This window comes from Gossypium hirsutum, chromosome A05 (genome assembly GCF_007990345.1).
Source record: "Gossypium hirsutum isolate 1008001.06 chromosome A05, Gossypium_hirsutum_v2.1, whole genome shotgun sequence".
In the NCBI taxonomy this organism is placed as follows: Eukaryota; Viridiplantae; Streptophyta; class Magnoliopsida; order Malvales; family Malvaceae; genus Gossypium; species Gossypium hirsutum.
In genome coordinates this window covers 104,826,279-104,898,367 of record NC_053428.1, presented here as the reverse complement: position 1 = coordinate 104,898,367, position 72,089 = coordinate 104,826,279, and the positions used below count along the sequence as shown (strand labels likewise).

The window sequence follows — 72,089 nt, the reverse complement described above, 5'->3', positions numbered from 1 at the left end:
AATATTAAAAGATTTTAATAATTAAAAATAGACAGATATTAAATTTATATATAAACTTTGGTCCAATGTGTAATTTGACGCATAAAATTTGAATTGTAGTTCATATGTATACACAAATTTTTATTTTGATTTGATTATACATATTTAAATAGATGCATAAATATTTATTTTTATATCAAATTAATATAATTATTTATGTATGCAATGTATCAACTTAAAATAGTACTAATTCAATAATATTGTTAACGATTAATGAAAATTAAATTAAATCAAAATTTTACGTATAAAATTATACAAAATTAATTTTATTCCTTAAAAATGTATTTAATAACTCATATTAAGTAATTAATTTTCAGTAATATACTAAAAGGTTTAATAATATAATTTTGGTACTTATAATTTTTTTATTTAATACTTAATTTTTAAAAAAAAATTGTCAAAAATCTAAATATTTTAAATAATTTTTTTATGTCAAATGGAAGAAGGATACAAATTTATTAAAATGAATTTTTGAAAGCATTATTCAAATAAAATTAAAAAGGTTTTTTTGGGGTTATTTTAACCAAAAGTATTCCCTCCATTTTGGTCCCAGACTGTTTTAAAAGGTTTAATTGCAGATTCTTATATCTCATTTAAAAAATATATTAATAAATAAATAAGTAAATAAATATTGATGGTACTTAAAATGTATTTCATGCAACTTTCCCATCAATTGGAAACACCTACTTCACCCTTTTTTTCATGTCATCTCTGCAGTCAGATTAAGATTACAAAATAATCACCCTTACTAAAATTGAGATTACTCATGTAGTAAGAAATTTCATAAAATAATTTTGGTTAAAATTTACTTTTAGTCATTATATTTTGATTAAAAAAATTAAAAATCAAGCCCTCTTACTTTTATAATTTATAAATCTCAACCCAAATCGTTAACATTGTTAGTATTTTTTGTCAACTTGACATATTAATTAAGCTACCCTCATATGACGTGGTATATAATTGGTGACAGAGGCAAAGCCAAAGCTTTTTTTTGGGGGTGGAAATGAGTTATATATTTTTATGAGAGTTAAAATATAATTCCATCATTGTATTAACTTATATCTTTATAAAATTTAAAAGATTTTTAGGGGTAAAGTGCAATTTGACTATTTACTAATTTTTAATTTATAAAATATAAAGGGAACCGTATGATATTTTCCTATTTTAGGGGGCCTAGTCCTTGCTAGCTCCCTTGGTGCAGTTGATAAATTCTGAAGAAAATTATGAACAATGATAATAATTGGTTTAACTTTTAAAGTATAAAGATTAAATTTCAAAATCGGTAAAAGTATAGAGGCTAATAACATGTTTTTTCATGTAATTGATGATATCAAAACCTTGTTAGGTCATTTGTTAGATTTAGATAAAATGGTGGGTTGATTTTGGAGAAGCTTTACAACTAGGAGAATAATGAAATTAGAGGTTTTTCCTAAATATTTATATTAATAAATATGGTACAAGCTTCTTCATATTTTCTTGGGGATTTATGACCCATAAATATTTCAGGTAGTGGGACCTGTCAGTATCAATCCACAAGGTAAACTTTCATTTCCATTATTACTTTTCTTTATATGAATATAAATAATTGATTGGCAATGGTGAATGTGTAGCACAACTTCTTCCATCTTAAACACTACCAATTCAAATGGTTCAAATGTTTTCGGTGCGGTGCCTTACAACCCATCTCCGCCGTCAGCCGCCGCTATCAGATTAAGACCACCCGGGCAGCCCTTTTTCACCACTTTGACATGCCTCGTATTGCGGCGGTTGCTGGGCATATACTATCAACGAAGCAGATGAAGACCCTTTTTTTCTTTTTCTTAAATCTCTTGGTTGCCACAAGGTTATAAAATTTTTAATGGAAACTAAGGAGAACCATATAAATTGGTTTAGTGAATGATGAGTAGATAAAATGTACTAGAAAAAAGAAAGAATGAGAGAGAACCACATTTTGTTTTCGTTTTTCTTTTTCTTTTTTTTTTTAACTTTAGCGTTGGAATAGAGGGAGGGCTAATCCAAGTATTTGTTTATATATAATTTTTATAATAGCATTTAAAAATATGTTTAAGAGTTTATGTATATTAATATTGTTATACCCGTTAAAAGTATTGTTGATTTCTTTCTTTGTTAATTTCGTTTGAAACTATAAACGAAAACTATCTTTTACTTGATCATCCTTTTTAAAATCCTTTGAAACACCCATTTTTTAAAACTATAAAGAGTTTATTTAGGCATAATAACTTTGTGTTAATTGAAAATATTACAAAATGAGTCTCATGATCTATGCTCATAATTGTCTTTTGTACATTTGATAGGATTGAATGTTTATCCTGTCACGTTAATAGAGGAAACTAAATTAACAAATATATTTATTTTTTTTTAAATTGAATTGGATCTATTTCTTTTTTTAATTTGAGCTAATTTATGCCCACTTGAATTAATATTCATTAAAAAAATATTTAAATGTAGTCATAAAATATTTATATTGATATAAAAATATTTTCTTAAGCCTTAATCCTCTTATGCTTGAATCACAAATCATTACAAAAACTATTTCCAAGGGCGCATCTATGGGGTTGGCAGGCCCAACCTCCTTAAAATAATTGTTTTTCATTTTCGACCTTTTAAAAATTTTAAAACTAAAAATTGTAAACTAGTAAAAGCAAAATTATACTTTGCCGCCTAAAAATGATAAAATTTTGATTTAATCTTTCTATAATAAAAATTACAATTTAATTTCGGCCCCTAAAAAAATTTTCTGACTTTGTGCCTGAACAACTCAACACTAGTGGCCAACATTAAAGTATACAAAGGCCATATTAATCCTGGACTTGGGAGAGTGATAATCAGGATTTAACTATTTAAATTGGGAAAATGTGAATTTCTGGAAGTTGATACACTTGCTCAAATAACAGACTTAATACGGATTTTATACAACAAATGCTTTGTCAATACCTATTGGGGTGGACTTTTTAGTGAAGCTAATGGCATTGCAAAACCAACTATATACTCGTACCATTCCCTCATCTTAGTGTTCTTCGAATTCAAATCTAAAGGACCTTTGATTCTGAATGCGAAAAAGCTTATGAAAACTTACCTCACTTCCAACAATGCACCTAATCTGTAAGAAATATGCTCACTCAATGGAACAGCAGAAATTTGGGAATGTTAGGAGGAAAATGAATGAGACTATCAAGAAAGAGCATGAGACTCTCTGAAAATTGGAGGAATCTTATTGGAACCAACGTTCGAGGGTTAAGTGGCTCAAATACAGGGACAAAAATATCAAACACTTCCATGCGACAAAAGTGAATCATGTAAGAATAAACTCTATCCAAAGACTTAAGAACGTAAATGGTCTATGGGAGGAAGAAGAAGACGAAGTGAGTATTCTGTTTCTAAGGTTTTTTTCAATGATCTTTTCGACTCAATCTCTTGCTCGTGAATTGAAGAACATTGAGAGTGTGATTACTTCTTACTTGAATGCATCTTTGCAAAGGAAATGATCTCAAGATGAGATCAAGAATGTTGTTTTTAATTTAGGGATTTAGGGGCCCTTAAAGCACTAGAGCTAGATGGGTTCACAAGATTGTTTTACCATCAAGTTTGGGGAACCATCAAGAAAGAAGTCGTTGAACTAGTGCAAAACTTTTTTAGTTGTGGTGACATGACTAAAAGGATCAATGACACTAACCTGACAAAGTCTCTAATCTCGAAACTGCTAATGACTCGTCCATTCTGCCTACAATCATTTCCATAGCACAATCGATTTTTGTCCCTGGAAGGCAGATTTAAAATAACATTGTCATAGAACATGAAGCCTTCCATGTTATCAAAAGGAGAAAATAGGGATGAAAAAGGTATTATGGCCATTAAACTTGATCTAGACAAAGCCTACGAAAATGTTTCATGGACTTTTTTGGAACTTATCATAAAATGTATAGGCTTCTGTAATTTCTGGACACAACAAATAATGGACGACAACTTCTTTTAATATTATTTTCAATGGGGAAGTTAAATGAATTATCTAACCAAAAAGAAGCCTTCAACAAAGGGACCCACTCTCACCTTGTCTATTCAACTGGGTCACCAATGGTTTCTCAGCCTTTATTAAAAATGTAACAACTTAATTTTTTTAATAGTGCGGAAAAGACGGTTTTGGAACTTCATTTCTGTAAACCAATTCTGTAAATATTAAATAAAAATATTTACGAAGTTAGTATAAAATTTTATTAAAGTTTAGTCCAATAATTTTTTAAAATTCATTGTTAATTTAGGTATATGGACTAAATTGTAAAAGTCCAATCGCTATAGGTTTTTAGTTGGCCAAAGACTTAAATATTTAAATTGCAATTAGTGAAAGATTTAAAATGGTAATTAAACCATTTTCAATAGGATTTAATGGATGATGACACAATCCACTTAAGCTTAAAATTTGGTTTAATTAATTAAGTAAATAAGGTTAATTAAGTTAATTAAATCATAAGTTCCTACCTTCCAAAACTAAGAAAAAATAGAAGGGAGAAGAGTTTCAAAGCTTTAAATTTAAAATTTCAAGTCATTTTCTTGTAATTTTGACGTTTTTGAGGTCATAGGAGCTTGATTTAGCATGCCCATGTACTAATTTGTAAAAATTTTAAAGTTTTTAAAAGTTGTCATTGTTTAATTTTAAAAAAATTGGTGTTAAATTGATAAATTTTAAGTTTAGATTATGAAAAATGACTAGATTGTAAAGTTTAATAGTTAGTTTTGTACATAAGGTTTAAAGGAAATAAAATGCGAAATTATTTTGAAATGTTGGTATAAATAGATACTAGAGGGTCTATAATGAATATAATTGAAGTCAAATTTTAAATCAAGGCCCAAATTTCAAAGATATAGTTATTTCGGTTTTAATTACTAAATTGAATAAAATGTAAAACTTTAGGGGTATCCAAAAAATAAAATTATATAGGTTCTTTCATGTCATGGCATAATGTATAAATGTTTGGTATTGATAAATTGAATGAAATAATTTTATAGATTAAGAATTGAATCAAATCGGAGATAATTGAGGAAAAGCCAAAATTGTTGGTTAGTCCCCAACGATTCAATTCATATGTTGTTTTGACCAGGTAAGTTCATATGGAACTTGTTAGAATTTTGTAGAATTAGGAAATTTGGCACAAATGTCTTGTATTGGACTGAATTGCAAATTCGTGTAAAAATTAGTTATATGAAGATAATGCAATATGTTAATATGATTATTGGTTGATTATATGCGTTGTAAATAAAAAATGAAATATGTACATGATTTGATATTGACATTTATACGAAAGTAATGCCCGAGTGAACTTTGTAAAAATTAGGATACGTATGGCATGCTATTAGGGTTATACATGTATTTGATCAGGGATTTACATGTTGTTACAAGATCTAGCATTTATTGTAGATTCTCAAGTTAAATGTATCACAGGTTTAGGCCATACAGGTAACCTCGATATAATGTTACTTGTGCGAGCAACTCGGTTATAATGTCAGCTTGTATGAACATTACATTCATTTGTTTATCCAAGTCCATTTTACTAAAATTCTATCAGTTGATGTTCACTTTTTTGAAAATATAAATTTAACCATTGAATGGAAAATGAAAGGTATTTGGCAATGTTAATGTATATATGATTACATGACTTTGATTAGGGTTTAAATCATCTATGATTTGAGAATGCCTCTAATGCATTTGATTGATGTTATATATAGATATGTCACACTGTGCCAAAGGATAGTTAGAATGATTGCTAAATGGATTAGTTATAAGGTGTCTTGTGGTACGTCTTAGTATGTAAATGTGTTTGCTCTTGGCAATTTGACTTAACCATTTCGTATGATATGTTTGGTCAGTGTTTTGGTTCATATATAGAGATGAATATATATGTATTTCATGCTTAAGTTTATGATGATATATAACTATATGAATGACATATGGAATGGTATGAAATGAGTTAGAAATGGTTGGTCAAATGGAAATGTATTTGAACATTAGCAACTTGAAATATGCTTGTAAAATGTAGTCTAGTTTTTATGGTGTGACATATATAAGGTTTGGTGTTAGGATAACTTGGTTGATAAGTATTTCATGACATTGAATTGTTAAGTGTAATTGATGAATAGGTGTGGAATGTTTTATATGAGGTTAAAATTGTATGTTTAACTCATTTGTTATGTTTTGATTCAAATGAAATGTAATGCCCCAAGTTTTGAAAATGTGTTTTTGTGCTTGAGTGACACAACTATATGTCTGTTTCAGTGGTTATGTGTTCTGGGCGTGTGTGGGAGGTCCCAAGTTCAAGTCTTACTTTTTCCAAAATTTGGCTTTTTCTTGAAATAAGCCTTAACTTTTAGTCAGCAGGCTTATATTAAATTAGTTGTAATTTCATATTAGAATGGGTCTGTTGGTCTGGGGATTAAGGTGTGTGTTGGAATGTGGGAGGTCTAGAGTTTAAATCACCGTGTAAGTAAGGGAATTTATTTTTACCTCGGTTGACTGAGAGTGTTTGAGTGGAGTTGAAATTTTGATGATGGTGGAAGTAGTGGGTAGTTTTGGAAGATTGAGGGGTAGTGGGAATATTTTGTGGGATTGAGGAGTAATCTAAGGGATTTGGGGGTTATCTGTACATTAAGCTTTTATTTTTTTCTTTTTCTTTTTTCCAAAAATCCCTTTCTTTTCTAACGTTTTGCACTCCCCAACACCCTGCCAAAATTTCAATTGTATTTTTTTCCTCTTTTCCCTTATTTCGTCTTTCTATCCATCTTGCTCTTTTGCAAAGTGATTTGCACTAGTGCAGGTTTGGTAAGTCCTTTTCTTTTCCGTTGTAACTGTGTAACAATTGAGCAGGAATCTAATTTTCTACAGTTGATGGTGTAGGAGAAGACTTTGGGCAGTAAGTTTCATTCCAGTTGTTTTTAGCAGTGGTAACGTAGGTTTTCATAGGCGGTAAGCCTCGTTTCTGTTAAGTTATCATTTTTGAATTCGCTTGTTAATCCACTAAATCAGTAATGGATGTTGCGGTTTTAGGTTGCAGAAGTCTTGAGTATGTTTCTTCGGTGAATCGATATCAGGTGTGTACCCGAAAACACAGAAAATGAGAAACGACGAATGCTGAAAAATGATTCTATCGATGCCACATGAGTGTGTGGTCATCCGTGTGGTAGGCTGTGTTGCAGTACACGACCGTATGAATAACGAGGCCAGACCATGAGCGAAAGACACGATCGTGTAATGGTCGGGTGAGGCCGTGTGCGACATACGAGTTCGACCAACTGGGTTGTGTGGGCCAAACAGGTTTATGGGCCCACACGGGTGAACCACACGAGCATTTGAGATTCTAGGCTAGGCCGTGTGGAAATTGGGCAGTGTGGGCCAACACGGGCTGGCCACATGGGCGTGTGAGCCTATTTTTCTGAAATGATCTGTAAGGTTGCACGAGTCATCCAAGTCGACTGTGGACCTATTGTTGGGTCGGTAAGCGTTACTTAGGCCCCTAAACAAGTATTCTGACTGTCTGATTTGGTACTGAGCATGAACTGTGATATATGAATTGATTGTATGATCTGATAAATTGAAAATTAGCATGTCATATTTGTATGTTGCATTGCATCGAAGTTGGGTTGATGTTTCGGAAGAAGTATTTTGAAAGGCTCTTAAGCCTGATATCGGGCAGCTCAGCTGCAATTATCTGATTATGTGCTGCATTCGGTACAACATGGTGTGTAGGGATGGGTGGGTCGATTTTATCCCCACATGGTGTGCAGGGTTGGACATAGTTGGTGTGTAAAGGCTGGTGGTTAGGACTCTGTTATTCTGTTCTATTCTGCATGTTATATCTGAGATGGGTTAAGGTCCTAATTCGTATCTGATTCTGTATCTGAGTGGGTTAAGGTCCACACCGATTCTATAAAGGGCTCAGGCCCGAACTATATATAGATATATGACTGATTTCAGATTTTGTGCTGTGCGTATATTTTTCTGTGGGGATTACACACTGAGTTTGCAAAAACTCACGCTTTTCTGTTTAATTTGTTCAGGTAATCCTCAGCATTAGATGGATCGGTGTAGCGGAGGATTTGACAGTGACCACTACTTCTACCTCACGATAAATTTACGATTTTATACTTATCATGGTTTTAATTTTTATTTGGGAAATTTTGATGTAATTATGGCCATTACGGGTTTTTGTTTAAATTTAGGTTTTGCAACATTTTATGGTTTTACTGCTAGTAGTAGGAAAACTCGGGTTTTAAATAAAAAACAAAAGTTTTATCAAAATATCCACGACCACTCAACAGTTTCGAAAGCTTTCGCGTAGGTTAACGTTTTGAAGATGATAAACTAAATAGGTGACTCAGTTTAAAAACTAGTGTTAATATAATTTAGTGTTTTAAAACGGAAATGAGGTGATAGCAACAATACGATTTCAAAAGCACTATCATGTGACATCTCCAGATTCCATCATAACATCCAGGTCAGGTTTGAGGTGTTACATTTAGTGGTATCAGAGCCAGGTTACAAAACTCGACTGTGGATTTGGGTTTTAAAGATTAATTTTAAAAAAACAATTTTTAAATAATTTGAAATATTTTTAGACAAAGTATGTGGTACACCGAGTCTCCAGCGTCGATCCTGTAAGTGTTCTAAAACTCTTTTTAGATTTATCTGAAAATACTATTAGCTTGTTTTAAACAGCCATAGGTAGTATACTATACGAAAAATACTTTAGTTAGTGTAAACTAAAAACGGTAGTGAAACTGAAACTGTAGTGAGACTGCGATTTACGAAAACAAACTTGAAATTAATGATACTGCTCTGCATAAAACTTTTGGTTAATGAATATCGAAACTGTAATTGATGCATAAAACTGTTAATACAGATAAATTCTAAAATTTACGATGAGCTGATGAGGTATTCGCGGACGGGGTACTAAAGGCCGTGGTAGAGACCGTGGAGGGGCTCGAGCTAGGTCCTCATCATCTAGAAATCTATCGAATCTAGATATGAGTAAGACGCCGGTTTCACCTGCTACAAAGACTGGGTCTGAGGACTGTATGGCTGGGGACGATGCACTGTCCCAGGCTATGCTCAGAATTTTAGAGAGGGTCGTTGGACCCCGCACTGGATCTGGAGACCGTGGGTCAGTTACGAAACCACTCCAGTCCAATGGGACTGAGTTATTCAGGGGTGTCACTAGAGTCTCCCCTAACGTGGTCGAATATTGGATGGAGGCCACGGAAAGAGTTATGGACGACCTAGAATTTACTGCTGAGCAAAAGCTTAAGGGGGTTGTTTCTCTGTTTCGTGACGAAGCATACCAGTAGTGGCTGACGGTTAAGGAAGGCACTTAGCCCGATCGATTGACTTGGGATTTCTTTAAGTCGGCCTTCCAGAGTAAGTATGTAGGATCCAATTACATTGATGCTAGAAGACGTGAGTTCCTTAATCTCACCCAGAGAGACCGTTCGGTGACCGAGTATAAGGTCGAGTTTCTGAGATTGAGCCGTTATACGCGTGGCATGGTGGCGACCGAATGTGAGAGATGTGTCCACTTCGAGGATGGCCTCAGAGACAATTTACGAGTTTTGATAGCTCCACAGAGGGAGCATGAATTTACTACACTAGTTGAGAAGGCGAAAATCACCGAGGAAGTTAAGAATGCTGAGCGCCAAAATCGAGAGAGAGGAAAAACAAGAGGGAATCGGAGCTTTCGAGTTCTGCAATGAAGCCTAAGAAAAATGTCAGATCAGCTGGGACGGTGAGATCTGGGTCTCATGTTGCACCTACTAGGGTGGCGCTTTGTGGGCACTATAGTAGACGTCATCTGAGCGAGTGTTGGAGGACTACTGGGGCATGTTTGAGATGTGGGTCGACTAAGCACCATATTCGGGATTGTCTATTGAGAACTGATAAGATACAAGCTCCGGTTAGTGGCACTGCACAGCTACCGAGAGTAGTTCAGCAGCCACCTAGGGGCTAAGGTTAGGTTAGGGGCGGTAACGGTATGGGCCGAGGACAGAGAGTACCGGGCAGATGTGTTAGACCGACTGAGGTGAGTCAGCTTGTACTGGTTTATGCTGCTCGTCGCTGTGAGGATCGAGATGCTTCGGACATCATTACGGGTACGTTTTTAATTTTAATGTACTTTACTTTGCACTAATAGATATAGGCTCTATACACTCATACGTAGCGAGTACTGCGGCTGAAACCTTGAGCATTCTGATTGAGAGTACTTCTAGTGAGGTAACTGTTGTGAGTCTGTTGGGACAATCCATCCGAGTGAGTAAACTATTTAGAGACGTTCCGTTAGAGGTTCAATAGACAGTATTTTTGGCCAATTTGATAGAGCTTCCATTTAGGGAGTTCGACTTGATTTTGGGCATGGACTGGCTGGTTAAACATCGAATGAGTCTGGACTGTGCCACAAAAATAGTTTTCTTGAGGATCGAGGAGGACAATGAGGTAGTGGTAATTGGGGAACGATGAGACTATCTGACTAATGTGATTTTTGCGTTGGTGACAAAAAAATTGGTTTGGAAAGGATGTGAGGCATTCTTGGCCTACATCAGTGTTACAGATTCTGGAGACTCTTCGATTAAGGACATTAGAATTGTCAGGGAATTTTCAAATATTTTTCCTGAGGAATTACCGGGTTTGCCTCTAAGTCGATAAGTAGAATTTGGGATCGACCTTATTCCGGGTGCAGCTCCGGTGTCTATTGCACCCTACTGAAGGGCACCAAAAGAGCTTACGGAGTTTAAGGCTCAAATTTAAGAATTGTTGGATCGAGGGTTTATTCGTCCCAGTGTGTCTCTGTGGGGAAGACCTGTTTTATTTGTTAAAAAGAAAGATGGGATGATGAGGATGTGTATCGACTACTAGTAACTAAATAAGCTGACCATTAAGAATAAGTACCCCTATCGAGGATAAATGATATGTTCGATCAGTTTCGAGGAGCTTCAGTTTTCTCTAAGATTGATCTACGTTCAGGATATCATCAGTTGGGAGTTAAGGAGACCGATGTGCATAAGATGACATTTAAGACTCAGTATGGACATTATGAGTTCTTGGTTATACCTTTTGGGTTAAATAATGCACCAGCGGTATTTATAAACTTGATGAACCGTGTGTTCTGGCCTTATCTAGACCAATTTGTGGTTGTATTCATTGATGATATTCTTGTGTATTCTAAAACTGAAGATGAGCACGATGAACATCTCAGGGTGGTACTATAGATTCTTTGAGAGAAATAATTGTATGCGAAGTTCAGTAAGTACGAGTTCTGGCTCTAAGAAGTAGCCTTTTTGGGTTATGTGGTTTCTGCTGAGGGGATTCGTGTTGATCCTCGTAAGATTGAGGCTATGTTGGATTGGAAACAGCTGAGGAATGTGTCTGAAATTCATAGCTTTCTGAGGCTGGTAGGGTATTATTGTCGCTTTGTAGAAGGGTTCTCCTTGATCGTAACTCTGATGACAAAGTTTTTGCGTAAGGGAGTTCCTTTCATTTGGACTGATGTATAGCAGGAGAGCTTTGATAAGCTCAAAACTGTTCTGACTCGAGCTCCTATTCTGATCCAGCTTGACCCTGGTAGAGACTTCGTGGTTTATAGTGATGCTTCACATGTCAGTTTAAGGTGTGTATTGATGTAGGATGGTAAGGTGGTAGCGTATGTATCTCGTCAGCTCAAAACTCACAAAGCAAACTATCCTACGCATGATTTGAAATTAGCTGTGGTAGTGTTTGTTTTAAAAATCTGGAGGCACTACCTATACGGTGAGAAGTGTACTATCTATACTGATTATAAGAGCCTCAAGTACCTCCTCATTCAGAAGGAGTTAAATCTTAGGCAGCGTAGATGGGTAGAGCTGCTTAAAGATTATGATTGTACAATTGAGTACCATCCTAGTAAGGCCAATGTAGTGGCTGATGCGTTGAGCCGTAGAGCCATAACCAATCTGAGAGCGATGTTTGCTCGACTTAGTCTTTTCGATGATGGGAGTCTGCTGGCAGAACTTCAAGTTAAACCGATATGGATTGATCAAATCAGAGATAAACAGTTGAGGGATAAGTCTCTTGAGTTGCGTTTTCGTCAGGTTGAGAGTGGTGCTACTAGTGATTTTGGGGTTAACAATGATGGGGTACTGTCTTTCCACAGTCAAATTTGTGTACCGAATGATAAGGATATGAGACCCTCGATTCTGAAGGAGGCGCATAGTAGCCCTTATACTATATATCCCGGCGGGAATAAAATATACCGAGACCTGCGAGAGTTGTATTGGTGGCCAGGGTTGAAGAGTGAAGTTACTGACTTCGTTGCTCACTGTTTGACTTGTCAGTAGGTTAAGGCTGAGCAACAGTTACTTTCGGGTTTGCTGCAGTCAGTAAAGATACTGTTATGGAAATAAGAGCGAGTAACGATGGACTTCATTAGTGGGTTGCCTCTAACACCCACTAAGAAGGATTCTGTCTGGGTCATCGTAGACCGATTGACCAAATCTGCTCACTTCATCTCGGTTAGGACAAACTTCTCTATACAAAAATTAGCTAAACTCTACATCTCTGAAATAGTGAGGCTACAAGGGGTACCCGTCTCTATCATATCGAATAGGAATCTACGTTTCACGTCTCGATTTTGGAAAAAGCTTTATAAGACTCTAGGTTCAAGATTAGGCTTCAGTGCTACTTTTCATCCTCAGACAGATGGTCAGTCGAAGAGGGTGATTCAGATAATAGAGGACATGTTGAGGAGCCGTGTTATTGATTTTCGAGGTAGTTGGGAGGAGTACTTGCCATTAGCAGAGCTCACCTACAATAACAGCTATCAGTCTAGTATACAAATGACACCTTACGAGGCCTTGTATAGTCGTAAGTGTCGCATTACCTTGTGCTAGACTAAGTTAGGTAAGCAACGTGTTCTAGGTCCGGAATTGGCTTCTGAAACTGAGGATAAAGTTAGATTGATTAGGGATCAACTAAAAGCGTCTTCTGATAGGCAGAAGTCCTACACAGATCAGAAGCATTGAGAGATAGAGTATTCTGTGGGAGACTTCATTTTTCTCAAGGTTTCGCCATGGAAGAAGGTGTTGAGGTTCGGTTGCAAGGGCAAGCTAAGCCCTCAGTTTATTGGACAGTACTGGATTCTGAAACGAGTGAGACCAGTCGCTTATTAGTTGGAACTACCTTCAGAGCTGGATTGCATTCATGATGTTTTTCATGTCTCGATGTTGAGACGCTACCGCTCTGATCCTATGCACATTGTTCCTGTGGAGGAAATTGAAATTAGGCCAGATCTAACGTTTGAGGAGAAGCTAGTTCAGATTCTAGATCGCGATGTTAAGATTCTACGAAGGAAGTCTGTCCCTTTAGTGAAAGTGCTGTGGCGAAATCATAGCACTGATGAGGCTACTTGGGAGCCGAAGGATTCAATACGTCAGTAGTATCCTCACCTTTTTTTATCAGGTAAAATTTCGAGGCCGAAATTTTCTTTTAGGGGGTAAAGTTGTAACGCCTTAAGTTTTGAAAATGTGTTTTTATGTTTTAGTGACACAACTATGTGTCTGTTTCAGTGGTTATGTGTTTTGGGTGTGTGTGGGAGGTCTCAAGTTCAAGCCTTGCTTTTGGAAAAATTTGGCTTTTTCCTGAAATAAGCCTCAACTTCTAGTCAGCAAGCTTATATTAAATTATTTGTAATTTCATAACAGAATAGGTCTGCTGGTCTGGTGGTTAAGGTCTATGTTGGAGTGTGAGAGGTCTGGAGTTTAAATCACCGTGTAAGCAAGGGAATTTATTTTTACCTGAGTTGACTGGGAGTGTTTGAGTGGAGTTGAAATTCTGAAAATGGTGGAAGTAGTGGGCGGTTTTGGGAGATTGAGGGTAGTGGGAATATTTTGTGGGATTAAGGAGTAATCTAGGGGATTTTGAGGTTATCTGCATATCAATCTTTTATTTTTCCTTTTCTTTTTCTCGAAAATCCCTTTCTTTTCTGACGTTTTGCACTCCCCAACATTCTGTCAAAATTTCAATTGTATTTTTCCCTCTTTTCCGTTCTTTCGTCTTTCTATCCATCTTGTTCTTTTGCAAAGTGATTTGCACTAGTGCGGTTCGGCAAGTCCTCTTTTCTTTTCGTTGTAACCGTGTAACAATTGAGCAGGAATCTAATTTTCTGCAGTTGATGGTGTAGGAGAAGACTTTGGGCAATAAGTTTCGTTCTGGTTGTTTTTAGCGGTGTTAACGTAGATTTTCTTGGGCGGTAAGTCATGTTTCTGTTAAGTTATCGTTTTCAAATTCACTTGTTAATCCGCTAAATCGGTAATGGATACTATTGTTTTAGGTGGGAGAAGTCTTGAGTGTGTTTTTTCGATGAATCGATATCAGGTGTGTACCCAAAAACACAGAAAACGAAAAATGACAAAAGCTGAAAAATGATTTTGTCGACACCATATAGGCGTGTGGTCGCCCATGTAGTAGGCCGTGTGGCAGTACATGGCCGTGTAAATGACAAGGCCAGGTCGTGTGCTAAGGACACGGTCGTGTGATGGCTGGGTGAGGTCGTGTGTGACGACCAACTATGCCTTGTGGGCCATACGAGCGTGTGGGGTTCTGGGCCAGATCACACGGCCAAGGCCAAATTGGGCTGTGTGGGCCAACACGCCCAGGCCATATGAGCGTGTGAGTCCATTTTTCTGAAATGATCTATAATGTTGCACGGGTCGCCCAAGTTGACTATGGACCTACTGTAGGGTCAATAAGCATTACTTAGACCCCTAAACGAGTATTCTGATTGTCTAATTTCGATACTGAGCATGGATGTGATATTTGAATTGATTATATTATCTAATAAATTGCGTATTAGCATGTCATATTTATATGTTGCATTGCATGGGTTGATGTTTTGGAGGAAGTATTCTGAAAGGCTCTTAAGCTTGACATGTGGCAGCTCAGCTGCAATTATCTGGTTATGTGCTGTATTCGATACAGCAAAGTGTGTAGGGATAGGTGGGTCGATTTTATCCCTATATGGTGTGCAGGGTTGGATGGAGTTGGTGTGTAGAGGCTAGTGGGTAGGACTCTATTATTCTGTTATGTTCTGCATGTTATATTTGAGATAGGTTAAGGCTCTAATTCGTATATGATTCTGTATCTGAGTGGGCTAAGGTTCACACCGATTCTGTAAAGGGCTCAGGCCCGAACTATATATAGATATATGACTGATTTCGAATATTGTGCTGTGTGTATATTTTTCTGTGGTGATTACACACTGAGTTTGCAAAAACTCACCCTTTTCTATTTAATCTATTCGGTAATTCCCAGTATTAGACGGATCGGTGCAGCGGAGGACTCGACAGTGGCTACTACTTCTGCCTCACGATAAATTTACGGTTTTATACTTATCATAGTTTTAATTTTTATTTGGGAATTTTGATGTAATTATGGCCATTATGGGTTTCTGTTTAAATTTGGGTTTTGCAACATTTTATGGTTTTACTGCTAGTAGTAGGAAAACTCGAGTTTTCAAAATAAACAAACGTTTTATCAAAATATTCACGACCACTCAACAGTTTCGAAAGCTTTTGAGTAGGTTAACATTTTGAAGATGATAAACTAAATAGATAACTTAGTTTGAAAACCAGTGTTAAGATAATATAGTGTTTTAAAATGGGAAATGAGGTGATAGCAACGATACGATTTCAAAAGCACTATCATGTGACATCGCTAGATTCGGCCATAACGTCCAGGCTGGGCTTGGGGTGTTATATGAAATTGGTATTTGGTATATATGTTGAATGATTGTTGTTAGAATTGTTGTTATAAACTTGGAATAGGTACCAAATGATTCATTTTTATCGAAAATAGGGTCTTCGTCCTGACGAGCATCTTTCTTCGTCCAACATTGGTTGACAGTATGTGACGTCATGATGTTGAGTGGCCTGAGGTCGTGATGTGACGTGAAAATTTTTTTACCTATGTCACAGCGTAGAAGGGGATGACATCACGACGTTAGCCTTAAACTTTTAAAAACTTTGCAATTTGGTCTTATTTCGAGTTCAGGTTGACATAAGTACTTTCGTAAGCTCGATTAAGACTTAGAATTGATTGTGTAACATGATTTGGTTGTGTAGAATTGATTGTGTAACATGATTTGGTTGTGATTAAAACTTAAATTACATGTGTAAATGATTATTTATTGCATATTTGACTGTCGTTGTTCCGACAATGAATGTGGCATCATGTAGCTTGTACCTGACGGTCAGGTCAGACGAGGGGTGTTACAGCGAATATAAAACAAGTAGGATCTATTGAAGGATACCGTATTTCACCCAATTTCCCATCTATCTCTCTCCTTCCTTTTGCAAACAACTACATTCTATTTTTTACTACCAATCTTTAGAATGTCTCTAATATTATTCACTATATTGATCTCTTTAAAGAAGCTACAAGACAAACCATTAATTTCGACAAGTCTTCAATCTTTTTCTCTCCAAATACACTTATATAGATACTGAGGATTCCATCTTAATAGCCATAAGAATTCCAGAGACGCTTCCTAACTCAAACTATCATTGGCTACCATCCATCCTAAAAAAGGGGAAGAAAAATATTTTTTTTTCTTAGAGACAAGATTTGTTTATGTATTAGAAGTTGGAAAGGGAAGTTTCTTACTCAAGCTGGTTAGGAAATTCTGACAAAAGTAGTGATGTCTTCGATGCGAATGTATATTGTGAATTGTTTTAAATCTCTATCATTTTGTTTTGATGTGAATGTTCTCCTTGATAAGGTTTGGTGGGGATGAGCTAATTCAATGAAGAACTCAATCAATTGAATGTTTTGTAATAAATTGGCAATACCATGAAGAATATAGGAATGAGGTTTCATGGTTTTCATGTTTTCAACTTGTCTTTATTAACCCAACAAGCGTGGCATTCAACCAAGAACCCCAGTCAAAGTAGGCACTGATTTTAAAAGGGATCTATTTCCCATCATTAATTCTAATTCAAGCTAGAAAGGGTAGAATATGTTCATATGAATTGAATAGTATCTTAGAAGGTCTTAGTTTCTTAGAAAAAATGTATTAAGATGGAACATCGATAATGAGGACAAAATTCTTATCTAGGATGAAAAATGGATACCTCTAAACCTCGGTTTTAGAACAATATCATTAAGGTCTAATGATCAAGGTCTTACACTGGTCAATCATTTCCTCTCTAATTACCATAAAATATGGAATTTAAATACCTTACGATCTTTATTTAATGATAATGACATGAAAGCCATTAGAAAAATCCTACTAGGTGTTCATAATCAAGTAGATAAACTTATTTGGTGTAACACTCTTTACCCGACCCGACCACCAGATTCAGGTTATAGGGTGCTACGCTCCAAAATTTTAAATTTTAACTAACACATTCTTTTAGTACACTCCGCCTAATAGATTAATTAATTTCCAATAATATTTATAACTCAATTCAATAATCAACTTTGCCAACTATATGAATTTAATACATTTATATTGCACAAAGTAGTTTTAATATATAGACAATTTTATTTGAACTTAGAAATGTATCCTACAGACCTATATAATTTCAACTTATGTCTGACCCTAAGACTCTACCTTTGGGTCACCTTGTTGTATGCATATTACAACAAGAAACAATTCTACCTAAGCACGACAGTTTCTGGCCTGGTTCTTCTGTAACCTCTTTAATTTCCTTAATATTTGCAATACATAATGTCACATACGTAAGTACGTATGAACTTAGTGAGGTATCCATACCTTACTTTAGCAAAATTCTAACAAATTGGCTCTTTATGATTTAGAATTTAAGTATGATTGTCTATACTAGGACGGCTTGCCAATCTCATTGGCGTAGTGTCTACGTAACACGAACTAGCTCACTTGTACTTGGTACATTATCCTCAAAATACCATCGCTTATTTCCTCACGCATCCTGGAGAACAATTCATCTTACTTGATTACAGTTGATCTACATCTGACGACTTGATAACAGAAGGTTTCACGTTTCACATTCGACTATACAAAGCCTTGTACACACAAAGCTTCCACTGATAGATGTAATACCAAAATACAAATTTAGTAGCGATTGATCTCTTGGTGGATTATCCTTGCTAAATCTATCTTCATTAGTTGCCTATGAGAGCTAACATACCTAGTGAGTGTGCAGGAGACCATCTGAAGGTGAACAAACTCAATATTGATAGATGTGTTGCAACACGAGAAGTTCGATGTCACAACATAGGGAGCAGAATGCAAGAATCTTGAGACTGCCTTCGGTGTTACAAAACAACCATGAGATGTCACAACACACCCCTGAAGCTACTTTGAACCTGAGGACACTACCTTCGATGTTGCGACACAAGCACTAGAGTGTCGTGACATCAATTCTGTACGGGAAATACTTACGAGCCAGGGGTATTTTGGTCTATATAATTGAAATTTAAACACAAGAGCATCAACTGACCTAGGGTTGAGGACGACGACAACCCTAACTCTATAAATAGGCTATTAAACACTTATTAGAGAACATCTTTTGATCTTCTTAAGTTTTTTTTGTAATTTTAGTTTTAGTTTTTCCTTTTTTTTAGGCTTTAGGTTTATTTCAGTTCTTCGTATCCATATTATTTGGAGAAGATTCTTTGTATACTTGGAATAAATCTTGTAGATTCTGTGCTTACAATCAATCAAATACAATTCAGGATTATCGAAACCTTTCTCTTGATTTATTCTTTATGCATATCTTATTTGTCAAGATAATTATTTTCATAAGATCCATGAGAAACTAATCCTCTTATGGGGGATTAGTGAGTGAATGTGTGATTAACTGATTACTATGTAAGGTTCTCTTAACGAATAATCTATTTGGGAGAGGAAGAACTTAAACCCTATATAATAGCCCGTTTTCAGTGAAATCAGAATAGTAGTTTCAGGATCACAAATACGATGTCAAAAAATTTATTTTATTATTATTTTAAGGACTACAGCATGATAGTAGCATCATATAATAATTTCGTGAAGAAATTGTATCGTTTGCATGCTTAATTAGATAAAAAGGACTAAATCGCATAAAGTGCAAAACTTATGTTCTATTAGAAAAAGGTATTAAATTGCTATGAACTTTAATCATGAGTGGCATTAAATGGTGGTTAAACCATTGATTTAAGTATTGGACAATTATGGACATCATTAATATGTTTAATAAATGTTTTATTAGTAATTTAATAATAAATAAACAAAATAAATAAAACAAAAATCACATTACCTTGTCCATCTTCATCTAGCCGAATGCCTAAGGAAGAAAACCACCATTTTTGAGCTTCAAACATTTGGCCAATCTATATTCTCATGCATGTAAGTATTTTTATCTCGTTTTTAATGATTTCTATGTTTTTAGAGTCGTTGTAGCTTAATCTAGCTAGCCCGGAGATTAATTTGCAAAATTGTTAAAAGTCTAGGGTTTTACCATGAATGTATATTGGTTTTTTTATGTTTGATGGATGAAATTGAATATTTGATGATAGTTCAGCAACTTTTGTGAAGGATTTTTTGATGAATTTGTCATTTAAGTATTTAATTGAAAAATAGAAAAATGTTCATGGTAAAAATGTGAAATAAATGAAATATAGGGATTGCTAAGAACTAAATTAATATTCGGCTAGCATGGGTGTGGACTAAATTGCATGAATTTCTATTTTTATGAGCTAGGGACTAAATTGTAATGAATTCAAAATTTTAGGGGAAAAAGCATAATTTTTCTAATTTGGATTAAATCGAATAGAATGAAATTGAATTAGCTAAATTTGATTATATAGATCAAGAAAAGCAATATTTGGATTTAGATTAGGGAAAAGAAAAAGTATCAGATTAGTTGATCATAAATTCTCATTTGCGATCGAGGTAAGTTTGTACATTTAATTAAAGTTGTAATATGCTCGATTTACATGCTTTTATGTTATATTATAGTATTATGTCTCTACAAAGAAACCCAACGAAGTTTCGGCAACTTTCAGATCCCGTATGAACCTTAGGAATATATAGGATACAAATGATATGTCATTAGGGTTTACTGTGTTTCGAGTGTTGGTCTTGTACGTCCTACCGGTGGCTGAGTTTTCAGCATGTGTTCAGCTTACCTGACAGCTTGTGTGAGCAGCACCGTGTAGCTACGTCTTGACTGATAGCTTGTGTGAATAGACCCATTTATGGCTCAAGAGAGAGCATTGATACGATATATGAGATAGTAGTGGTTTTGACCACATGTTGGCACATAGTGTGTGAGATTCTTGCATATCCGATATTATTCTAGTGTTTCAACGAGTATGAAAAAAGGAATATTCAGAAAATGCTTCAATAAGTGATGTTATGGAAGTATGGAAATGTATGAGTTGATGATATTTGAAATATGCTTAGCAATATGCTTGCAAGTATGAATGTTTATAAGTAGTATATATAAAGCTATGATGTTATTGAGATGATTTGCTAAGCTATGAGATTATCTAACTTGAAAGGTTGTTGTTGCTTAGGCTAATGCCAAATCATATTGGATTATCTCAAAAAAAATTTGTGCTTATAAATTGAAATGGTAAGCTTTGTTTATGATTTACGAACATGTTAAGCATTTCATGCTTACTTTGTGTTAATTTCTTGTGTTTCTAGATAATTGGAAACTCGTGCGGGTTGAAAGCTGTCAAGAATCCTATCACACTATCCATCAGTTGTATCAGTATATTTTGAAGATTTTGAGTAATTATTATAATGGCATGTATAGGTCTTTTGTTTAATGAATTTAGCCATTATGTGTGGCTTGTATATATGTTATTTTGGTTAATGAATGAATTGGTAAGATATTAAGATTATATGGTATTTGGTGTGGTTGATAATTTGATGTTGTGTTGGTTAAGATGATGATAAGGAAATGTTGATGGAAATGGTATGGAAGCAATTAATGGCTGGTGTGGAATCAATATAGCATGATGTTGATAATGGTTAGTTTTGGTAGTTTGGAAGTGAACATCTTTTAGTCAAATTGGTGTAGTACATGTTGGTTGTGAAAATGGTTATTTGGTATTGGTTGTGTATGAAATTTTGGGTATATGAACATATGGATAAATGTGGCATGAAATTGTTCAATTGGTAATTTAATTAGTGAATGAATTGGTTAGGTGTTTAGATAAGTTTGATTGTGGAAATTGAGGTGCTATTTTGGCATATTGGTTGAATGGATAGTTTCTATGTTGTGTAAACTTGAATATGCATATGTAAAGTGTGTCTTAAATGCTTGATTATAGGTTCAATTGGCTTGTGCATGAGGTGTGAGTTTGGGTGAGAAAAATGACTTGGAAATGGCCTAATTTTGTTTACACAGGCAGAGACACGGATGTATGTCTCTACAGTGTGTGACACACGATCAGGCGACATAGTCGTGTGTCCCCTATAACTTTAAAAGGGTTGCAAGTCAGGCTGCACTAATACAGGTGCTTTCGTTAATAGGTCTTTCAATCGGTTAAAACTTTGTTGACATTCATCAGTCCACTCGAACTTTACATCTTTCTGCAATAATCGAGTCATTGGAGAAGCTATCATAGAGAATCCCTGTACAAATCTCCGATAATAACCAGCTATACCCAAGAAACTTCTAACTTCAGATACATTCTTCGGTGGATTCCAATTGACAATAGCTGATATTTTACTTGGATCTACCCTGATGCCTTTGGCAGATACAATGTGTTCAAGAAAACCCACTTCTCGAAGCCAAAATTCACATTTACTGAATTTAGCATATAACTGCTTCTCTCGTAGAATTTGCTACACAATTCTCAAATGTTCTGCATGTTCTTCTTCATCTCGAGAATAAACCAAAATATCATCAATGAATACTACTACAAATTTGTCTAAGTATGGTCTGAGTATCCGGTTCATCAAATCCATGACTACTGCAGGTGCATTAGTTAGCCCAAGCGGCATAACTAGAAACTCATAATGCCCGTACCTGGTTCTAAAGGCTGTTTTTGGCACATCTGACTCATTTACCCGTAACTGATAATAATCTGATCGAAGATCAATCTTTAAAAACACAGTAGCACCTTTCAGCTAATCAAATAAATCATCGATCCGGGGTAACGGGTACTTATTCTTTATGGTTACTTTATTAAGCTGCCGGTAGTCGATACACAATCTCAAAGACCCATCTTTCTTTTTCACAAACAGAACCGGAGCACCCCAAGGTGAATGACTCGGTCGGACAAAACCCCTGTCAACAAGTTCTTGCAACTGTGTCTTTAACTCACTTAATTCTGTAGGAGCCATACGATATGGAGCTATGGAAAACGGAGTAGTTTCCGGAATCAAATCTATAGAAAATTCCACTTCTCTTTCTGGTGGCAATCCTGGTAATTCCTTTGGAAACACATCAGAAAATTCACATACCACTGGAACTGCCTATATTTTTGACTCAGATACTTTGGTGTCAAGTACATAAGCCAAGTAAGCATCATACATTTTTTTGACATACCTCTGTGCTGCCATTACCGAAATCATATCAGATAACCCCTCTGTCTGATCAGATTTAACCCGGAGCAACTCACCATTCTGACATTTTAGCACAATATATTTTTGTCTACAATTTATTACCGCATCATGCTGGGTTAACCAATCTCTGCCCAATATCACATCAAATTCATCAAATGGCAGTAACATCAAATCAGTCGAGAAACAATAACCTCTTACCATTATTGGACAATTTTTACAAATTTTATCCACCAACACAGACTGGCCCAGGGGGTTTGAGACTTTAACCACAAATTCAGTAGGTTCAACAGATAAATTTTTAATAATTGCAAGTTTAACACATATATATGAATGCGTAGAACCAGGATCAATCAATGCAATAATATCAGTATCAAGTAAAGAAAATGTACCAGTAATAACATCGGGTGCTGAGGCATCTTCTCTGGCACGAATGGCATATGTCCTAGCAGGTGCTCGTGCCTCAGGCCTACCTGCAGTATCTTTTGTAGCTCCTCGACTACCACTGACATTACCGGATGGTCGAGGTGGTCTACCTCTCGAAACTGGATTACTCAGCTTCGATATCTGTTCAGCTTCTTTTTCACCCCTTTCTAGACAATCTCTGAGGAAGTGGTCAAAAGAACCATATCGGTAACAAGCCCCGCTCTTTAATCGACATTCACCAAAATGAGCTTTATTACAGTACTGGCATCTCGGTTTAGGAGTGCCAACACTGCCAACACTGGTCACTGATGGAGTAGAAGGTCTTGGATTAGTGCGTTGAGAACCTCGCTCTTTGCCCGAATACCCAATGGCTGAAGTAGAACGATCCTGGTACTTCTTCAATTTCTTTGAAGCAGAAAACTGGGATTTTCCCATCGGTCTTTTACTAAAAATTCGAGCTTCCCTCTCAGCCTGTTTCTTTTCTTTGCTCAATTCTTCTTCTTTATAAGCTCTCTCTGCCAATGTAGCAAACTCTCGAATTTCAATAATTTCGATCAGTAGTTTAATGTCTTCATTTAACCTTTCTTCGAATCGTTTGCACATTTCAGCTTCTGATTGTACCCATTCTCGAGCATATTTACTCAATCGAACAAATTCTCTTTCATATTCAAATATTGATCTGTTACCCTGTTTCAACTCAAGAAATTCTTTTCTTTTCTGATCGAGAAACCTTTGGCTGATATATTTTTTTCTGAACTCTGTCTGAAAGAATTCCCATGTAATTTATTCTTTCGGAACAACTGAAGCTTTAGTATTCCACCAATAGTAAGCTGTGTCTTTTAGCAGTGAGACGGCACATTTCAGACATTCTTCTGGTGTACAAGATAATTCCTCCAGAACCCGAGTAGTGTTTTCTAACCAAAATTCAGCCCGTTCGGAATCATCATTAACTGCTGCTCAAAATTCTTCGGCCCTATATTTTTGAATTTTATCTACTGGAGCTTTCCCTTTTTTGACAGATTCAGTACCTGTACCTTGTGGGATCTCGGGAACCAGTGGAGGAGCAGGAGGGGGAGCTTGAACTTGCTGCACTACAGGGTTAGTTCTTAAGTATTGATTAAACCATTCATTCATCATTTGAAAGAAGGCTGTTTTTGCCTCCTCCCCTCGACCCTCTGTCTCGGGCCTTCTACTGCTAGTTTCTTCTCTTTGTACTGAAGCCGGAGCATGACTCCCAGTTTCCTCAATTGAGCTCGGTCGGATGACATTACTATAAGAAAAACACATTTTAAATGGTCAGGAGATATCACACTATCAATAATAATTTAAATGGCATGTATAGCTAATCCCGTATTTGCTACATCGATCCTAGAACCGGCTAAATCGTAGCTCTGATACCAATAAATGTAATACCCCTACCCGTATTCATTGCCGGAATAGAGTACGGGGCATTACCGGAGTTTACGAATTAGATTTTTTTTAACTCAATATAACCCCTTTATAGATATCTAACATTCCCTGCAATATTAAATCGAGACCAATCCACATCAACCAAATCAATTCAAAATATTTTCAAGATAAATTCATGCATATTTATAAGATAACGTCATCACATATCTAAAACTAGGTTTGTTAACCATACCAATGGCTAACTTTACATTCATTTCACGTTAACATTTACTTTGTTAGCTTATACATGCCATTGATTTCCAAAATAAAGTTTCTTTATATACCGAAATCCTGAGGTTGACAGTGTGATATGTCTCCGACCAAATCTGACCTCCGAGCTCTTAACACTACAAAACAGGGAAAAAGGAAATGGGGTAAGCACTTTGTACTTAGTAAGCTCATGTAACAAGAATTATACTTACCTAATATTTTCAATACAATATAATAAACATTCATATATCCATTCAATGCATTATTACCCTAACATGCACAAACTCAGCATTCAAGTTAGTACAATAATTTCCATGTATCAATAATATATATACCATGATTGATGAGCTCGTCAATACCATGATTTCCATTTCCTTGCTATTTTTCCATATTTATCCCGTTGAATTTATCGGAATTTTGATGGATTTTCAGAGGTACACATTTATTGTACAATTCCGGGTCCGTCAATTCATATTCATGTGCGCACATATCCACTTCAGAGAGCACACTCCCGCGAACCTCAACCTTGCAGCGGGATTACCAGTCCAGGCTAAATCCCCTGCAATATAAACTCATAGAGTATTGTCGGGATTACCAGTCCAGGCTAAATCCTCTGCAACGATAATTACTCTAATGAGCTTGGATCTGAATTACCAGTCCAGGCTAAATTCAGACCCTAATTCGGATTACCCGTCCGGGCTAAATCCATTTTACACATATTCTTCGGGAGGGCTATATCAGGATAGGATCACCCGTCCGGGCTAGATCCTTTTTACCGTCAATTCCTTTTCAGAGATCCATCGAATCTTCCTTTCATTCAAACGGGATTTCTTCCCATTTTATCAAATATATCAATGTTTCATAAATTTCCCTATAATGAACATTCAAATCATATTCATATCAAAAACATGCATTTCAAGCATTTAAGAATATAATTCAAGTTACACGAACTTACCTGGATACTTGTTTGTAAACAGTAAAAATCTACTAATCCCGAACTTTTTCCTTTCCTCGATCTAGCTTCGTATTTGAATCTTCCGGATCTAAATAAATAAATTTAATTATCAATTTAATACATTTCATGTTCATATGCAACATTCTCTATAATTCAACTATTATTTATAGTTCATTCAAAGCTGCCTACTTGAGTCATAGTCACTAAATTATTTATAACTTGAGCTACGGAACTCCAAATTAAGATCCATTAATTTTCCCTGAAACTATACTCATGTATATTTTTACCATAAAATTTTCAGAATTTTTGGTTTAGCCAATAAGTACAGTTTATTCTTTAAAGTCACCCCTATTCTGCTCTTGACAGTTCTGACCCTTCTTCACTAAAAATTATTTATCTCTTCATACAGAATTCAAATAATGTTATTGTTTGTTTCTATTAAAAATAGACTAATTAAGGATTCTAGAAATATAAATTTAAGCCCATAATTGTTTTTCTTAAATTGTTTATGATTTTTCAAAGTCAGAACAGGGGAACCTGAATTCATTCTGACCTTGTCTCACAAAATTCATTATATCTCAAAATATAAAAATCCATTGCTTACACTATTTATTCTATGAGAAACTAGACTCAATAAGATTTAATTTCATATTTTTTTCATCTTCTAATTCGATTTCTACAATTTATGGTGATTTTTCAAAGTTAGTCTACTGCTGCTGTCCAAACTGTTTTTGTGCAAGCTGTTTATTACCATTTTCCCCTAAGCTTTTAATAAATGATAATTTCATCCCTACTCAATTAGCCTCTCAATTGAGCTGATTTTTCTCAATTAACATTTTATTCTATCACCTTAAACTAGTTTACAACCTTTAGGAATCAAAATTTCAGCAATAGACTTTAATTCCAATCATTTTCACAATTAGGTCCTAAAAATCAATTTCTATTGAAATTACCTAATAAAATCATCTCATAAACAAATTAAAGCTTTAATTTAATTCTATTTCATCATAAACTTACAGCACTCAACCGTGGTGACTTTCAATTTTATCCATGAAATCAAAAACTAATGAATTTAATAGTAGGACCTAGTTGTAAAAGTCTTAGAAACACAAAAATTACAAGAAAAAGGCAAGGATTAACTCACTTGGTGCAAAAATTATGAAATATCAGCTTAGAGAACCCTCCTATGGCGTTTTTAGCTGCTGGAATTGAAGAGAAATGAAGAGAAATCTAGATATTTCCTATTTAGTCCTAGCTTTATTTAGTTAATTTTGTAATATTCCAATTTTACCCTTAATTTATCAATTTTTCTGCTGATTTCATACCCTTGCCGTCCAGCCCAAACAAATTTTGGGTCTAATTTCCTTTTAAATCCTTTCTCATTAGACTCTTAAGCTATTTAATCACTCTAGCAACTTTTACACCTATTACAATTTAGTCTTTTTTCATTTAATTGACTACCCAAACATTAAAATTTCCTAACGAAATTTTAATACCACATTAATAACATTGTATAAATATTTATAAAATTATTTTTGACTCAGTTTTACGAGATAGAGGTCTCGATACCTTGTTTTTACCCAATTTCTTCAATAATTTCTTTTTCTATCTAATCACTAAATTTGTAAAATTTTTCTATCAATATTTTCATACGATTTTCCTATCATATCAATTTTCAAGCAAAAATATTGAAATAAATTTCTCTTTAAATTGGATCTATGATTACGAAACCATTGTTCCGATAACCTTGAATTTAGGCCATTACATATACTTACGGACACCACTTTATTCTATATCTTTTGTGCAGTATTCTCACTCTAAACGTTAATACATTCGGAGGCGGTCAATCATTCATGGCCAATGGGATGTTCTCGGTACGGAGCTGATGTTGAATTGACTGAACATATTTTGGTTTTTGTCCAATAGCCCAAGTAGCTCGAAGAGCATCAACATTTTATTATTGTCCTAATCAAATGGGATTTGTTTACTTTCCTAGTTGATGGAACAATATATGTTATTTATTTCCTAATTTTTCCTCTTTTTCATGAATAAGCCTCACAACTTACCTATACTAGAATTTATGGGTTTCTCGTAATAATTGCCTTTTTCAGAGATTGAAGGATGATCCTGTCCTTATGTGGAAACAAACTCTTGATAACTTCTCAGAATTCCTTAATCTTTCTTTACCCTCAATCTCTATCTTAAGAGTCACAACCAACGTGAATACCTCCTGGTCACCTTCTCCCCTAGATGTTATAAAGATAATCGTGATGCTTCCCTCATGAAAATCTCCAAAATGGTTGGTTTAGCTGTTGTGGCAAGGAATAACAATGTAAAAGCTATCGATGGAATCAACACAACGACTAGATCATCGAATGCGTTTGTGACTAAAGCCTTAGCGATAAGGTTTTTGGCAATATCTTGTACCTATTGATCTTAGGAGTTTGCTATAATTTTTTTGGTATTTTTCATGTGTGTTTTACCGTTTATGTCCAGGGTTCTTGGTAATCTCTCCTAATAATGTTGTCTATAAAGTTTGAACTTGTATGTTCCCTTTCCCTTTTGGAGTATAAGATGTCTTACTATTGTACTTATCACCATGTTGGTTTGCTATAATTTTTGTTGAACTTTAATGAATAATGTTACTCAGCAAGAAAAAAAACATAAAAAAATGAAGATTTATGTAGATGTAAGGAAATTTATATAAATAAAATAATAAAGTTGTGTAACTTTTATAATATTTTACTGTAAAAAAATTCCAAAATGCCAAATCTGAGCTATCGAACAGAGTTCCTCGTGGAACAGTTGGCTGCCAATCATTGTACTATTTTATTTATATTCCGAATAAAATTGCGTTGGCCCATCTCTATTGTCCACAAATTATACCTCTTTTCTCAGCCCTTTCATGGAGAACTACACCCTTTCCATACCTCTCCTAGCTACCCCCGCCGGTGCTCTTACCACCACCGTCGCCGCTACCAGCTGCGCAACCAAAAAAGATGATGAAAATGGGGTTTTCTCATCCGGTTCCAGTATTATTTACCGTCTTCTTTTGGTAATTCTCATCGGAACAATCTCCATATGGGCAAACCACGAAGCATCAAAAGGATTCAAGGTAACCATAATTAACGCCGCCGCCAAAGAATCTCCGGCAGGGCGACGGTTTGATCTCTTTTACGTATCAAACGATGAAGCCACTCGGATCATCTTGAACACAAGCGCCGTGGTCGAAAACATTCTTTATGCAGATCAGTCCGACGACCAAACAAAGAAGCCAGTTCACCATATCGTTCTTCAGCTGGCTGCCGGCGACAACCTGACGACGACCAAAGCCAGTGTGGACACAAGCAGAAGCAAAGACCCAGTTTATGTCATCAGTTTAAGTCCATCAATAATGGAGGAAAGTAATGTCAAGTACAGTGTCATATCAACCATACAACGTGCCATGGCTCGGATATGGCTCTGGGATGGCAAGTCCAGGGCTCCACCTTGGCTCATAGCTGGCATGGAAGAGTATATATGGATGCAGGCTGGATTTGGCCACCATGATAAAGAAACAGCACTGCATTCAAGATCAAAATTCAGACCAGAACAGTTTTGTTCAGTTCTTTCTCAGGTATGTTCCAAATCAAGTAAGTTGTGGCCTGGGTTGAAGATGAACATTAGTGCCATTTGTGGCGATCATTGGAAATGGGAAAAAACAGGTGGAGTTTGCAGGGAAGAAGATGATAAGGACCCAAAGATTGTGGCACTGGCTTTGGGTTACATTGAGCAGCAACACAAAGGGTATGTTCAAGGATTGAATCAGATTCTAAGAGATGGATGGGATTGAAGAAGGCATGCAGTAGCTGTCAAAAATTTTTTGGAACAATTTGGGTTCACATGGTTTGGGGCCAGCAAGTCCATTATTTCATGTTAGAACGATGTGGACGAGGCATGTTAAAAACGGGTGTTATGTCTTGTTATATGATATTCATATCTCCACCTATTATCAACTGATTCTATAGATAGAATGCAGATCATTTCCCTTCTTTGTATAAATTTTTGTCATTGATTATCTATATTGCTTGTAGAGTGTAAGTAACGGCATTAATGTTGAAGTTTATATTTTCAAATCTATAGAATCTTGACCTTAAAGCTCAACATCATCTTACTTACCTCATATTTTATGTTTGATGTGTTGTTTTCTTTTAACTAATTAGAATATCAATCGACGTGAAACACAAAATTGAACAGCAGTAGTGGACAATGCTGAAAATTCCAAGAAAACCCCTTATATTCATTAACAAATAAAAGATTAACTTATAGTAAATAATGTTACATGGACAAAAAAACTAATATTTATTAATGCCAATTGCAATTTGAAAAAAAGAGTTGGCAGATAAACGTATCATATTTCACCTTTAATCATGAGAATTACTAGCAGTTTATTATTGAATTCAAACATGTAAGATACAATATAAGAATTGAATCCAAGACTTTTAATGCATGTAGAAGTTGATTGATACCTAGAAGATATGTGCCATGGTGTGAAATATAAAAGACATGTTTTTATGGTAGTTTAGTGGAATTAAACGATAGTAATGTATTGCAATTTAACAAGCTTTGCACTACTTGTTTAGGTTAAAAATGACAAATGACAAAGCATTATATAGGAAATATTTTATTGTGTGCAAATATTGTAGGTGAATTGAATTGAGTTAACCGGTTAAAAAGTCTTAGAGAGCGTGTGATCTAATTTGAGTATAGGAGTGAGTTTTCTACTTGGTGAGTGAGTGAAATTTATATCATAGGTTGTACTCAAGGACTAACTCTCTAGATTAGGCCTCGCAGACATAATAAGTTTCAACTACATGAACAAACTTTTGATGTCCATCTCTATTTTTACTATAGTAGTCACTTAGGCCAATTGCAACTCAACATATATCGAGACTAATATATTATAGGAAAAACTCAATAAACTTTCAATTGGTATCAGAACTAAACACTTGACCCCCTAAGTGGTGGTTATGTTTTTGATTTTTTTTAAGATGGAAGTTCTTTATTACTAGAACCTCCAAGTTGAACAACTCTAATTATGTTTATTAGGCAACTAGGATGAGGGCTTTCATTAAGTCCATGGATAAGAATGTTTGGAGTTTGATTTTAACAGGTTGGAAACCTCATTCTATTGATGTTTTAGGTGTGAAGACTCTCAAACCTGAGATAACTTGGACAAGTGAAGAAGAGAAGCTTGCTAGTGGAAACTCCATAACATTTAATGTTATTTTTTGTTGAGTTGATAAAAAAGAATTCAAGAGAATCTCAAAGTGCATTACAGCCAAAGAAGCATGGTTATTCTTGAGACTACACATGAGGGAACTAACACTGTGAAGAAAACCAAGCTTCAGATGCTGACACTATTAAGTTAAAATCCTTTAAGATGTAGGAGAAAAAGACTTTGACATAGTTTTATACTAAGGTCTATGAAATTTTGAATCAAGATTTTGCATTAGGATAAGAGTATTCAAACTATAAGCTTATAAGAAAAATCTTCCGATCCTTTCCTGAAAAATTCACAAATTAAAGGAAATTCTTGCAGTTGGAATGAGGGACCCTGGCAAGTGAGGTGTAACACCCCATTCCCAACACGTCAGGTCCGAGCTATGGATTAGTACTAGATAAAAAAAATTAAGTACAATCATACACATATGCAATTAAGTATAATTTTACATTCATACTATGCAACATATTCATTTTCAAGTCCCACACGAGTTTACAAAAGCTCTTTTACTAACCCAAGATTAAGCTAAGACTAATTTGTAAAGTTTTTAAAACCTCGAGTCGGCATCGTGACTTCATAATTCCCTCATTGCAATTATGCAACTCAATGTGTCATGCCGCAACCCCAAACACTTTCATGTCATGATGCCACTTACTGTTAGACTAAGTTGCGACGTCAAGGACTCACATGGTTATAACGTTGCCCTTATTTTTAGAAACTTAACACATTTAGGTACCTATTCACATGTTTCCAACCAAAGCATATTATCACAGACATTCATTTGCCAATTCACCTATACCAAAACCTAACAAAACATGCCAAAACAAGCTTGTAACAATTTGGATTCAACCATTTAACATAACATACAATCCATGACATTCATTCAAATTCAATTACATCATTTACTTACCTAACTATGTCAACTTTGCTTATCTTAGATCAACATATGCATATCTACTTATTTTGAGCATCAAGGATCCAAATGATCTTGAAATAAACCAAAACAACTATGCTTTTAACATATGTTTCAAGTATGACAATCATTTGTACCATTTTCAATCATACATCAACTTAACTATCCTATTTTCTTCATTTTGTAATCTTTTACATGCCAAAACATATAAGTTTATATCATCACTTATACTAGCATGAAACATGATCAATGTTGTACATTTACTAAGTCATAAGGAAATCATATTACTCAAGATTAACCATGCTACAATTTCCATATAACAACTATCACAACATAACAATTTGTACACTAAGGTGCCCTTATATACATGCCACAAAATTTGAACACACAACATAATTCTATTATCTTTTGATAGTGTGTTTCACGCTGATTCGGCTTAGCAAGTTCCGCAATGTGGCGATCTACAAAGGAAAGGAAACAATTGTGTATAGATTTGAATTTTGGTTAAAAAAATGCAATATACGAATTTTTATTTGATGCAATTGTGAATATATACATTTTTTAATTTAATTTTTTTACATACTATTAACCTCCATCTTATGTTTACATATTGCACACATGAACAACTATATCTATCTCATATGAAAATAACTAGATTTATTTGTTTTAAAATGTATATACTTGAACCAAACTCAAGCTTCATGTATATCATTTAATCAAAATCAATGTATACTGACACCAAATTAAAATTCATGATCAACTAAGCTACCAGTGTAATAGCAAATATTAGGGGTGTGCAAAATTTGGGTAAAACCGAAAAAATTCGATTAACCGACCGAATTCGGTTAATCAATCGGTTAACCGAATTAATTCGATCGGGAGTCGGTTAATAATTTTTTGAATTTTCGGTTAACGGTTAATTCGGTTCGAAACCGATCGGTTAACCAAATTTTTTTGGTTTAACCAAAAAAATTAATAAATAAAATTATAATATATAAATAGGCCACTATTCACCCAAACTCAATCCAACATAAACCCAATTTAATATATATAAACTGAAGTACCCAACCCAGCCCAACCTAACCCAATTACCCAGCACAATCATAAAAATTACAAATAATTTAATAAATAAAAATAAAAATCTAAAAGTAAAAGTAAAAGTAAAAGTAAAAGTCTAAAACTAAAACATAGTAACAGACGGTAGAAATAAACAAATTCCCTAACTAAGACCCTAACCTTCAAAATCCCTAATTGAAATCTCCCAAAATCTTTCTATTGTCACTGCCAGGCCAGCCACCTTCGTGAACCGTCCGGTGTCTACCAGGTCACCATCACTGGCGAGTTGAGGTAGGCTTTTACTCTTGAAAATTTGGGCACTATTTTACTGCTTGCTTATTCTACATCTTGACCAAATGTCTTAAATTCCTTCCATCGCATTTAATCTTATTCGCACCACTGAATTTTCCCTATGTTACCAGTCATTTGTGAGAATGCCCTTATTTGTTTTTTGAGAAATATCTCTTTCATCCAGGAGTGGCAAGTGTATATATAATAGTAGTAGTCTAGTAGAGAATTCAGTTTTGTGAAAATGCCCTTATTTGTTGCGATTGCGATGTGTTGGTGTTTGTAAATGCTTGTTTACTCATACAAGTGCAAGTTTGAAATTGTAAGTTATATGGCTTCTTTCAACCCCTCTTATCTTATCCACCTCTTTTAAATGACTACAGTTCTTTGATTTAGCTGTTTTGATGCTACCTAATCATCTGGTGTTATAACATGTTGGAAATTAGGAGAATTTGCATAAGATGTAGTGACAAACTTATAACTCTTAACTTAACAGAGAATGGATGTGATTCTTTATGATGCTATGAGAAATTTTCTTAGGGTGTTCCAAATTTATTTTGTCCATTTGCATAAAGCATGATTATAATGCATCTAATCTAATCATTCTCATAAACTCTCATTCACCTATGTAACAATCTGGATGAAGAGGACCAAAAATGTGCATTAATTGAGTTCTCTATTATATTCTTTTGGTCTTTTTATTTTATTATATAAACGAAATAGATCAACAATGATGATCGAATTGCTATTGGTGTGAACAGTTTTGGCTCAGTAGTATGTTAGTGCATGATAGTAATGCTTGTGACTTTGTTAGCTAAAATTTAACACATTCACATGGAATTTAAACACTATTTCTTCATCATATTCAAATGGGGAGGCTTTGAAACACTGCTTATATTGGTAGACTAATCAACCAGTGGATGGATAGCTATATATCAATTCATGATAGCAACTTATCTCAAACAAATCATCTTACATATCTACCCTATTTTTTTTAAAGAAAGAAAAATTGCATTCAGAACACAGGAAAATCATAAGCCACATTTTCATTCAATCAACCTACATTAATGATAATTAATTCCAAGTTTTGAATGTTCGAAGCTAGTCAAAATTCTAATAAAAAAGTTCACAGCTTTTTCTTGCGTCTTTTAATTCTTTCTACACCATTTAGAATGTCACTGTTATAACTTACATACACGGCCTAGAAAGGCGTTTTTAACTTAGTTAAGTAATAATAAAAAAGGGGGAAAATGAGGTATTATAAGAAAAGCAATATATATGGCAACAAAGATGTCCTAAATCAGAGTACAGAAAAATTTGTGAAAGTTTTGAAAGTTAGATGGAGTGTAGCGATTGGATACTACTCTTTCTTGAACTTTAGCATGGTTGGAAGCAAATCTTACTAAAGATATTTTGTGTATTTTGCAGAAAGTATTATAGCTGGAGCTATGACTGGTGTTATCGTCGAAGCAACTCTATACCCAATTGATATAGTAAAAAGTCGACTCCAGGTAAGTTGACTTAATGATTCTATTTTTAACCATTTCCAGAAAGAAATTTTATCTTGACACTTTTTTTAGGTTTCTAAAATACATCCACATTTGAATACCTATGATCAAGCACCCATAATCAATTATTAGACATGGATAAAAGCAAAATTCATTTCTCTAAAACTCAACATCAAAATATGTTAAATATTATAAATGTATTTTAATTTATTATATAATGTTTTTGTTGCAAAATGTCCACCGAACCAACATTTATTAAAGGTAGTGTTACACCTCCTACTTCGATGGATTTTGAAAATTCGAGAGTTGGAGCTTCAAGCCAAACAAAGGGGACTACTAGGAAAAGAAAAGCCACTCTTTAAAGGTCCAAAGTTTGGTCTCACTTCACTAAGATTATTAATAGTAAGGGTGCAAGTAAGGCTAAATGTAATTATTGTCAAAAGGAATTTTGTTGTGATATGAAAAAAAAATGGTATAGGTTCATTGAAATATCATATTGGTTCATGTAAGAAAAATCCTAGTAATGTTGTTAACACTGGTCAAGGACAACTAGTTTTACCTAGAAAGGGAGTTGAAGAGGGGAAAGGGAATCTTTCAACTTGGAGATTTGATCGAGAAGCATGTAGGAAAGGATTAGCACAAATGATTGTGATTAATGAATTACCTTTCAAGTTTGTTGAAAGTGAAGGCTTTAAGAAATTTATTTTTGTGACATGTCCTAGGTTTTATATTCTTTCACGAACTACTATGACTAGGGATGTTTATCAACTATATTTAGATGAAAGGGTCAAGATAAAACAACTTTTGAGAAGTTCTTGTTCTAGAGTTTGCTTAACTACTGGCACATGGACTTCTTTGCAAAAATTTAATTATTTGTGTATCACCGCTCACTTTTTTTCTAACAATTAGAAATTGAATAAAAAGATTTTAAACTTCTGTCCAATTTCTAGTCATAAGGGTGAGTCCATTGGGATGGTGATTGAGAAATGCTTGTTAAATTGGGGGATTGATAAGTTGTTTACTGTTACTGTTGATAATGCAAGTTCAAATAATGTTGTTTCTGGTTATTTGAGAAAGAAATTTAACCCTCGAAGGGGTTTAGTTCAAAATGGTAAATATCTTCATATGAGAAGCATGGCACACATTGTGAATTTAATTGTTGTTAAAGGCTTAAAGGAAATTAAAAAATCTGTTGAACGTGTTAGAAGGGCTGTTAGATATGTGAGACAATCTCCAGCTAGATTACAAAAGTTTAAGGAGTGTGTTGTGGTGGAAAGATAGAGTGCAAAAAGATGTTGTGTCTTGATGTTTGTACTAGGTGGAACTCGACCTACTTAATGTTAGACACTGCTCAGAATTTTGAAAGAGCTTTTGAGAGATTTGAGGAGTAAGATACAAACTTTAGGGCTGGAATTGAAAAGGGAGAGGGTTGCCCTAGTATGGATGATTGGGCTAATGTTAAAAACTTGAGGGATTTCTTGGAAAACTTTTATGAAATCACTTTGCGTATATCTGGCACTTTATATGTCACGTCCAATAATTTTTTTGACGAGCTTTCTGAAATTGATATTCTTTTACGAGATGCTCAGTTAAATAGTAATGTTGATTTCAATGTTATAACCATCAAGATAAAAGAGAAGTATGATAAGTATTGGGGTGATATTGATAAGATGAATTTGCTTATGTTTGTTGCTTGTGTTTTAGTTCCTAGACAAAAACTAAAGTATCTTGAATTTGCACTTAGTGAAATGTTTAGTTCTGAAAAAGCTTTTGAAATGATGCAAAACTTGAAGGAATTTTTGTATGAATTGTTTGATAAGTATAAGCCTCCACTTTATAGTACTTGTAGCCAATCGAGTGTGCCAACACATGTTTCTCTTGGTGAACCACAACAAAAAATGAAAAGACGAACGCAAGCTTTGTATAAAAAGCGTGAGTTGGAAAATGGTGGTAAGGATAAAACATCTGAGTTTGATAAATATCTAGCTGAGGCTAATGAGGATTTTGTTGAAGATTTTGATATTTTAGTATGGTGGAAAGTGAACAACCCTAGATTTCCCACTCTTTCAAAAATGGCCAGAGATGTGTTAGCTATACCAGTTTCTACGGTTACTTCAAAGTCTGCATTTAGCACCGAGGGACATGTGCTTGATCAATATAAGAGTTCTTTAACTCTTAAAATTGCACAAGCTCTTATGTGTACTCAAGATTGGATTCAAAAATCATCATCACAAGAAGACATCAAAAAGATTGAAGAATAAATCCAAGAGCTTGACAAGATTGAAAATGGTATATTTATTGTTTTATTTTAATAGTTTCAATTTTTCTACCATATCACTCCTACTTATTTAATTGATTCAATGTTTAAACTTTTCTTGTAATGCATTAGAGCCTACCCTAAATTCATGAGCTTTTGTTGTGAGTTGAAAGGTATGCTTACTATCTTATTCTTGTTAACTTACAATCTATTTATTTGTTTATATTATTTGATTTTTTTTAAAAGCGTATATTTCTGTTATATGCAAATTTTTGCACCTATTTTTTTTGTAGGTATAATGCAAATGGAGATTTTTTGGAGGGAAGAAATGGATACAAATGGAGAATATTAAAGACTTACATTTCAATTATGTGTTAGTATCAAGACTTATGTAATGTTTTTAATTATGTAGTTATTGAATAATTTAATTCGGTTAATTCGGTTGATTCGGTTAATTTTATACTTATTTTAACCAAAAATTAAAAAAACATATAATTTTCAGTTAATTCGGTTAACCGACCGAATTAATCGAAAAAAAATTGGTTTGGTTAATTTTTTTAAAAAGTTCGATTTGGTTAGTTTTTTTTGAAAAAAATTCGGTTCAGTTAACGGTTAAAAGTTTTGAAGGGTTGGTTAATTCGGTTAATGATATTTTAGGCCGGTTAACCGATTGAACACCCGTAGCAAATATCGTGTGATAATTTCAAATCTTAATTAATATCATATTCAAACTTTGAAAAACTTTACTCTTAAAAAGAAATTCAAATTACAACTGGACTCGATTGAATCTAAGCAAACTTTGTCTATGAGTAAGTCTTACCGTAAAAAATATGAGGAAACTAAAATGAAAAATATGGATGCTTTTCGAATTAGTAAGACATTAATGGAATTGAAATTTAATTTTGGCTTGTATAAGAAATAAAATTACAATTGGGCCCTTAAAGGTCTTGAGGAAAACTTGGAAATTTATTTCACCTCAGTTGTGCTTTTTTTATTTTTTTAATATGATGATAAATTTAACTCTCAATATTTATTTATTTATTTGTTAATTTAACTCTTATTAATTTTTTGAGTTAAATTTAACCCTTAACCTTTCAAAAATAATAAGTAAAACATTAATTTTTAATGTTGTTGGCATGGCAGTCCATGGGCACATGATGCCAACATAACATTATTTGTTTTATATATTATGTCAATAAATAATAATTTAAAAATTAAAAATTAAAAGTATAAAAAATTCATAAAAGATAAAAAAAAATATTAGCATGGAATACATGTTCATTGTAATACAGGTTGTTGTATTGAAAATTTTAACATTTTTAGTTAATATTCTCATTAAAAAAATTATTTCAACTCTTTTTTCAAAAGATTGATGGTTTAATTTGACTCTTTTTAAAATATTGAGAATCAAATTTAACTCAGAAAAGAATAAGAACTATGTTAATAAAAATATATAAATATTAAAGACTAAATTTACTATTATATTTTTTTTATTTTTTAATAAGCTATATTTTACTTAGAAGGAGAAACAGAAGAGGTTGTACAATATTTAAATGCATTTTTTGTTACCATTACATCATTGATTAGATTGATTAAATATTTAATAATTTTAGTGGTAAGAAAATTAAGTTTCACATTTCCATATTTATATCATCAATTTTTTTCCATACTAATTAATTTTGACCTAAATTTAATTATATATCTTAACATGAATTTCTATTTCGTCATATATTAATTTTGTCTTTTTAATTTCACAAAATCTTATTTAAACATTCATTAAAATGAATGGTGGTGATGATTGACTATTGCTATTTTTATTACAATATTAAAATAAATTATTTATTCGATTCCACTACTATTGGTAGAGGAATGATAAAATGATAAAGGACTATCTTTAAACCACAACCATACAATTAAGCTGCCTTTATTCCTAGGCTAGGCTAGGCTAGGCTAGGCTTCCACCATTTCTCTCGAACCGAGTGTAGAAAGGGAACTCAAAAAGAAAAAGGTAATGTCCACTGTATTTTGGGCCGGCTTTGGATTTTTTTTTCTGATTTATTTGATCCCGACTATTTCATTCATCTAAGTCGGAAGTAAGTCGGAAGTTCTGCTCAAAAAATAAAAGACATTAAAAAAATAAAATATTTAAAAAATAAGTTTGAATAAAATTAGATACGATATTCTACCTAAGTCTAATTCAACCTAAATATATTATATTATAAATTTAAATTATACATGTTAAATAATAATTATATATATTTATATTAAATTATTAAGTCCATGATCACTCGTTACTCAAAACCTAAAAGAAACTTTCCTAACTAAATAACTCAAACTAAAATATAAAATTTTTAAAAATTATATTTAACATAATAAAATATTTATTTTTATTTTTTAATATAATAAAATATTTATTATATTTATTATAGTGACTTTTAATATAAATACTTTTTTAACGTAATCTTAATGTGTTTAAAATTTGTTATTTTAGCGTTTTTTTAGTGCATTTGGTGTATTATATTATTTAAAAATAATTATTTTTAAATAAAAATTCATCTAAAAAAATCAAATATGAATAAGCCAAATCGGACCCTAACTAACCTTTCTTAAAATACGTCGAGCTTACACAAAAAAAATAAGCCAATTTTTCAAACCTAATCTAAACTTAAAAAATTAATCTGCATATCTTACATGGGCCCGGCTCAATCCAACCCAACCCAACCTATAAACAACTCTAATCTATGTTGATGTAGGTGCTTTATTTTTAAAATAACACAAATGTATAAATGCATTATTTCTCTACAATATAATCAAATACATGCGATTACATGTGGAGAAATACACACAAATTTTATTTATCTCTGTTATTTTTTGTAATAAAATTATAAATACATTATTTAAGATAAATATAAAATATTCAAATAAAAAACAAATGTGATCTTAATAAAAAATTTAATTATATATTTAAATTTAGTTAATTTGATTATATAGTTGACGTTTTTAGTACTTATTTAAAAAAAATGCAAAATGACTTATTTTTAAACTTTTTTATATCCCAATTTATTTAAATTTCTTATCATTAGAAAAAAAAATGCGATTACATGTGCAAAAAGACACACAAATTTTATTTACCTCTGTTATTTTATTTACCTCTGTTATTACTTTTAAAAAATAGAAGATAATTTAAAATTAAAATTCATTATTTGAGAGAAATAGAAAATGTAGAACCTATATTTTACCCGGGCCTTAAAATAAATAAACCAAATTTTGAAAAAAAAATAAAAAAAATCAAAATGCCCATTAAAAGTCCATTTACAAACAAAGCTACCAATCCAATTACAACCCAAAAATTAAAACCTAAAAGAAGCCCAAAAGCTTAGAAACCCTAGCCCACAACCTATTTTCAGAAATTAGAAACTCTAGCCGCAAGCCTCAACCACCCACTTCCAACTACTACCAAGTGGCACATGCCTCCACCACCGTTTGCCTGCCATACAAGAAGAAGAAAAGATAACAAATATATATAATAAAGTTTGTAAATGGCTATAAAGGCCATACTAGAACCGATTGTAAGAGGGGGAATCGATGGTATTTTGAAGAAGAATCGATTGTATTTTGGGGAGAGAAGAGATTAGATTAGAGGGGGTTGTATTACAGAGACTTTTGGGGAGAAATCAAAAGGAGAAAACAAGTTCAAAAGGTGTTTGTCCTTATTTTTATTTTTTTGATCTTCTTTCTATTCGTTCGTTTTATCTATTTTGCAAATATTTTTAACAAAGAAAAAAACTTGTAAAAAATATAAAAAAAGGGAAAGAGGGAAGGATCTTACCGGTGTTCAGTTTTCGAACATCGTGGACGACCGAGGAAGCCACCGCCGAGGATCGGTGGCCGGAAACCGAATGGATTCTTGAGTTCTAGGGTGCTTCTCATTAATTTTTGAAGGTTTTTGGGTCATTTTAACCCCAAATCCGGGCTCTACTCGAGAAGAGAAGCGAAAAAAGGCCTAGGAAGATTTTTCGGTCACCGTGGACGGCGACGCCGCCGTCAGTGACCGGTGACCGGCGTGACGGTTGATGGCCGGTCCGATGACCGGAGGAGGGGAAGGGTTGAGAGAGTTGAGAGCCTTCTCTCTATTTTGAAAAATGAATGTAGGGTGGTAAGGTGGTGTTTTAACTCTTTTTTTTGTTGTTTTTTTTCTTAAAAAAAAAGGTTTTTTATGATAAAAAAAAAAGAGAGAAAATAAAGTATGGTTTTAATTAATAATAAAAACAAAATAGTATGGGGAAATGGTTTCAATTAATAATAAAAACAAAATAGTATGGGGGAATAGTTTTAATTAATAATAAAACAAAATAGTATGGGGGAATAGTTTTAATTAATAATAAAACAAAATAGCATGGGGGGAGTGGAATCAACTTTTTTGCTTGGGACCATGCATGTTACCTTTAATTGGGTAATTTGCGCAATTGGTCCCCTCCTTTGTGCTAGTCTTCAATCGGGTCATATTTAAGTTTTATATTATTTTAAATTGGCCCTGTAGTCTGTGTGCTATTTCAATTTGCCCACTTTGCGCGGTATTTTAAGATTTGGGGCATTTTTAATTTTAGATCTCGGACATTTATACGCAATTAATTTTAGCCCAAAATTATGTTTCAATAATTTGTTTTACTTGTAAGTTATCTCTTGGATTTTGTTTCTTCTCTCAATTAAGTTTCAGTTATTCTTTTTAGAATAAATATGTTTCTACATATTATTTTGATTTCATACTTTTGTAATTATTTTTTTTCTCTTTTCTTTTTTTTTTTCACGTGCATGCTTGTTTATATGAAATACCTTTATATTATTATTACTACTATATGTATATATTTATAATATTACTAATAGTTTATTTTTTACATTATTATGTATATACCATGAAAATATTTTAATATTATATTATGTATACATTATATATATATATCTTTTAATATTGTATTTTTATTGTTTTGCATATGCCCTAATATTATATCGTTTATATATTTTTTTTATTTCCCATATTATCTTACTTTATATATTTTTTAACTATATCATGTATATGCTACTACTATATATCTATTTATGTAGTATTATTAATAGTTGTTTCTAATAGTATGATTATTTCTAATATGTATATATTATGTATTTACCTTCAATATTATATACCGTATATTTCTAATACTATTACGTTATTACTACTATTACACTATTATTATATTTTTACCCATTACTCTTTAAATACACTTGTTTTACCTTTTACTCTTCACTCACTATATATATTGTTTACTTATCTATATATTCACATACATATATATAATTTCACACATCATTCCAAAATTTTTATTTGTATTATTACTATTAATATTATTATTATCTTCACTATACTATCATTCTTTAGTCTTACATAATGATTGTTTATTTATTACTATTTTTTTTCATCTCGAATATTTCCTAGCTTATTTGTTATTATCTTTTTATTCGTTTTATTCATTTATTTGTTACCTCGAAATAAGATTTTTTGCAAATAAGGCAATGCTTAGTGTTTGGAAATTTCGAGAAAGCAGTGCCCTAACTTATTGGGTTGCCACTTTTCTCGTTGAATTCGAATAATTAAGTACCCTTCTAAGTTTTTAGAGGTTTTCTAAATGCAAGCCACTATCTTGGAATTTCAAAGCAATATGTCCTAACTTATTGGATATAGCGTTTTGCTGTTTCGAGATAGGAATTTCAAAAAAGGGATAACTTAATGTCAATGCTTTGACGCTAATGAATCCCAATTTTCAAAGTTAAAATACTTTAAAGAGGACTACATCTTAAATTTTTTTTCTTTCGACATTAAAGACATTTGATAATCAATTAGGTACCAATTTTTGGGCGTTACGAGGGTGCTAATCCTTCCTCGTACGTAACCGAATCCCGAACCCGTTCTTTTATTTCATGGACGAAAACTAATGATTTTAAAACAAAATGTTTTAAAGGTGATCCAATCACACCCAAAAAGATTGGTGGCGACTCCCGTTTTTGTTTTTTAAAATCGATTCCCATTTTCCAAAACTCGATCTGATAATGGTTTCGACAGCTTGGCGACTCCGCTGGGGATGTAATAAGAGAGTCAGGCCATGTAATTGATTATCTCTTGTCTTAATGTCGGAAATTAAAAATTTTAAAATTTAATCCTCTTTGCATTACATGTGTTTGTATTATTACATGCTATATTTTGATCGCATTGCATTTTACATGACCATTGTGGTCACACCCTTAAGTGGGAGTGAGAAGCTACGCCTTCGTGAAGTTTTCGCCTCCGTGCAGGATAATGGATCACTTTCGGGATACATCCGTACCTATGGTTTCGTGATATTTTCATCTCCGTGTAGCCATAGGGAAATGTATTCCCTTGAACTGAACTCGATTCAAATGAGCCTATAATGGGTGAGGATCGAGGAATCTGCTGGTTCGGGTACCTCAAACTTTAGAACCAACGCCATGTCGAAGGACCGTATAAGCCCAACTTAGACATTACCCTTATAAGTTATCATTGAAATTTTTTGATATTATGTGATACTGACTATCTCTTTTCTTTTGCTTGCATGTCATTTTGCATTTACAAAGATATCGATTCATGGTCAGTTTCTAAGTTAGGAAGTTTTATTATGGAGAACGGACTTCTTGATAAAGTGGAAGGCAATGTTAACGTCCACAGATGGTCCGAGCAAACTCAACTAGAAAAGGGAGACAGTATAGCTATAGGATATGTGTTGGAGCTGCCAGATTATACTCGTATAAGTGTCACACAGAATAATCTCCAAGAGTTTAAGGAAATTTGGGATCAGTGGGGCAAAGAGACTAAGCAATTATTCTACGGTAACTATGGAGACTTACCTTACTTGCTTGATGTTCAGATAGACGAGCACTTATTCAGAGCCCTTACTCAGTTTTGGAACCCGGCGTACAGTTGCTTCACTTTTGGAGAAGTAGACATGGTACCTACTGTGGAAGAGTACACTGCTTTACTTCGTTGTCCCCGGTTTCAGAATGATAGGATCTATTCCCGAGCTCCTTGTGTCCCTACCTTTTGGAAGAAATTGATGATTATTACGGGGATTAGCGAGCAGTGGGTCATGGCCCAAATTAAAGAAAAGGGTGAGTGCAAGTGCATTTCGTGGGATGCTTTGAAAGATTTGATTTTGACACACCCTGATGAGACAAAGAAGATAGATGTTTTTGCCCTAAGTTTATATGGATTGATGGTCTTCCCTAGGGATTTGGGATATGTGGATGAGGCAACCACGGATCTTTTTCATTGACTCAGTAAAAAGGTCACTTCTGTCCCTGCAATTTTGGCGGAAACATTTAGGTCTTTAGGTGCATGTAGGAGGGCTGGTGTTGGCAGGTTTATAGGGTGTGCTCAGTTGCTTTTGGCTCTGTTCTACAGTCATTTTCGGTTGATAGATAGGGTGGTTTGTAGGGTTTACTTTGAGTATTATTCACCGTTGAAAGATATAGTAGCTTCAACTAGGAGAGTTAATGTTTCAGAAGAGAATTGGATATGTAACATTCCGAAATAGGGCCTAAACGGAACAGTGGTTGCGAAACCACAAATTTGAGGTAGAAAAAAATTTATTTTATTATTATTTTGAGGTTCATGGTATGATTACATGATTGTGCGAAAATTTCGTGATAAAATTCTATGCATAAAGTGCTTAAGTTGAGGTTAGGACTAAATCGAATAATTTGCAAAACTTGCATTCTAGAAGTTTCTAGTATGAAATTATTTTGGAATATTAATTAGGAGATCTTAAATGATAATTTGACCAATTTTAAGTTCATGGACAAAATTAGGACATGGAAGGAATTTTTGAAAGTTTAGTAAGGAGGGGTATTTTGGTCATTTGGTTATTAACATTAATAAAAAGGTAAAAAGATGATAAAATTGTATCATCTTCTTCAAGTTACTAGCCGAACCTTACCTCTCTCCATAGCTGGGGTTTCTTCAACTTTCAAGCTTTATAGTAAGTGATTCCAAGCCCCGTTTTTAATGATCTTTACTTTTTTTAAGTCCCGGTAGCTCGATAAAGCTTATGCTAGCAATAATTTAAGTTAGGAATCAAATTTGGAAAAATACCCATAGGTGAAATTTGTGTATTTTGATGTTTTATGATGGAATATGAGGCTTTAAATTATGTTAGACAACTTGTGCTACTTGGTTTTAAGTGAAAACGAGTAAAAAGGCTTAATCGGTAAAAATACCTAATAGTCGTAAGTACATGTTAGTGTGTGAATTTGATGTTGTCATAGAAGGGAAAAATGATCAGTATGTCATAAAACATAAGAAAATAGGATGAAGTTTAATTTACGAGCCTTGGGGCAAAAGTGCAAATATGTGAAAGTTTAGGGGCAAAAATGTGATTTTGCCAAAGTTTGAGTAAAGGGTTGTTTTGATAAATGTTGATATTAAATAAGCTAAATTTGCTATTATAGATCAAGAAGAGCGAAATTCGGGAGTAGATCGGGGAAAAGAAAAAGTAAAGGACTAAATTGTAAACTTTAGTCACATTTTGTATCGAGGTAAGTTTACAGTAAATAAATGCAATATTCTTTTATTTTACATTATTATTGTCAATTTCCAGCATTTATATATTTATGTTATGAAAATATTTAAAGTCGAATTTAAGGTGAAGTGATAGAGGAAAAGTGTTAGAAAGCCCCGGTTGAACCCTAGGAATGTTAGGATATTAGGGTTGACAGGACAGAACAGAAATGAGCCATGTAAGTCCATATTAGAAATATGGCTTTGGAGACAGGATTGAGCCATGTAAGTCCATATTATATATGGCATTGGAGACAGGAATAATTCATATAAGTCCATGTCAAAGACATGGCATTGGCAGGGTATTGATAGACAGGAATGACCCTAGTATCCTTAGTATTCCGAGTGGTTCAACAGGTCAGAATACGAGTTAAATTACAGTGAATTAACAGCAAAGGAAAAGTAGATTATATTTATGAAAAAGGAAAGGTCAGGTAAGAAAGAAGGTAAGGGAATAAAGAAGAAGATAGAAATTGAGAAGTAAAGAAATTTATGATGTTAGATGATATTATGCATAATTATCCATTATGTTGAATGTTGTGATTTATTTGCTTGTAAGCTTACTAAGCCTAGTGCTTAATCTCTTTATTTTCTTCTTCTTATAGTACTTATCTAGCCACTCGGGGATTGAAGGAAACGTCGAAGGCCGATCACACTATCAAAGAAATAACTCAGTATAATTAGACGTTTTGTTTTGTGTATGACATGTATAGAAACTTAGCTACTTTTGGTATAATATGAACAATGAATGATGTGTAAATACTTGCTAGTGATTAGCTAATAAAAATGGCCGATGATATGCATGTTTATTAATATGTATGATTGAATGGTGATTATCACATGAAAATTATGAAAAATGTGAAAGTAACCTAAAAACAGATTCAAGTAACAGAAATGACGTAACTTTGAAAAATCACTAAAAATTGTAGAAACATAGTTTGAAGATTAATAATATATTAAATTTAAGCTTATTATGTCTATTTTCTTATGGAATAAGAAAAATAGGTAAAGGTATTATATTATATGATATATCTGAGTTTTAGTGAAACAGGGTCAGAGCGATTTCTGGATCTCCTGTTTCAACTTTGGAAATTCACCATAAATTGTAAAAAACTAATTAGAAGTTTTACTTTATATGGTTATAATCCTTGTTGAGTCTAGTTTTAAGAGAAACAAACGGCTTAGTGATATGAATTTTGTACAGGAAGAAACATGGTTCGTAGCAAGAAGAGGTTAGTGTAGTCAAGTTTTGAAACAAGGGAAACTTTAACTAATAAACTGTACTAATTGGCCAAGTCAAAAATCTATGAAAAAAATTAGTGGATAGATATATGAGTCTAGTTTCAGGAAAAATTTACGGATCTTAATTTTGAGTTTTGGAACTCAAGATATGAATTTTTAGGCGACTACGACGCAGAATGGCAGCACATTCTGAAAAGCTTAAATAAACAATTTAAAACTATTTAAGTGATAGATTAAGTTTAGTAATGCCTCGTGCTCGATTCTGGAAACAGTCTCTGCTAAGGAGTGTCACATTTATTGGTATCAGAGCAGGTTTAGTCAGTTCTCGGAACAGTTAGTGTGAGAAAAAGTCTGGCTATACATGCCATACTTGTATTTTGATAGTGTGACGACTCCTGACAATTTTTTTTAATAAACATTTTGTTTTATAGTAATGGATCCCGGGCGAGCTAGTGATGATGATGTAGAAAGTAATGCGCCTGCTTCCACAGAAGGGGCAGCGTCATCTGAGAATAGGCCAGTAATAGTTGATCAGGGAGGAGTGACTCAAGAAGCTCTCTTCCGAGCTTTGAATGATTTATTTGCCGAGTTCGTTCGTACGAATCCGGAAGTTAGACCTCCACCCCCTCATGATTCTCAGGCTACCCATGCAGCTCAAGCTTCCCCAGTCACAGGTACAATGGTAAGAGAAAAGCCACCAGTTGATAGAATCAGGAAACAAGGGGCAGAAGAGTTCCGAGCAACAAAAGATGATGATGCAGAAAGAGCAGAATTTTGGTTAGAAAATACTATCAGAGTCTTTGACGAATTATCTTGTACACCCGAGGAGTGTATGAAATGTGTAGTATCACTTCTTAGAGACTCAGCCTACTACTGGTGGAAGACACTTGTATCAGTTGTACCGAAAGAGAGGGTCACTTGGGATTTCTTTCAGGAAGAATTTCGTAAAAAGTACATCAGTCAGAAGTTTATTGACCAGAAAAGAAAGGAATTCCTGGAATTGAAACAAGGCAATATGACGGTGACCGATTATGAGCGTGAATTTGTCAGGCTCAGTAAATATGCTCAAGAATGTGTGTCCACAGAGGCTATCATGTGTAAAAGGTTTGAGGATGGGTTAAATGATGATATCCGACTGTCAGTGGGTGTCCTAGAAATAAAACAGTTTGTTATATTAGTTGAGAGAGCCTGTAAGGCAGAGGAGCTATTAAAAAGAAAAGGCAAAGTTAAGACAGAGACAGAAGATACAAAGAAGAGACAGATGAGCAGATCATTTCAGGCTACATCCAAGAGGCCCAAAGAGTTTTCTACCAGATCTAGCTTTTATGCAGGGCAATCTAGTCAGAATAGAGGTAGCAGATTTAAGGATCCGAAGGCTCAGACCACCTCGACTACGAGTGTAGGTAATGTCAGACATGGTAGATCAGGGTGTCCACGGTGTGGTAGACTTCATTATGGTCCTTGTCGGGCAGGCGAAAATGTTTGCTATAAATGTGGTGCTCCAGATCATTTTGTACGAGAATGTCCAGAAGTGGCTAGCCGAGAGGTAACACAGAGTGCTAGATCCGGAAATGCTCCTACTAGAGGCAGATCACCGAGGCAACTAGGAGTAGGAGCAAGTAACAGAGGTACCTCTAGAGATTCGGCTGTGAGACCAGATGTTAGAGCCCCTGCAAGGACTTATGCTATTCGTTCACGCGAAGAGGCATCCTCTCCCGATGTGATTACGGGTACATTTTCTCTACATGATATTAATGTCATTGCTCTGATTGATCCAGGTTCGACTCATTCTTATGTTTGTATGAAATTGATGCCTAGTATAGGTATGCCTATAGAATCTACAAAATTTGTGATTAAAGTATCGAATCCATTAGGCAAGCATGTATTAGTAGATAAAGTATGTAGAAATTGTCCTTTAATGATTAGAGGCTACTGTTTTCCGGCCGATCTCATGCTATTGCCATTTGATGAGTTTGATGTGATTCTTGGTATGGATTGGTTGACTACTCATGATGTGATAGTGAATTGTGGAAAGAAATTCATTGAGTTGAAGTGTGAAAATGGTGAAATTCTTCGGGTTAATTCAGAAGAGTCAGATAGTTCATTTCCCATAATTTCTGTTATGTCTGCTCAGAAATACTTGAGAAAAGGGTATGAAGCTTATCTTGCTTTTGTGTTGAACACTAAAGATCCAGAATTGAAAATTGAATCAGTGCCTGTGGTATGTAAGTTTCCCGATGTGTTTCCGGAAGAACTACCAGGTTTGCCTCCTGTTAGAGAAGTTGAGTTTGGTATTGAGTTTATTCCAGGTACCACGCCCATTTCTATTGCTCCTTATAGAATGACTCTATTGGAATTGAAAGAATTGAAAGCTCAGTTGCAGGAATTAACAGATAAAGGCTTTGTAAGACCCAGTAGCTCACCATGGGGTGCACCAGTGCTATTTGTGAAAAAAAAAGATGGATCGATGAGATTGTGCATAGATTATCGGCAACTTAACAAGGTAACAGTAAAGAACAAGTATCCATTGCCTAGAATTGATGATTTGTTTGATCAATTGAAGGGAGCTACTGTGTTTTCCAAGATAGATTTGAGATCCGGATACTATCAGTTGCGAGTTAAAGAGTCAGATGTCCTGAAGACTGCTTTCCGGACTAGGTATGGTCATTATGAGTTCCTTGTGATGCCATTTGGCTTGACTAATACTCCTGCCATTTTCATGGACTTAATGAACCGAATTTTTAGACCATACTTAGATAAGTTTGTAGTTGTGTTCATTGATGATATTTTGATTTATTCTCATGATGAGACTGAGCATGCAGAGTATTTGAGAACAGTTTTACAAATTCTGAAAGATAATCAGTTGTATGCCAAGTTCAGCAAAAGTGAGTTCTGGTTACAAGAAGTTGGATTTCTTGGACATATTGTCTCAGGTGAAGGTATTAAGGTTGATACGAGTAAGATTTCAGCCATTGTTGATTGGAAGCCTCCTAGAAATGTATCAGAAGTTAGAAGTTTTCTTGGTCTTGCCGGATATTATAGACGATTTGTGGAGGGATTTTCCATGATAGCTACCCCGTTGACGAGACTGCTACGGAAGGATGTTAAGTTTGAATGGACTGAGAAGTGCCAACAAAGTTTTGACAAGTTAAAGGCATTGTTGACGGAAGCTCCTATCTTAGTACAGCCGGAACCGGGTAAAGAATTTATGATTTACAGTGATGCATCCTTGAATGGGCTTGGTTGTGTACTCATGCAGGAAGGAAAGGTAATTGCTTATGCCTCTAGACAATTGAAGCCACATGAGAAAAATTATCCGACACATGATTTAGAGCTAGCTGCTATTGTATTTGCATTGAAGATTTGGAGACATTATTTGTATGGTGAAAGGTGCCGGATATTTACCGATCATAAAAGCTTGAAATACTTGATGACTCAAAAAGACTTGAATTTGAGGCAAAGAAGATGGTTGGAATTGCTTAAAGATTATGAGTTAGTGATTGATTATCACCCAGGTAAGGTAAATGTAGTTGCTGACGCTTTAAGCAGGAAACTTTTATTTACATTGCGAGCTTTGAATACCAATTTAGCCATGTCAGATGATGGTTCTATTTTAGCTGAATTTAGAGCTAAACTGGTATTTCTTGAAGAGATTTGTGAAGCTCAGAAAGATGATAATGAGTTACAAGCTAAAAGAGTTCAATGTGAGTCAGGCATAGAATCAGATTTCTGGATTGGTTCTGATGGTTGTTTGATGTTTAGAGACAGAATTTGTGTACCAAAGAATGATGAGCTTATTCGAAAGATTTTACAGGAAGCACATAGCAGTTCTTTATCTATTCATCCAGGCAGTACAAAAATGTATAATGATTTGAAGAAATTGTATTGGTGGGTAGGAATGAAAAGAGATATTTCAGAGTTTGTTTCTAGATGCTTGATTTGTCAACAGGTAAAGGCCGAACATCAGGTACCCTCAGGATTATTGCAACCTGTGCTAGTTCCGAAATGGAAATGGGACAGAGTTACTATAGATTTTGTGACAGGATTGCCGTTAACACTGAAAAAGAAAGATGCAGTATGGGTTGTGATTGATAAGCTAACTAAGTCGGCTCATTTTATCCCAATCCGTATGGATTATTCACTTGACAAGTTGGTCGAGTTATACATTTCAGAGATAGTTAGACTACATGGAGTGCCATTATCGATCATTTCAGACAGAGATCCAAGATTTACTTCACGGTTCTGGAAGAAGTTACAAGAGGCTTTAGGTACGAAGTTGAGTTTTAGTACGGCTTTTCACCCTCAGACCGATGGTCAGTCAGAGAGAGTTATTCAGGTACTTGAAGATATGCTTAGATGTTGTGTATTAGAATTTCAAGGTAGTTGGGAAAAATACTTACCATTGGTAGAGTTTGCCTACAATAATAGTTATCAGTCAAGTTTGAAGATGGAACCTTATGAAGCTTTGTATGGACGTAAATGCCGCACACCTTTATATTGGACAGAGCTTAAAGAAAGCCAAATTTACGGGGTTGATCTACTTAAAGAAACAGAAGAAAAAGTGAAAGTTATCAGAAATTGTTTAAAAGCAGCTTCAGACAGGCAGAAGTCGTATGCAGATTTAAAAAGAAAAGAGATCGAATATCAAGTTGGTGACAAAGTTTTTTTGAAAGTATCCCCGTGGAAGAAAGTTCTCAGATTTGGCAAGAAAGGCAAACTAAGTCCACGTTTTATTGGACCGTTTGTAGTGATTGAGAGAGTCGGACCATTAGCATATCGGTTAGCTTTGCCGATTGAGTTAGAGAAGATTCATAATGTATTTCATTTGTCTATGCTACGTCGTTATCGTTCAGATCCGTCACATGTGATTTCTCAGACAGAGGTTGAGATTCAGCCAGACATGACTTACGGTGAAGAACCGGTAAAGATTCTAGCTCGAGAGGTAAAGCAATTAAGGAACAAAAGTATTGTACTTGTGAAAGTACTATGGAATAGACATGGGGTAGACGAGGCTACATGGGAACCCGAAGAGGCTATGCGAAAACAGTACCCATATCTCTTCACAAGTATGATTTTCGGGATGAAAATCCCTAAAGGGGGAGAAATGTAACATTCCGAAATAGGGCCTAAACGGAATAGTGGTTGCGAAACCACAAATCCGAGGTAGAAAAAATTTATTTTATTATTATTTTGAGGTTCATGGTATGATTACATGATTGTGCGAAAATTTCGTGATAAAATTCTATGCATAAAGTGCTTAAGTTGAAGTTAGGGACTAAATCGAATAATTTGCAAAACTTGCATTCTAGAAGTTTTTAGTATGAAATTATTTTGGAATATTAATTAGGAGATCTTAAATGGTAATTTAACCAATTTTAAGTTCATGGACAAAATTAGGACATGGAAGGAATTTTTGAAAGTTTAGTAAGGAGGGGTATTTTGGTCATTTGGTTATTAACATTAATAAAAAGGTAAAAAGATGATAAAATTGTATCATCTTCTTCAAGTTACCACCCGAACCTTACCTCTCTCCATAGCTGGGGTTTCTTCAACTTTCAAGCTTTATAGTAAGTGATTCCAAGCCCCGTTTTTAATGATCTTTACGTTTTTTAAGTCCCGGTAGCTCGATAAAGCTTATGCTAGCAATAATTTAAGTTAGGAATCAAATTTGGAAAAATACCCATAGGTGAAATTTGTGTATTTTGATGTTTTATGATGGAATATGAGGCTTTAAATTATGTTAGACAACTTGTGCTACTTGGTTTTAAGTGAAAACGAGTAAAAATGCTTAATCGGTAAAAATACCTAATAGTCATAAGTACATGTTAGTGTGTGAATTTGATGTTGTCATAGAAGGGAAAAATGATCATTATGTCATAAAACATAAGAAAATAGGATGAAGTTTAATTTACGAGCCTTGGGGCAAAACTGCAAATATGTGAAAGTTTAGGGGCAAAAATGTGATTTTTCCAAAGTTTGAGTAAAGGGTTGTTTTGATAAATGTTGATATTAAATAAGCTAAATTTGCTATTATAGATCAAGAAGAGCGAATTTCGGGAGTAGATCGGGGAAAAGAAAAAGTAAAGGACTAAATTGTAAACTTTAGTCACATTTTGTATCGAGGTAAGTTTACAGTAAATAAATGCAATATTCTTTTATTTTACATTATTATTGTCAATTTCCAGCATTTATATATTTATGTTATGAAAATATTTAAAGTCGAATTTAAGGTGAAGTGATAGAGGAAAAGTGTTAGAAAGCCCCGGTTGAACCCTAGGAATGTTAGGATATTAGGGTTGACAGGACAGAACAGAAATGAGCCATGTAAGTCCATATTAGAAATATGGCTTTGGAGACAGGATTGAGCCATGTAAGTCCATATTATATATGGCATTGGAGACAGGAATAATTCATGTAAGTCCATGTCAAAGACATGGCATTGGCAGGGTATTGATAAACAGGAATGACCCTAGTATCCTTAGTATTCCTAGTGGTTCAACGGGTCAGAATACGAGTTAAATTACAGTGAATTAACAGCAAAGGAAAAGTAGATTATATTTATGAAAAAGGAAAGGTCAGGTAAGAAATAAGGTAAGGGAATAAAGAAGAAGATAGAAATTGAGAAGTAAAGAAATTTATGATGTTAGATGATATTATGCATAATTATCCATTATGTTGAATGTTGTGATTTATTTGCTTGTAAGCTTACTAAGCCTAGTGCTTAATCTCTTTATTTTCTTCTTCTTATAGTACTTATCTAGCCACTCGGGGATCGAAGGAAACGTCAGAGGCCGATCACACTATCAAAGAAATAACTCGGTATAATTAGACGTTTTGTTTTGTGTATGGCATGTATAGAAACTTAGCTACTTTTGGTATAATATGAACAATGAATGATGTGTAAATACTTGCTAGTGATTAGCTAATAAAAATGGCCGATGATATGCATGTTTATTAATATGTATGATTGAATGGTGATTATCACATGAAAATTATGAAAAATGTGAAAATAACCTAAAAATAGATTCAAGTAACAGAAATGACGTAACTTTGAAAAATAACTAAAAATTGTAGAAACATAGTTTGAAGATGAATAATATATTAAATTAAAGCTTATTATGTCTATTTTCTTATGGAATAAGAAAAACAGGTAAAGGTATTATATTATATGATATATCTGAGTTTTAGTGAAACAGGGTCAGAGCGATTTCTGGATCCCCTATTTCAACTTTGGAAATTCACCATAAATTGTAAAAAACTAATTAGAAGGTTTACTTTATATGGTTATAATCCTTGTTGAGTCTAGTTTTAAGAGAAACAAACGGCTTAGTGATATGAATTTTGTACAGGAAGAAACATGGTTCGTAGCAAGAAGAGGTTAGTGCAGTCGAGTTTTGAAACAAGGGAAATTTTAACTAATAAACTGTACTAATTGGCCAAGTCAAAAATCTATGAAAAAAATTAGTGGATATATATATGAGTCTAGTTTCAGGAAAAATTTACGGATCTTAATTTTGAGTTTTGGAACTCAAGATATGAATTTTTAGGCGACTACGACGCAGAATGGCAGCACATTCCGAAAAGCTTAAATAAACAATTTAAAACTATTTAAGTGATAGATTAAGTTTAGTAATGCCTCGTGCTCGATTCTGGCAACAGTCTCGGCTAAGGAGTGTTACAGGATAGCGTTACTTCAGAACCTTCAGTCGAAAGATGTCGAGTGGAGGGCTCTGTGGATGATGCCTGGTGAGGTTCTTTACCGATGCGGTAGTTTTGATTGGGTACCCTTATTGGGGATTTGGGGTGCCATTGGCTATGCTCCTTTGCTCGTACTGAGGCAGCATGGATTGAGACAGTTCATACCAACGACTCAGGGTTGGCTCAAAGTGAGTTTGTACATAGAGGAGCCGATTACTAGAGGAGGGTTAGTGAAGTTTCTAGTGCTTGGAAGAAGACTTGTCAATTGAGAGGAAAAGCTATTAGCCCCGCTACGACACCGGAATACATAGAATGGAGAGGTAGAAGAGTTAATGATAATATCCCTAAGCCAAGTATGGAAGGAGCTCGACCAATGGAGGAATATTTTCAAGTAAGGCCCTCAAAGTTAGAAATTATGAAACAGGAGTTCGAGAGACAAAGCTTGGAGTTCGAGAGGAGGATAGCAAAGCTCGAAGAAGAAAAGATGTACTTGAGTTTGGATGTTGATGTTCAAAAGATGGAAGTCGAGAAAGAAAGGAAAGAAAAAAGGAAGATTGAGGAAGATCGAGATGATCTAAGGGAGCATTACAAAAGGGCACAAGTAGCCTTGAGGAGGGCGAGAGTAGGAGGATCTTCGAATCAGTGGCAGAAGGAGGTTCAAGAAGAAAAGGATAGAGCCGAGTACTGGGAGAGGAAATTCCAAGAAATGTGGGGGCAGAATTTGGCATTAGAGGAAGAGAATAAAGGATTGAAGACCAAGGTAATGGAACTTGGAAAATCCCTGCGTTGGCACCAAAACCATAATTCTACGGTCGAGTTAAAGGAGCTAAGAAGCAAGGTTGAAGATTTGGAGGTGGCATTGCATGACGGTGAACTCCGGGTTGAGCAGCTCAAGGCGTAAGAGGATTATCTGAGGGGAGAGCTACATCAAGCTAAAGAACAGGTCAGAAAAAGGGATCATGTCATTGGTGAAGCCATAGCTCAGATTCGAGAGGTTGTTGAGTATGTGCAAGACTTGGCAATTCGAGCTGGCGTATTGAGTCTGATGTATTCATCATCGTCGGATGTAGGACGAAAGTTAGCCCTTTTATTAGATAGAGTTAAAGCTTTGGGCCTTAGGGCGAAATCATATTTGTAATCCTCTTATATGTAAAGATATTCTTTTTCTAAATAAAATTTTCTAAATGAAGTTGAACCAGAATCGATATTCTTTTTGCATTCATGCATTTGCATATCATAACATTTCATCACATCATTTGCATTCAAAGTTATAGAAAGACCCTGATTAGTTAAAGTTTACTTTCCAGAGAAGTAGAAAAGAGAATGGTAGAAAAGAAAATCTGGAAATCACACATCCTTACGGTACTCGTATTAAAACTAAGAACATGGATCAAAGGTTTGAGCAATTACAAAAAGATATGCAAGATCAAATGCAAGAGCAGTTGGCCAAAATACAGAATGAAATGAGGGAGCAGATGCTAGAGGCTCAGAGAAACATGATGGTTGAAATGGCTCAACTGCTAAGAGCCACTGATAAAGGAAAAGCTCCCATGGCGATCACTGAAGAGGATAATGAAGGTCCTCCTCTGGGTTTTACTCCGCCTCATGTGCCCCTGCAAAGCGAGGCACCTCCTAGAAGGCCATCTATCACAGTAAGGCCTCAATATGGGCCAGCGGATGCTAGAATCCCTATAAATTTCCCATCTGGGTTGGGAAATAATTTGGGTGATAGCTCGATCAACCCTATTACTCCTGATCTGGATTTAATAGAGAAAGAAAGAATGGCCACTGAATCCTCAAAATAATTGGAAGATCGTTGCAGGTGGTTAGAGAAGAAGTTTAGGGTTTTAGAAAGCGCTGGCAATCATCATGGGATTGATGCCAAAGACTTAAGTTTGGTTCCAGATTTGGTGCTTCCTCATAAATTTAAGATGCCAGAGTTTGAAAAGTACAATGGGACTACTTGCCCAGAGGTACACATAACAATGTTTTGTAGAAGAATAACTAGTTATGTGAACAACGATCAACTATTGATCTATTATTTTCAAGACAGCCTAGTGGGAGCGGCGGCTAGGTGGTACAATCAGTTGAGCCGTGCAAGAATCAGTTCATAGAGAGATCTTGCACAAGTTTTCATGCAACAGTATAACCATGTGACTGATATGACGCCAGATAGGATCACACTTCAAAACATGGAGAAAAAACCTAATGAAAGTTTTAGGCAATATGTACAATGATGGAGGGAGGTGGCAATGCAAGTACAACCACCATTGTTAGAAAAGGAAACCACCATGTTATTTATTAATACTTTGAAGGCGCCATTCATCACACATATGATTGGAAGTACCACAAAAAGTTTCGCGGATATAGTTATGGCGGGTGAGATGATTGAGAATACCGTGAGAGGCGGTAAAATCGAGGGGGAAGTGGCTAAAAGATCGGCCCCAAGGAGAAAGGACAATGAGGTGAATAGTCTCAACTCGAGGGCAATCACAGTTGGTCAACCCAAAGCAGCTATGGTCGAACAACGAAATACCCAAAGACAGGAATCGGACATGAGACAGAATTCAGAAAGAATGCAATTTACGCCTATCCCTGTGACGTATCGTGAGCTTTATCAAAGCTTGTATGATGCACATGCCATTGCTCCATTTCACTTGAAACCACTACAGCCACCGTACCCCAGATGGTATGATGCAAATGCTAAGTGTGAATATCATGCGGGAATACCAGGGCATTCAATCGAAAACTGCACAGGATTCAAGAATGCCGTGGAGAGGCTTATCAAGATGGGGGTTGTGAAATTCGACAGTACCCCTAATACCAAAAATCTGTTACCGGATCATGGCAATAAATGAGTGAATGCCATTGATGAAACAAAGAAAAGAAAAATCAAGAAAGACATTGCTGAGGTGAAGACACCTATGAAGGTAATATGGGAGGAGATGGTGGAAAGAGGTTTACTGACCTCTAGAAAATGAGAAGAAGGAATAGAGAACCATTGTGAGTTCCATGAGGAAGTAGGTCATGTGATCCAAAATTGTGAAGAGTTCAAGGTCATGGTACAAGGCCTTATAGTTAACAAAGAGTTGCAAGTTTCTGAGGGTAGTTCTTATGAAGGACAAATATGTGTACTGGAGAATGAACGATAAAGAACCAGCCAACCGAGAATTATTATTTCCTTGCCAGGGAATAATAAGGAGGGGTCGTAAACTAAGCCCAAAATAGTCATCCATAAACCCAATCCTTTCCCTTATAAGGATAACAGGAGGGTGCCATGGAGCTATGACTGCAATATAACAATACCTGAGGGGGAGAGTATAGCTAGCGTGTCCAGGGGCACGCAAAATGAAGGTTCTCATACACGAAGTGGGAAACGTTATGACAGGGGGAATATCAGAGTAGAGCCCGCAAAGACGAAAGATGTCAAGGCTGAAAGGGAAAAGGAAACTGAAGTACTCATCAATGAGCCGGTAAAGGAGGAAGTGGCTAAGGAGTTTCTAAAATTTCTGAAACATAGCGAATATAGCGTGGTCAAGCAGTTGCGCAAGCAGCCGGCGCGTATATCAGTGTTAGCCCTACTCTTGAGCTCTGAGGTGCATCGAGATGCATTGTTAAATGTGCTTAACAAAACATATGTTACCTATGACATATCTGTTAACAAGCTAGACCGGTTAGTAAACAACATCAGTGCTGACAATTTCATTTATTTTAAAGATGATGAAATTCCACCTGGGGGCATAGGGTCAACCAAAGCCCTACACATCACTACTCGGTGCAAATGATACACACTTCCAAGTGTACTTGTGGATAATGGGTCTGCTTTGAACGTCCTGCCGCTATCCACCTTGAACAGATGCCCATTGACAGTTCGCATATGAAAACGTGTCATAATGTGGTAAGAGCCTTTGATGGAACTGAAAGAAAAGTAATAGGGCGAATCGACATCCCTTTGGAGATTGGGCCGAATACGTATGAAGTTGATTTCCTAGTGACGGATATCAAGCCCTCCTACAATTGTTTATTGGGGAGACCATGGATACACTCGACAAGAGCAGTGCCCTCTTCATTGCACCAAAAATTAAAGTTAGTGATGGATGGTCGCTTAATAACCATCAATGCGGAAGAGGACATCATAGCGGCAGTTACCAGTAAGGCCCCTTATGTTGAGGCAAATGAAGAGGCTATTGAATGTTCTTTCTGCTCTTTAGAGGTCATCAACGCCACCTTTATTTTGGAGGGAAGCAAAGTGCCGGTACCCAAAATGTCTGGAGCCACGAAGATGGCCCTACAAATGATGATGGGGAAAGGAGCATTGCCGGGAAAAGGGCTAGGAAGACAGTTGCAAGGAGAGGTTCAAATCCCAAAACTGATTGAGAAAAATGACCGCTTTGGCTTGGGCTTCAAGCCAGACCACAAGCACAAGAGGCAGGAAATAGAGAAGCGCCAAGCGAGAAGAAAGGCGCGTTTGAATGGAAGAGAAGTGGAGTGGGAACCGATGACATTCCCACCTATATCCAAATCCTTCAAATCAGGAGGACTGCTGATAAAGGAAAGTCATCAAGTTAATGCTGTGCACAATAAAGGATCGGAGCAAGGAAGCCTCGAGGGCATTCGCCCTCACGAACCGGGGAGCTCTCTGAATAATTGGACTGCGGAAGACCTTCCTGTAGTCTTTAGGAATTTTTCAGAGTAATTCTCAAAACATGTCTGTTACTCTAGGGGCTAGGAGTAGTAAGATTATATTCGTGAAATAGGCTTATGTTCATCTATAATTATTTAAATAAAACATAATTTTTTATCAATTTAAACGAGTATCGTTCTATTTTTATCGACCAATATTCCTTCAAATTCTAGCAATTCTTATTCTTTTATTCATAGCACATAAACAATAATTCTTTGATTCGTTCATTCTTTGTATATTCTCTCATACCCCCACAGGTCCCTAGATATCAATGATATGAGCACTGATACTACAGCTCCTAATTTCTCTGGCGAGCAAGACATGTGTTTAGAGGAACCTCAGGATTTTGAAAATGTTCAAGATTGTGACGTATCTCTCGATCTGTTAAGAATGGTTAAGCAGGAGGAGAAACAAATCATTCCACATGAGAAAGAGGCAATGGAGAATATAGCCCTAGAGGAAGGGAAGGAGTTGAAAATCGGAACCCTAATTGGCGTAGACATAAGGCATGGTCTGATTGAGTTGCTTCGCCTGGTCATATCGGGATATGCCTGGATTGAGTACTGACATTGTGGTACATCGTCTTCCGATAAAACAAGATTGTAAGCCAGTCCAACAGAAGTTGCGAAGAATGAGGCCAGATATCGTTTTGAAGATAAAGGATGAAGTCAAGAAACAGTTTGATGCAGGATTCTTGCAAGAAGTGAAGTACTCCGAATGGGTAGCTAACATTGTGTCAGTCCCCAAGAAAGATGGAAAAGTACGAATGTGTGTTGATTACAGAGACTTGAACAAAGCAAGCCCGAAAGATAATTTTCCTTTACCCCACATTGACACTTTAGTAGATAACACAGCGGGATATTCATTGTCCTCCTTTATGGATGATTTCTCAGGATAGAACCAAATAAAGATGCATCCAGAGGACATGGATAAAACCACCTTTATAACTTTGTGGGGCACCTTTTGCTATAAAGTAATGCCATTTGGACTAAAAAATGCAGGGGCAACGTACCAAAGGGCCATGGTGAACTTGTTCCACGACATGATGCATAAGGATATTGAGGTATACGTCGATGATATGATTGCCAAGTCCCGTACGAAAAAAGAGCATATTGAGGTCTTGAGAAGATTGTTTGTAAGGTTGAGAAAATTTCAGTTGAAGCTCAATCCAGCAAAGTGTACCTTTGGAGCCAGATCCGGAAAGTTGTTAGGTTTCGTAGTCAGTGAAAAAGAAATTGAAGTCGACTCAGACAAGGTCAGAGCCATACGAGAATTACCTCCACCACGTACTCAAAAAGAAGTTCGAGGATTCCTAGGAAGGTTGAATTACATTGCTCGATTCATTTCACAACTAACCGAGAAATGTGATCCTATCTTTCGCCTCCTCAGAAAGCACAATCAAGGTATTTGGGATGGGGAATGCCAGAATGCTTTTGAAAAGGTCAAGCAGTATTTGTTGAATGCTCCGGTATTGTCTCCACCCAGCCTAGATAAACCATTAATACTGTACTTATCAGTGTTCAGTAATTCTATGGGATGTGTGCTTGGCCAACATGATGAGTCAGGGAAAAAGGAGAAGGCAATTTATTATCTCAGTAAGAAGTTCACTGACTGTGAGATGAGATATTCACCAATCGAAAAGTTGTGTTGTACGCTGATTTGGACAACTCGGAGATTAAGACAGTACATGCTATACCATACCACTTGACTCATCTCAAAACTTGATCCATTGAAATACATGATGGAGTCAACAGCTCTAAATGAGAGAATGGCGAGATGGAAAATTTTACTTCCGGAGTTTGATATGGTCTACATAAGTCAGAAGGCTATAAAAGGAAGTGCGGTAGCGGATTTCTTGGCTAGTAAGGCTCTAGAGGATTATGAGCCACTAAACTTCAATTTTCCAAATGAGGAGTTGATGTGTATAGCAATGACTGAAAATTCTTCTTGGAGGCTCAATTTTGATGGGGCTTCTAATGCAGTCAGAAATGGAATTGGGGCAGTCTTGGTATCTCCGAATGGTGATCATTATCCTTTTATGTGCAAGTTGGACTTTGATTGCACAAACAATATGGCTGAATATGAAGCATGCATCATGGGACTTCAAGCAACTATAGAGCGAGGTATAAAAATTCTAGAAGTATATGGGGATTCGGCGTTGGTTGTTTATCAGCTTAGAGGTGAATGGGAGACAAGAGACCCTAAATTGATTAGTTATCGAAAGGTAATTTTAGGGTTACTTGAGCAATTTGATAGCATCACCTTCAATTATCTCCCACGAGACAAAAATCAGATGACAGATGCTTTAGCAACCTTGGCCTCAATGATCAAGGCAAATAAAGAAGAAGAAATGAAGCCAATTCAAACGAGTGTTTACGAGGCTCCAGCTCATTGTTGTAACATTGAGAGGGAGGGAAATGACAATAACCCCTGGTATCAAGATATATTGCGATACGTGAGAAATCGTAAATACCCTGAACAGACCAGTGAAAATGACAAAATAACCTTGAGGAGGTTAGCTTGCGACTATGTTTTAGACGGAGATGTCATGTACAAAAGACGAAAAGACCAAGTACTTTTGAGATGTGTCGATGCTGTGGAAGCTAAGTTAATTCTAGAAGAAGTTCACGAAGGTGTATGCGAGACGCATACAAATGGGTTCACGATGGCAAGGCAAATCATGAGGTTTGGCTATTATTGGGCCACTATGGAAGGGGATTGCATCAGTTACACCAAGAAATGCCATAAGTGCCAGATTTATGGGGATAAAATTCATGTACCACCTTCACCTTTGCATGTTATGACTTCTCCATGGGCCTTTTCCATGTGGGGCATGGATGTTATTGGACCAATATCACTGAGAGCTTTGAATGGACATCGGTTTATCTTTGTAGTAATTGACTACTTCACAAAATGGGTAGAGGCTGCTTCTTATGCGAATGTTACTAAGTCAGCTGTGAGTCGATTCTTGAAGAAGGAGATCATTTGTCAGTATGGAATGCCTGAAAAGATCATATCCGACAATGCATTGAACCTAAACAACAAAACGATAGCAGAAGTTTGCGACCAGTTCAAGATTAAGCATTACAATTCTTCCCCCTATCGTCCAAAAATGAATGGGGCGGTAGAAGCTGCCAACAAGAACATTAAGAAAATAGTGGGGAAGATGACTGAGACCTATAGAGATTGGCATGAGAAGTTACCGTTTGCACTCCTGGCCTATCGAACATCTGTCAGAACCTCTACTAGGGCAACTCCATTCTCGTTAGTTTACGGGATGGAAGCAGTATTACCTATTGAAGTAGAAATACCTTCTCTTCGAATTTTGACAGAAGTAAAATTAGATGAAGTTGAGTGGGTTCAATCCCGGTATGACTAGTTGAACTTGATTGAAGAAAAGAGGCTAAAAGCCATTCGACATGGTCAGATGTATCAGAAGAAAATGATGCAAGCTTATGACAAGAAAGTTCGACCAAGAGAATTCCATGAGGGAGACCTTGTACTGAAAAAGATCCTTCCTATTCAAAAGGATTTTAGAGGAAAATGGATGCCGAATTGGGAAGGGCCGTATGTTGTGAAGAAAGCTTTCTCCGGTGGTGCATTGATCTTAGCAGAAATGGATGGGAAAAGTTTACCTAATCCAGTGAACTCGGACCCAGTTAAAAAATACTTTGTCTAAAGAAGAAGAAAATCTAAGATGAAAACCCGCAAAGGGCGCCTTGAAAAAAAAATCAAAAACGGAGAGGCCAAGGTGAAAACCCGCAAAAGGCACCTTGTGACCAAAAGGTTTTTGAGTTGAAAACCTGTAAGGGCAGCTCAAATTTTGAAGAGTACACAGTGATCTTGTTACAAAGAGCGAAGAATGCTACAAACTGGGGCATCAACAGAGTACTTGGGATCTTTTAAACACATTTTGAACTCAAGAAAGACTTCATGGAGCTGGTGTATAGGCACTCAAGCGGTGATATCTGGAGGATCTAACTTCTATCTTGTTTTCTATCTTTAGATTCTATTCCTTCCTAAAGATAGACCTTCAGATTAATTTCTTTTGTATTCTTTCTTCTTAATTCATTCAAATCCAATTATTCTTAAAGATTTATTCATCTTCCATGTTGCATTGAAATAATGATAGATGAACTAAATATGTTTACAAATGAAGTTTTGCGCATTACTCTGAAATTTCTAGACAATACAAGAAACTAAAACAGGACAATTGTTCGAGAAATTCACGTAAGTAAAGGATGAAAGAACTCGAGGAATTTCTTTCATCCAGTCTAAAGGGAAAATGAACAAAATCAATGATTCAATTTTAAGAAAAGATTGTTTTACAAACATCCTCAGCAGATCGTAGCATTGGAGGAAGGGTGCAGGCCTACGAGCTGAGCGTGAATGAAGCTTTGAGAAAGAAAGGCAAATGAAAGAATGAATGATGACGTCTAGGATAGGGGTCATATTCATGACATTTTGCATCATAACATGTTTAATTAGGAACATTTGACTCACTTCGAGCATGGCATCCTAATTATCACGTATAATCATTCTACAGGATCACTTTTATTTCGTGGACCAAAACTAATGATTTTAAAACAAAATGTTTTAAAGGTGATCCAATCACACCCAAAAAGATTGGTGGCGACTCCCGTTTTCGTTTTTAAAATCGATTCCCATTTTCCAAAACTCGATCTGATAATGGTTTCGATAGAAAATATTCAAATAAAAAACAAACCTGATCTCTATAAAATTTAAATTATATTTCGATTTTAGATTTAAATTTAGTTAATTTGATTATATAGTTACATTTTTAGTATTTATTTTTTTAAAAATATACAAAATGATCATTTTTAAAAATTTTGTATATATAAATTTGTCTAAATTTCTAAATTATATATATATATTTGAAAATACCATAATAATTTTATCATACAATAGATAATAAACAAAAAATATATTCTGAATATTATAAAAAATATCATATTTGCATCTTAATTTATTAATTTTTAACTTTTATACTTTTTTATTAATTAATTTATTAATTTTAATATTTAGATTAAAGTTAAAAATTTCTTAGATAATTTAATTTAATTAATATATTTTTTATTTCTCCTTGGAGAACCTAGTTTAAAGTTCAAAATTAAAAAAATACAATATTTATTAAAAATAAAAAGTATTTAATAAAAATAAAATTAAATAAATTTTATTTTTTTGATTAAATTTAAATTTAATATTTACCATAAAGATAAATATTATTATCATAAAAATAAATAAACATTGAATTTATTATTAATATTAATTTTGAATTTTGAATTAAATTGTGTTACGGGTTTTAATTAGTTACTTTTAAATTTCAATCTTAGTTACTTTCATCTACTTCCATCCACTTGATCCTTAGATGTTTGGGATTATCTGGTATTCGAGCCAAGAAGGAACAAGTTCTAAGTTTTGGAAATTTTCAATTTTGTTTTCAATATTTTCGAGTTCTAGTTTAACCGTCTTTATTAATGTATTATTATTTTTGCTAAGTATTGGTACATAGTCCGGTTAGCTATGGGTTAGACGTGTTAAGGACAGAGTATCCCTATAGACAATTTTAGTGATCCAAAAATTATGATAGTAGAACCCCAAAGAATTAATTCTTCTGCAAGCTTTACCTCCAATCAATCTCAAGAGTCTGACCAAATCTCAAATAACACTGCTAATGAACAATAAGAACATTATGAAAATGTTCCCAAAAAAATTGATAATTGGACTCTTTCAAGAGTTCCAACAAACCAAATTTAAGAAAATAACTTCTAAAAGTTTAAAAATTAACATATACAAAAATATTAAGAGTACTTTAAATTAGCAGATTATACAAATAAAAGACTAAATTAAGATTAAACCTAAAATAAAAAGGATAATTTACAAATAAAATAGTTTAAAAAACGTGCAAAGCATATAAATGTACAGGGACTAGAACTGGAAATAATCTAGGTCCCAAAACGCTGCACCTTGGAGCGAACTAAAATGAAATAGCGTACAAATTTTGGGCGAAAATTTAAAATAAAACACATGGATGCCAATGGGGTCTGCTGAAATGCGGCGCAAAAAGTGAGGGATTAATCGTGGAAATTTCCCATTTAACATACAAATGCACAAATTGGGTCTGGGCATGGATCAACACGCGGTCTCCACCCTTAAACACCACCGTTTCAATTTATTTCAAAATTAAAAGCCATTTAATGGTAATTCCCTTTTTTCAAGCTACAAACCATTAAGGTTTCGGAGTAGCAGCTCTCTTATCCCATTTTCTTTGCAGCCAACCTTTTAACAAATATTTACAACCTAAAATCAACCTGCTAGAGCCTCCTTTTGCAGCCGCTGAACCCACCATTCAATTTGATGGTCGAAGGTGCACGAGCAAAGATCCGATCTTGCCCACAAAGATCACCCATGGAAATTAGGTAAATTAATCCCTCTCCTTTTCTTCTTAAAAAAAAACTCAAATCAAGCGTTAATCTCTTTAAAAACAAAGCAGAAATTCAAAAGAAACAAACATTCGACCCTCGCCCGAATCTCTATATTTTCGAGATATTTGGGTATTCATCAGTGTCGATTCACATACTAAAAGAGGAAATCGAGCCAACGAAAAGGAAAATAAATCGAAAGAGAAGGAACAAAGAAGCTTGAAATCATCTTTACTGTTTTTGATTTCTTTTTCTCTGTCCTGTGTGCGTAAAAAAAAATACAATGGCAGTGTTCTTGGCTTTATAGCCGAAAACTAAAAGAAAAATAAATATAGAAATACAATATTTTTCTTGCTTTTTGCTGTCGTTCTCTTGTTCGCTTGCAGGTACGGGGTACGGGACGTGTGCTGGCACTTGGTGTGAGGCGTACGGAGGTGCGCGTGGCAGCACGGAGGGTACGGAGCCAGGCTTTGGGCGCACGGAGGCCGTACATGGGGTGTTGGCTGCGGCGCACCTAAAAAACCTAGGGTTTCTGAAACTATTTTGATTTTGGGCCACTTGGGCATTAAATTTTTAGACTGTAATTGGACTTTTTATTATTAGGTTTATTTATTTATTTATTTATTATTTTGGGCTTTGATGTGGAAACGGGTAAATTGGCCTGTTTACCGAAAGTATCAGTACATCCTTTAGAAAGTTAAATATAGAAGAAGAACCGAACTTCGAAACACAAACAACAGATTTTAAAACTACTAGATTCTGCCTTTTTCATCCCAATAACATTTAGAACCAATTTACAAGGAATAGATAATTCCTCAAATATAGCCCAAAATTCACCTAATATATCACCAACATACTCATCAATGAGTAATAATGCAATACTAGGAGAAAATTCAGAATTTTTTGTTTTAGAAAATTCTTTTGAAATTAATAAAGAAAGTTGTAGAAAACACTTCTATTCCAACAAAAATAAACAATAGAACATATCTTATCAAAAGATATTAAAATGATAGTAGAACAAAACAATTATATAAATCTCAGTCTTTATACAATAGGAAAACAATTAAATCATATTAAAATTTTAGTAAGCCAGCCAATTGAGAAAGAATTTGTAAAAGAGATAATTGAAAAAAAAGTTCTAAAGAACAAACTTTTACACCATATGAAATTTCAAAACCTTTCCAAAACCCCTAAAATTACAAAATAGACTTGATATTTTGGAAAGTTAAAAGTCTGAATTAATTGCCCTTGATACCCCAATGCAAGCCCAAGCCTCAATTATGTCATAGATTTTTATCTAGGTCTTAGCAAATTATGCAAACCCTTATATGATAGACTAAAAAAGAATCCACGACCTTAGACAAATGATCACACCAATATTGTTACCTAAATTAAAAAGAAAATTACTAAACTTCTCTTTTTTTATATTTAGCTGATCCAAATGCTCATAAAATAGTAGAAATAGATGCTTGTGAAACAGAGGATGGTGAGATCTTAAAACAAATTAAGGGAGGAAAAGAAAAAATAGTCCAATTTAATTCCAGACACTGGAATCCAACTCAGCAAAATTATACTATTATCAAAAAAACAAAATTTTATCAATTGTTTTATGTATTACAAAATTTCAAAGTGATTTATTAAACCAATTTTTTTTTTACGAATTGATTGCAAATCAGCAAAAGAAGTTTTACAAAAAGATGTTCAAAATAGCCTCAAAACAGATTTTTGCAATATGACAAGCAATTTTGAGAATATTTGATTTTGACATTAAATATGTTGAAGGAGAAACTATTTTTTTGTCTGATTTCCTTACCAGAAAATTTCTCCAAAAAAGCCCCCAAATTTTCGAGACAAAGAAAAGGGAAAATAGAAGAAATATCCCCAAAACCCATAAAATATTAGTATGAAATATGCATGCAAGAAGAAAATGAGGAATCATCATCCTCATCAAAAATCTCAAACAATGCATCTCTCCAAGATGCACAAGACTCGAATGAAGTTAGTTCTGAAATTAGAAGATGGATTGAGTCCCTCTCTGTCAGCTTAGACATTGGACCCAAATTCGAAAGATTATATTGGTCGTCAAAATGGCCCAATAAGCTATCGGGGTTTATAAAACAATCATTTTGAAACATTTTTTTAAGTTAAAAAAAACTAAGCCTATTTTCTGAAAAAACTCACAAGTTAATAAAAACTGATTAAGAACAGTTATCTTGTAATGGTGATTGTAAGAGCCCTATTTTGCCCGGCCCATTAGAAACCAAAAAATAACCAAATAAAGTCCCAAGACCATTAAATGTCCAGTTACAAAGTTAAATCGGCCCATATTTCCAAAACCCAATTACAAACCCATTAACTTAAACCCCTAACCCAAATTTTCTGATGGCCCGATTGGCCCAAAACTCAAGCCATTTTTTGGCAAACTAGGAAACCCTAGTTTCCCCCTGGCGCCGTACACCTCCCACGTGCTTCATCGGCACGCCCAACGCTCGAGGCCTGGTTCCCCTTTTCCCGTTGCACTAAAATGGAAAGAACCCGCCCCCGTTGACTTCGCCTAGGCCTGCAAAACAGAAACAAAAAGAAAGAAAAGAAGCAAAGCATAACAAAACAGTAACAAACAGTAAAAGAAGGCCTTTGTATTCGACTATAAGAGAGCCTCGAAAAAACAATGTTTTTTTTTTACGTTACAAAAAAGCAAATAAAAAAAATCGAAGAATATTCAGCCAAAAAGGTGGTCTTTCGTTCTGTTCTTACACCTTTTACGAATTTATTCAGTATAGTTTGTGTACATACATAAAAAAAGAGAGGAATACGATCGGTCTTACCTATGTCGAGTTGGGGAAGTCGAAATCGGAAGGTTCCTTTGGCTTTCTCCGACTTGCTAGGAGGTTTTTGCGTGTTTGGGGTTTAGATTTGAGGTAAGGAGAGTGAAAGGGTTAAAAAGGGATCCGTTTAGCACCTCCAGCCGCTGTGCACGGCGGTCACCGGCGACGGACGAACGGTGGTCCGATCACCGGAAACAGAGGCTGCCAAAAAACCCAAAATTCCCTTCCTTTTTTTGTTTTAAAGCACAGCTGAAATGAAGCTTTTGAAGAAAATTTAGCCTTTTATAAGAAGTATAAAACGGGGTCATTTAGGGCCGTTCCCATGGCCTCAAAACGGCGTCGTTTAAGGACCCAGACCCAAAATCCGACCCTAACCCAGCCTAGGATTCGCGCGTTTTGGACTGAGGGTATATTTGCACCCTCAGTCCTTCCGCTTTTGAGGCTTGGTTCAATAGGGTCCAATTCTTTTTTTTTATTTCTAATTTTTCCCCTGAAATTTCCTTAATATTTTATTCGGGTCCCTGATAGAACTGTGCGTTTTGGGGGAGACAGGTTTATTACCCATCTGGTCCTCCCATATCATTCGCGTTTTCAAATTGGTCATTCTCTCTTTTATTTTTCTTTCAAATTTGCCATGAATATCTGTTTAAATTTCAAATTGGTCAATTTTCGTTCTTTCTGCTATTTTATTAACCAATTAAATATCATTTTTTTAATTATATTTTATTTTTATGCCTTTTATTTACTATTATTATCATTATTACTTTCATTCTCTTGTTGTATTATTTACATTATATTATTGTTAGCATTATTATTATTCCTCAGTTTATTATTATTTTATCATTATCTTCCATTATCGTTATTATCGACATACTATCATTATTCCTATTAATGTATTGTTATCATTCACTACTTTTTATTATTACATTACTATTATTACAATCATCATATTATTAATTTTATATTGATACTGTCATATTATATTTTTTATTTCTTCTTATTTTTTATCTACATTATTATTACTATTATTATTGTCACTATTTTTGAACGTATCATGTGTTTTAAACTATTATCAATTTTAAATATTTTACATAAATTATCTCTTCTAAATCATCATACGTAGTATTCATTTTGAAATTGTTATCTGTATCTTTGTACTTTAAATTATTACATATATACACATACTTTTTGCTTAAACGATTTTATACGTTATTTTATCTCAAATTTCTCTTTTCATATCATTTATTCTAAATATTTTATACATTATTTATGTTAAATCATTATATATATTATTTATTTTAAATTTTCATCTGTTATTCTGTTATACTATTTTATATGTAAACGATTTTAAGTTATTTATTGCAAACCTTTTATTATTATTTACCTTAAGATTTCATATATTACTTGTATTAAATTGTTTTACATACTTCTTAGATATTATATTTTTAAAATTTGTTTTTCATATATTATTTATTTTAGATATTCTATGTATTCTTTCAACTTGTTATATACACTATTCATCTTAAGTTGCATTTTGAAATCATTTTGTGTATCAATTATTTTAGATTGTACTATACCATTCCCTTTAAATTGTTTTTATAATACCTAATTTAAACTCGTTGCTATGTATTATTTATTTAAAATTGTCTCATTATCTATTTTAAAAGGTTTCATGTAGTTTATTTCATTCTTTTGATTATTAATGTTGGTATCTAAGTGACCTATGTTATGTGATTATTATCATTGTGTATTATAATTCGTTCGTTTGTATTTTTATATTATTGTTACCCATTTGCATAGTATCTTATCCATGTATATTGTTCCATGTTTATTCATCATTCGTAATTGTCGCATTATAGTTTTCAACTTGTTAATCCAAAATCAATGGTTCCACCTTTTTTTTCAAGTCAAAATTAATGTGTTTTGGGTCGACTTCAATATTTGCTGTTTGGAAATTTCGAGAAATTGTGCCCTACGTGTTGGGTTTTGATTTATCGTTTGACCAAATGATCGAATATCCTTTTTAAATTTTCAATACATAAATTTCGGAAATTATGAGACGATTTTGGTATCGAAGGTTGAAATATCGTGTCCTACGTGTTGGATGTGATATTGTATTTCTTCGAAACAAGAGAATCTTATTATCCATTTCAAGTTTTTCAAACATTCATATTAAGGGATCGTATTTTAAAATTTATTGCAAAATCTTTTCGAATTTTCAATATCAAGACATTGATTAATCAATTAGGTACCAATTTTGGGCGTTACGAGGGTGCTAATTCTTCCTCGTACATAACCGACTCCCGAACCCGTATTCTCAAACTTCGTAGACCAAAATCATTGTTTTAGTAAATCGAAATGTTTTATTAAAATGACCAAATTTCTAGATGATCCGATCGCACCTAAACCAAAAAGATTGGTGGGGACTCCCATGTTCGTTTTCATTTTCAAAACCAAAGTCGATCCCCGTTTTCGTAAAAAAAAAATGGTTTCGACAGCATGGCGACTCCGCTGGGGATACCAGAGAGTCGAGCCATAAATTGATTGATTTTTGTCCTTGTTGAAAATTGGAAATTTGTTTTAAACTTACGATCCCTTCATTGCATTTCATCCATTTTTCTTATGGTTTTCATCATTTTGTTCCCATTTTCTTTATTGCTTCGAGTTTTTTTTTTATGTATATATCTTCCCACATTGTATTGCATGACCGTTGTGGTCACACCTCTTAAGTGGGAGTGAGAAACTATTCCTTCGTGAGGTTTTCACCTCCGTGTAGGATAGTGGATTGCTTTCGGGATACATCCGTACCAATGTCTTTGTGAGATTTTCATCTCCGTGTAGCCATAGGGAAATATATTCCCCTAAACTGAACTCGGTCTATATGAGCCTATAATGGGTGAGGATCGAGGAATCTGCTAGTTCGGGTACCCTTACTCTAGAACCAAACCACATATAATGAACCCCCAAGAGCCTACTCTAGGTAGAACCTTACCAGATCCTAGTGATTACCCGATTAGGTGCTTGATATTTCCTATTTGTTTTAAATTCTGTTATATAATATTGACCTACTGTGTTTTGCTGTTATTGCATGGCATTTCATCATAAAAAGGAGTTGATTCCTGTTCGGTTACTAAGTAGAAGAGCTTAGCATGAAAAAGGGGTTTTTTGATAGAGTGGAGGATAAAGTGGCGGTCCGAGTCTGGTCTGAAAGGATGCAACAAGAGAAAGGTGATAGTTTGACCAAAAGACATGAATCGGAATTGTGGGATTTCACTCGTATTTGTGTAACTCAAAGTGACCTATAAGAACTAAAGGAGATATGGGGTCAATGGAGTGACGAGGTCAAGCAACTCTTTTATTGTAATTACGGTGACCTACCCTATTTGCTCTATGTAAAGGTGGACAAGCATCTGTTTCGAGCCCTCGTGCAATTTTGGAATCCCGCCTACAGTTGCTTCACCTTCGGAAAAATCGATTTGGTACCTACTGTAGAGGAGTATAAGGCTTTACTTCGTTGCTCAAAGATTCAGGTCGACAAAGCCTATTCAAGAGCTACGAATGTCACAGCCTTTGTAAAAAATTTAGTGAGTATCATGGGGATGAGCGAACAGTGGGTTGCAAGCCGAATTAAGCAGAAAGGAGACAGTAAGTGTATTCCTTGGAAGA

General features: G+C 34.7%; 3 protein-coding genes and 3 long non-coding RNA genes across 6 annotated transcripts in view; 4 read left to right on the top strand and 2 right to left on the bottom strand.

The window, feature by feature from the left end:
- LOC107959683 (PLASMODESMATA CALLOSE-BINDING PROTEIN 3) overlaps nucleotides 1–2,170 on the top strand; it is a 3,802-nt gene extending 1,632 nt beyond the window's left edge. The window contains exons 3-4 of the mRNA XM_016895796.2: nucleotides 1,546–1,576; nucleotides 1,650–2,170. Of these exons, the coding sequence (XP_016751285.1) occupies nucleotides 1,546–1,576; nucleotides 1,650–1,839 (221 nt within the window). The 3' untranslated portion in view covers nucleotides 1,840–2,170. The remainder of the gene's footprint in view (nucleotides 1–1,545; nucleotides 1,577–1,649) is intronic.
- A 26,286-nt stretch (nucleotides 2,171–28,456) lies between these two features.
- LOC107959682 (uncharacterized) lies at nucleotides 28,457–29,787 on the top strand. The gene has a single exon (XM_016895795.2). It carries the CDS (start codon nucleotides 28,550–28,552, stop codon nucleotides 29,474–29,476), a length of 927 nt encoding a protein of 308 aa, XP_016751284.1. The 5' UTR covers nucleotides 28,457–28,549; the 3' UTR covers nucleotides 29,477–29,787.
- A 6,324-nt stretch (nucleotides 29,788–36,111) lies between these two features.
- Nucleotides 36,112–36,933, top strand: LOC107960934 (zinc finger BED domain-containing protein RICESLEEPER 2-like). Its single transcript, XM_016897183.1, has one exon. The coding sequence runs from the start codon at nucleotides 36,112–36,114 to the stop codon at nucleotides 36,931–36,933; it is 822 nt and encodes a 273-aa protein (XP_016752672.1).
- Nucleotides 36,934–40,108: 3,175 nt separating this feature from the next.
- Nucleotides 40,109–41,150, bottom strand: LOC121229644 (uncharacterized). The gene is made up of 2 exons (XR_005927498.1): nucleotides 40,759–41,150; nucleotides 40,109–40,416 (listed from the first exon to the last, which is right to left on the bottom strand). It is a non-coding gene; the product is annotated as an uncharacterized lncRNA (long non-coding RNA).
- Nucleotides 41,151–65,046: 23,896 nt separating this feature from the next.
- On the top strand, nucleotides 65,047–66,225 carry LOC107959664 (uncharacterized). The gene is made up of 2 exons (XR_001700862.2): nucleotides 65,047–65,595; nucleotides 65,985–66,225. It is a non-coding gene; the product is annotated as an uncharacterized lncRNA (long non-coding RNA).
- Nucleotides 66,226–67,782: 1,557 nt separating this feature from the next.
- Nucleotides 67,783–68,661, bottom strand: LOC107961444 (uncharacterized). The gene is made up of 2 exons (XR_001701291.2): nucleotides 68,424–68,661; nucleotides 67,783–68,158 (listed from the first exon to the last, which is right to left on the bottom strand). It is a non-coding gene; the product is annotated as an uncharacterized lncRNA (long non-coding RNA).
- Nucleotides 68,662–72,089: the final 3,428 nt, after the last annotated feature.

What these genes read in the sequence shown, in the direction of transcription:
- LOC107959682 (XM_016895795.2), top strand. Translation starts at nt 28,550, where the DNA reads ATGGAGAACTACACCCTTTCCATACCTCTCCTAGCTACCCCCGCCGGT.
- LOC107960934 (XM_016897183.1), top strand. Translation starts at nt 36,112, where the DNA reads ATGGATGATTGGGCTAATGTTAAAAACTTGAGGGATTTCTTGGAAAAC.